The sequence below is a fragment of the Culex pipiens genome, chromosome 3 (assembly GCF_016801865.2).
Source record: "Culex pipiens pallens isolate TS chromosome 3, TS_CPP_V2, whole genome shotgun sequence".
NCBI lineage: Eukaryota > Metazoa > Arthropoda > Insecta > Diptera > Culicidae > Culex > Culex pipiens.
The window spans coordinates 6,712,275-6,784,363 of record NC_068939.1 but is presented as its reverse complement, the minus strand read 5'-3'; the positions used below and the strand labels follow the sequence as shown (position 1 = coordinate 6,784,363).

General features: G+C 35.4%; 3 protein-coding genes across 3 annotated transcripts; 2 read left to right on the top strand and 1 right to left on the bottom strand.

The window, feature by feature from the left end:
* The first annotated feature begins 13,292 nt into the window (after nucleotides 1-13,292).
* LOC120419768 (uncharacterized) lies at nucleotides 13,293-25,547 on the top strand. Its single transcript, XM_039582596.2, has 4 exons — nucleotides 13,293-13,604; nucleotides 20,262-20,722; nucleotides 24,116-24,182; nucleotides 24,263-25,547. Exons 2-4 carry the CDS (start codon nucleotides 20,263-20,265, stop codon nucleotides 24,270-24,272), a joined length of 537 nt encoding a protein of 178 aa, XP_039438530.1. The 5' UTR covers nucleotides 13,293-13,604; nucleotide 20,262; the 3' UTR covers nucleotides 24,273-25,547.
* A 5,634-nt stretch (nucleotides 25,548-31,181) lies between these two features.
* LOC120419771 (probable lysine-specific demethylase 4A) lies at nucleotides 31,182-33,095 on the bottom strand. The gene is made up of 4 exons (XM_039582601.2): nucleotides 32,888-33,095; nucleotides 31,869-32,824; nucleotides 31,756-31,815; nucleotides 31,182-31,697 (listed from the first exon to the last, which is right to left on the bottom strand). Exons 1-4 carry the CDS (start codon nucleotides 32,999-33,001, stop codon nucleotides 31,529-31,531), a joined length of 1,299 nt encoding a protein of 432 aa, XP_039438535.1. The 5' UTR covers nucleotides 33,002-33,095; the 3' UTR covers nucleotides 31,182-31,528.
* Nucleotides 33,096-41,485: 8,390 nt separating this feature from the next.
* LOC120419760 (uncharacterized) lies at nucleotides 41,486-64,021 on the top strand. The gene is made up of 7 exons (XM_039582587.2): nucleotides 41,486-41,909; nucleotides 46,003-46,131; nucleotides 58,125-58,555; nucleotides 58,726-58,918; nucleotides 59,049-59,168; nucleotides 63,221-63,478; nucleotides 63,544-64,021. Exons 1-7 carry the CDS (start codon nucleotides 41,742-41,744, stop codon nucleotides 63,802-63,804), a joined length of 1,560 nt encoding a protein of 519 aa, XP_039438521.1. The 5' UTR covers nucleotides 41,486-41,741; the 3' UTR covers nucleotides 63,805-64,021.
* The last annotated feature ends 8,068 nt before the right edge of the window (nucleotides 64,022-72,089 follow it).

Here is a 72,089-nt window from a genome sequence, read left to right as displayed (position 1 = left end):
TCGCAAGAATGACGTAAAGCGCTTAATTAGCGCCTTTGTTTAACTCTGCAAAACTAGATTAATCCTCAACCACACTGTTCAACGATGGCGCGTTCAAGTGAATTCAGGAATATTTTTTTTAACAAAAAAAGTAGGTCAACCTTCACCGCGTTGAAGTTGCGTCCATATTGGCCATGAGGATTTTGCAGTCAGATTCGGGGAATCATTGCAAACATCACCATGACTGGATTTTAGTCGATTGCGAGCAGACGAATCAGAGTCGTGTTTCTAAAAGCCGCCGCTGGAAATTTTCTTACGTTGAAAGGTGGTGTATTGGTTTCCACGTGGGTGTATCTGATAAATTCAAATGCCAAAAATCTTGGAATGTATCCGTGACTTGGAACGATGAGTGCGTGGATTTATAATTGCTCAAGAAATAAACCTAATGGATTTGATTGGTTTCTCTTATCAAAAAACTAGAGTACAAACCAGACTCGATTATTCAAAGGCATGAGAAAAAAATTCATTCGGATAATGTAATTTGGGGTCCCCGTGAACTTTGATTTTTTCAAGAATATTCAGACAGAGCGGACAAGGCCGAATGGTTTTAGTCCAAAGTTTGTGTGGAGGATTAGTGCGGTTCGTGTAACATTTTTGGATTTTATGCAGCAGCAACGAAATGCCCTTATTTTCCATGTAAAGTTTGGAAAAAAACAATTCAGTAAAAAAAAATATATAAATTTGGAAGGTGTCATTTTGGAATATTGAATATTACCTCTTTTAGGATGCAATTTTACCTCAATTCGCATTCGCTTTCGCATGGAGATAGTGATTTTAGCGATTTTACCTCAATTTAGACTGAAAAAGTGACATTAGGCTTCATCCATAAAGTACGTCACGCTAAAATCAGCCAAAATTTACCCCTCCACCCTTCCCCCCTTTGTCACGCTTTACCTATACTTATAACATGCAATGTCACACTTGCTCAGACCCCCCCCTTCCCCCCTAGAGTGTGACATACTTTATGGATGACGCCTTACACCAGAAAAGTGGTAAAATTACACATTCCCAGAGATAAAATTACACATTTTTTTTCTGACAGTGCCTAATTTATTAGACAATCAACCATTCAAATTTAGCAAGAATCGGGTCACAGACAAGGGCGCCGACTTAGGGAGGGGGGGGGGTCTTTGGAACCTTTTGCCGAGAAAGGCTGCCCTCCCATTTGTCCCCCATACTCAGTCAGAACTCTCGGCTCTGCTGATCATAGAACTCGAATTTGATGTTGAAAATAAGAAAATAGCCCTTCGGATAATCGAAAAGAATAATCAAGTCTGGACGGTACTGACCAGCGGATAGCGAAGAAGCCGCCATCTTGGACGTTCTGATAACAAACACTGAGAATCAGTATTATACATATTACTATGGTAACATGAAGTGTGTTATCCTGGTTGAACTCAAAAGTCCCATAGAGGTATCCACGTGCACATGTATTGCGTGTACGTACACGAACAAGATTGAGGTTAAATTTTGTCCGGCCAGCAAAATCAAATGGTGCACTAGTGTGCGTACGCGAAACGTCATAAGGCTCTATGCAAATGTGTAAAAGCAAACTGAAAAATGTCTAATGCCGATGCTCAGTGTGCGCGCGCACTGTTTGATTGACCAAAAGAAAAAAAAAAGGTAAACAGAAAAATCACTTTTTTCGATATGAATTTTCAGCCATTATTGGGATGGAATCTCCATTAATGGGCTGTTATGGGCTACCATTTGACAGCTAGTGCTTTTGTTGAGTCTCGTGGCGCGGTGGATAGCGGCTTCGGCTGCCGATCCCTAAGTTGCTATGGGGCGCGGGTTCGAATCCCGCCTTATCCTCCTGGCCTTCTATCGGATGGGGGAAGTAAAACGTCGGTCCATTTGCGTAGAAAAGGTTTTAGGTGACTCACCACACATAACCTTCGGACACCTAGAAATGAGCAGAAACTTGCAACAGAGCCCACAAAAGACCCGGGGGTCGTTAAAGTGGATTGATTTGCTTTGCTTTTTGCTTTTGTTGTGGGCTCTCATTTGACAACCGTGTCAGTTTGCTTTGATCGGAATAGGGTTGCCATCCCCCCGGTACTAAGATTTTTTCCATGGAGACGCATGGTGTTTGAAGAAACTCAAGTCCAGATTAATTCGATGCCTCTGTGCTCTATTGTGCTAACTAGATAGGAATTCCAGCACGCTTAGTACAAGCGAGCACAGAGATATCGAATGATCGCAACATACAGTCATCCCACATATTCGGAACGGTTTCCAGATCGGCCAATGTTCAAAAAATCATAGCAAATCGATAATTGAACTTAATGATTCGCTTTTACCTTCATTTGAAAGCTTTTCTTGCGATCTTTCGAATGCTGTATCGAACATCTGCAAATTTTAACTTTTATATGAAGTTTTTGAATTATTACTTGATAATTACCCTTGAAATCCACAAATTCGGAACACTTTTTTCTTACGAATGTAAACAAACTTTGGATCTCTCCAGGAGTACATATTTATTACCAAATAATGACTTCTCACACTGAAACCAATGAAACTCAAGCTTAGTGATGTTTTATACGTGGTTTGATAACTTTTTTTTTAAAATATCAGTTAAATTCAGGTGTTCCACAATTGTGGGAGGCACAATAACATCCCACAATTATGAAACAGACCATTTGGAGGCAGTGTTTTGCTGCTCTGGACAAAAAAGTCTTGGAATGAAGTTTTTTGTTCAAAAAGTACTACTTTTACTAGTGAAATAGCAAGATAATGTCCAAATGAAGGTTCTAAAAATAGTAGGGTCGACAAAAAAGCTTCTATTGGCATGCTATTGACAAATTATCATAAAAGTGTTCCGAATTTGTGGGTGTTCCGAATATGTGGGATGACTGTACATCAAATAAAAAAAAGTGTGAAAAAGGGAAAAAGAGAAGCTGTTTTCATTTTATTTCAATGGAGAAATATGCAATGATACAAGCATTTTAATTTTTGTATTTTTCAATCCGGCTGAAACTTTTTTGGTGCCTTCGGTATGCCCAAATGAAGCGATTTGGCATCATTAGATTGCCCCTATAATTTTCCATACAAGTTTGGCAGCTGTCCATACAAAAATGATTTATAAAAATCAAAAATCTGTATCTTTTGAAGGAATTTTTTGGTGATGAGGACATCACTGGAAAAAAAATGATACACGGTATTACTTTTTTACACTAAAATTTGATTTGCAAAAAGCACTATTTTTTACAAAAACGAAATATTAGTCGCAATAAGTCTGATTTGCAATCAAAAAGAACTTAAGTGAAATTTTGATAAAGTTTACCGTTATCAAGTTACAGCCATTTTAAGGTAACTTTAAAAAAAATATTTTTGAAAAACTGAGAAAATTCTCTATATTTTGTTTATTTTTAACTTTTAACGACATTTAGTTGCTGAGATATTGCCATGCAATGATTTATAAACAGGAAAATTGATATCTCACTTAAACAACCCACTGTGGGTCTCGTGGCGCAGGGGTAGCGGCTTCGGCTGCCGATCCCGATGATGCTATGAGACGCGGGTTCGATTCCCGCCTTATCCACTGAGCTTCTATCGGATGGTGAAGTAAAACGTCGGTCCCGGTTTCTCCTGTCTCGTCAGAGGCGCTGGAGCAGAAATCCCACGTTAGAGGAAGGCCATGCCCCGGGGGGCGTAGTGCCAATAGTTTCGTTTCGTTAAACAACCCACTATTTTCCAATGTCGTTATCTCAGCAACTAATGGTCCGATTTTCAATGTTAAAATATGAAACATTCGTGATTTTTTTCTATCTTTTCGTAGACAATATTTTCATTTTTTTTTTAAATCAAGACTGACATTTCAAAAGGGGGTAATATTGAATGCTATTCAATTTTTTTTTCAAAGGTGGGCAAATATGGGCACTAGTTGAAAAAACAGTGTTGTTTTTTTGCAAATCAAGCTTTAGTTCAAAAAAAAAGAAATTCAAAATCACCAAAAAAATTTTCAACCATGCATTTTTTTTTTTCAGTGTAATCCTTACCTATACTTACAACTTTGCCGAAGACATCAAATCGATCAAAAAATTCCTTCAAAAGATACACATTTTTGAATTTTCATACATCATTCTTGTATGGCCAGCTGCCAAATTTGTATGGAAAATTAAATGGACAAACTAATGATGGCTTCTTTGGGCATACCGAAGGCACCAAAAAAGTTTCAGTCGGATTAAAAAATACAAAAAAAAATCGAATGACCGAAATCTCAGAGAATTGCTCATATCACAAACCACGTGTATTCAAATGCAATTCAATAAATTATCAAGATCGATTTCCAAGTAACACACAAGAACCATTTTTTCCAAGGACATAATACAATTTCATTCTGCAAAAACAAAATGGATTATAAGTATACTGATTGCCTTCACGTGCCCAGGCGGTTGGTCCTCCACGCCTTCCTGGTTCCCGATCCCGCGAAAACAGCGTAATCATTGTGAGATCATCTGGGAAAAAGGACAACATTTGATGCACCACCACAGCCGAGATTGTTGTTTTTGTCATTGCTCCCGGGGATCGGTTCTGGAGAGGGAACTGATGTTGATCATTTTGGTGAGGATCATCAAGATCAGCGGCTGTTGTTTGGCAAACATACCGCAGGAATGATTTATTGGGCCACCCTAAAATCTAATACCACGCCGGACAGCTAGACCTTTTTCTAGTCATCAGACGGGGTGTCGCGGCCAATTGAGTACGGCGCAGTTGTTGGAATACGTGGGCTTCTCTTTGTCGCCCAGCTTGTCATACTGAGCCGATCTTACGATGGTCATTTCTCGGTATAATCTCCGGCTTATCTCGCTGAGAAGATCAGCACCGCTTATCGCCTCTCGGTAGTGGTCCTTCGGCCCAAGTGCACAAGTTCGCAAACTCTAAACACATCAACTATAACTGGCAGATTGCAGTCGCGGTTGTGGCCACCGCCACCACAGGTCGAGTGAGCTAGGAACAACAAACATGACCCCGAGGTGGTTCGGCGTCGGCGATTGATGACGACGGGAGGACGTTGTGCGGTGCCTCAGCATGGCAAAAAACGGCTTCCGAACGGGTGGTTGAGCTTCGCCTGTGCTCAGCAGAATTATATCACCAGATGTGCTTCCAGTAGACTCTATTTAGGAATGACTTTTCAGAATTAAAAACATATTTTCAGAATGAATAAAAAAATTCTGATCAATTTGACTTTTGACATTCGTTGGTGAGCCTAAAGACATTTCTAATATTTTAATAATTTTGTTAAATAATTCCTGATTAAAATTTTGTTAACTCTCGTGAAATCTCCGATAGGTTTCAGATTATGTAGGTTAGTCGAGGTTAGTCGTCGACTAACAAGTTCTTTAACAAAAAGGTCGCCCTCCTTAAACAATTTGGCGCCCTCAGCAGGGCCCAAGAGAAACTTTGCATTTTGCAAATTTGCCAAGTTGCCGATTTGTGCTGCGCCTTCTTGAAAAAGATAGAGCGCCCCCTCAAGTAGTCAGGGCACCCAAAATACCATTTTTGCAAATAAAAAAAAAGAGCCAAAGGGAGAACTTTTTGCAAAAACCGTTCATCGGAATATCACAAAAATTCGAAATATTTTTAAACAAGTCCAAACATGCTTAATATGATTATCTACACAGTAAAATGCATTTCCAATTGTTTTCCGTTTATTAGACTCTTATTTCAATACACATTTTGAAGTTTTCTGATAAATTATATTTGTTATCTTTTCGGGCCGATTTTGAAGGGCGACATAGACTTTGAAAATTATATCCGTTTCAACAATAAAAAAAGAAAAACTAAACAGTCGAAAAACTCGCAAGGCTAAAAAAAATCAAGTTTTGCAACGAGTTGCTTACAACATATTTTGCAATTCCGAATAATGCTTTTTTAATGGAATTTTATGTCAAACATCCATGTGTTAAATCAATTCACATTTCAAAACATAACAATATTGAAAAATGTTACTTTTCTTTACTATTGCTGAAATGTGCACGCAACTTATTTGAGTTGTGAATAGTTCAACTTTTCTCAACAACACCAAGCGCACAAACAAATAAATTCGGAAAAGTTTAACTTTTCGCAACGTCGCTACGTGCTTTCCAAACTTTTGGCAATTAAACATTCCATTAAGAGTGCTTGATTTCCCGCGGTTTCAAATAAAAACTGAGAAACGCGAATTTTTCAACAATTTAAAATTATTCTGATCCTGATCCTGAAAAATATTTTGCAACATGTTTGTATTAGGATACCAACTTTGATGGTCAGTTAAGGTGTAAGGATCCATTAATGGCTTGACTTCTTCAGTGACAACTTAATAAATGAAAAAAAAAAAACAAATTGAATGATGTCAATTTACTTTGACAATAAATAAAAACTGATCTTAGGTACAAGTAGTAAAAGCTTCATAGTTTGATGGAAAAAATATACATTCGATAAAAATTGGTTGTTACTTGAATCCAAATTTAAATTCATAAAACCTCATAAAAAAATCCAAAATTATTCTATGAATAGCTTATCAAAATTGTTATAGTTTATTTTTATTCCATAGTATCGCAATTTCTGTTGCCTGACAAATAGGCAAAAAATCATAGAAAATCGTCAATTGAATATAATGATTTGCTTTTAACTTTATGTGAAAACTTTTCTCGTGATCTTTCAATTGACGTATCAAGTTAAAAATAAAAACATTTACAGTCATCCTACATATTCGGAACACCCACAAATTCGGAACACTTTTGAGATAATTTGTCAATAGCATCCCAAATGCATCTTTTCTGTCGACCCTACTATTTTTAGGACCTTTATTTGGACATTCTCGGCTATTTCACTAGTAAAAGTAGTACGTTTTGAACAACAAACTTCATTTCAAGACAATTTTATTCTGAGCAGCAAAACACTGCCTCCAAAATGACTGTTCCATAATAGTGCGATGTTATTGTGCCTCCCACAATTGTGAAACACCTGAATTTAACTGATATTTTCACAAAAAAGTTATCAGACCATTCATAAAACATAACTATGATTGAGTATCGTTGGTTCAGTTCCTGAAGTCATTATTTTGTAAAAATTATGTACTCATGGAGAGAACCAAAGTTTGTTTACATCCGTAAGTAAAAAGTGTTCCGAATTTGTGGATTTCAAGGGTCAAAGTTTTTTTTCAAAAAACTTGATATTAAAGTTAAAATTTGCAGTTGTTCGATACAGCATTCGAAAGATCGCAAGAAAAGCGTTCAAATGAAGATTAAAGCGAATCATTAAGTTCAATTATCGATTTGCTATGATTTTTTGAACATTGGCCGATCTGTAAACTGTTCCTAATATGAGGGATGACTGTACCCTTGACATCCACAAACTCGGAACACTTTTTTCTTACTGATGTAAACATTCTTTGGTTCTCTCTCCACACGGAGGAAAAAAGTTCCCAAAATCGTGAACATGCGTTGATGAAAATAAGAACCACGAGCAAAGTGTTCAAATAAAATAAATAAAAAAAATATATACAAATTTCACGGGAAATGGATTTTTCAGTCTTAATTAATATTTCTATTCTCTTACAAATGTGTGTTTGCCAACTTTTTTTAATTGTATTTTAACCATGAATTTGATAATTTTAAATCACAAAACAATCATTTAATTTTTTGATCAAAATTCATCAACGTTGAAATATTCACAAAATCAACCATCTTTACAAATATTTAAATAAACATTAGGAGGTTTCTTCTTAAATTATACCCCATACAGTCAAAGAATTGGTACCGTAAACTGGGGTGAATCGGGACACATGGGGCGAATTGGGACAGCATTTTTAACCATGTTGGAGCACAATATTTTGATTTTTCTGGTTGGTTTCGGTTAGAACAGACTCAGGCCAACAAAATGTGTACATCCATTTCCAAATTTAAAAGCTTTAAGTGCTCTAAAAACTGCTGTCCCTATTCAGACTGTAGTCCCGATTCACCCCAGATTACGGTAATTACTAGATTTCAGTTAAATTCGAATTTTGGAAGCAGCAATTGAACGTCGAAGTGCTGATATGCTAATATTAGGTGCCTGATGGAAATACAATGGAATCTGGCCAAAATATTAAACAGACGTTCCGGCCTCCACGAATACCCTAAACTTACAAAGGCTACAAAAACAACCGGCTCAAATACTGCGAAGTTAGTTTCCTGGAAATGCCATCATCTCAAATAGCGTATCAACCGAAATTCCTCGACGGTCGTTCACATTCCGATCGATGACTTGAACTTGGTCCATCAACCTACAAAAACAGACAGGCGCAAAAATGTGGCGCAACATGATTGTCCGTGTTGGTGAAGGTTCCTGAAAAATCCTGAACAACGACCCCGTTTATACGCAAGTCCGATGGCCTGATAGTGGCGCGATATTCCCGTCCACGGGTTCGGAATTTCTCGATGATTTATCAGTTCGGCGCGACGCGGCAGGCATGATGCAACCCGCCAAAATCGTAGCATCAGAACACCCCTGGCCATCATCGAAGTTAACTACCTTTCTAGCCCCGGGCTACACGATGGGCAACGTGGGGTTGGATGGGTCCAAGAGTAATGACTTCATATTTGTTACAATTTTGATTTGAAAAATATGGTTTACGGCTTCTCCTCTCAAATAATCCTTACTTTACGAAAAATTTCTCCTAAACTGTCGCTCAACTTCCCATCTAACCCCTCCGCTACAATCAATCTCACCTTGCGGTTCTTTTATCGTCTCACACACTTTTTTTGCTGGTGCAAAATCAAACAAGCTCGAAAAATGGCTGACGAAAATGCGCGAACGCATTACGCTGCCGGTCGGAATCGCGATGCTGTCTCAAGTCCACCCAGTCCAGCAGCAGTCAATATGTCTGAGTATTGATGGACGAGCCTCCAACGAGAAAGCGCAAAAAAAAAGAGTGATTCCACGTTCATTCATTCGCTTCCCGCGCGGTCCGTCGACTGATCATAAACATTGGCGCCACGACGCGGCTCGCGGCTCAATCAGTTTTGGCGCGCTCGCGGGAAACACGCGAGACTTTGGACATGGCCCGAAAAAAAAACCGGAGCTAAATCACGTGTTCAATGTTTGCCCCCGTAAGGCGCGTGTGAGATAAGAATGTGGATTTTGGGGAAGTCAGTTGAATTGTGAATAGAACTATTGCTCTAATGCACAACTCAATTTTGGATAACCTTTTTCTGATTGATTTGTTTCTTGGACAGACAAAGTTGATGATAATGATTAGGACTTTTCAGAAAAGAAAAATAAGAACAAGGAAAAAATTTTACTGATTTTTATTCTTCATTCTATCTCAAAAAGTTGAATTTGCAAAATTCTTAATTTTCAACTTTCATTTTTTTTTTTATTTGATTAAGGGGACTAAACATAGGATGGTCCATAATCTGTTACCAAAGTCATATATTTTTGAAAAATGGTGGAATTTTTTTTCAAACATTTTCAAACAAAACAAATAAATTGAAACTTCTAAGATGTTTTATTATTTTAATAATGAAATTTATTCCAAAATATCAATATTCAGTCCAACATTTGAAAATGTCAAAAATGTAGGTTTTAAGCCATTATAAAAGATTATTTTTATTCCAAAACTCAACTCGGATCTTAGCAATTTCGTCCAGAAAAGCTTGACTGTCTTACTTAAATTTTCGGGCATCTGGGTGAAACTCCTCTGATTTATTCAGCTTTATTTTTTTCGAGTCAAAAATATGTGCACACATTTTTTTCCAAATTGTTATTAATAAAATCAAGTCAATTCTATTCAATTCAGTTTTTATTCATCAATTCACAATTTCATTTGCGTTTTGAAAATATGTTTCATTCTATGAAGATTACGTCTTTTCCAATCACTTGTGAACTGTTTCAGAAAAAGCACTTATTTGATTGTACAATTTAAAATCGATTTTACAAGCTGCTTTAATGCAATTACAATTTTTATCAATTTTTAATTTGTCGCCCTAGAGACCATCCATAAACCACGTAGACAGACATGCATTGGCACTGCGCGCGGTTAGCACGCGTGCTATTTTAGTGAATAGCACTGCGTTTTCAATCATAGCACTCGCCCTTGCTTTCTAACTAAACTGGTAACTAAGACGTTTTTTCATTTGTTTATCTGGATTTGAGTGACGTCGACCACTCGAAAGTTATGCAAATAATTTCATCAACTTTCATCTGAAAGTTTGGTGTAGTGCTTGCATTCAAGACTTGGTTTTAAAAGGATCATGGATCTATTCTCTACAAGGTAAAGTTTTTTTATGTTGGTGTAATTAAAGTGCCAGCTTTTTTCTTTTAGATTATTGGAATCGGAATGGCAAGAGAAACTGAAAATTGGTTAGATGTTGATCACTTGCGTGAATGGATCAACCGCTTGTAGCCTTAGAAGCTTGCAAAAATTAATCCAGTTTATTGAAATGTACCCAATTGACCGCCAAGGCTAGTGCTAACCAAATTTTTTGGGAAATTTCTTGGGCGTGCTATAAGGGAGTGCTAAAAAATAGCACTAGCACTGTGCAATGCGCAGTGTGCGTAGAACTTGAGGTAAGTGCTAATCTTAAGTGCCAGTGCAGAGCGTGCCAATGCATGTCTGCACGTAGACACCTTAGGGCAGGCCAGCCCAACGTCCGGCCCATGAAGCCATTTCATCCGGCCCGCGACGGCTTTTCAAAATAGTTCTGTGACCGGTTCCTAAGGCTGTTCATGAAATATTTAATAAAGAAATTGATTGTCTGAATTTAAAAAAATAAGCTTGAGATAAAAGTTTAACATATTATAACAACATTCATCACGTTTGAACTTAACTTCTTATAATTATTATATTGATATTTTTAAGCTGAAAATGGTGCAAGAAATCAACATTTTCTATTTCGCAAAATTGGAAAATTTATGAAAAAACTTGGATTGCTGTTTAAAAATGTACAAAAAGACACTAAATTTTAATTTCGTTAAGTTTTGAAAATTTAAGTTTTTTTCTGTTTTTCTTTTTTTAAGTAAATAAGTAAGCATAAACTAATGTATTTTTCCAAAACAACTTTTCAGTGATAAAGTTTTTTTTTGAAAAAATGCATTAAAAAGCCAATTATTCATACTGAATATAGATCACTGCAAATATTTTGAAAATATTAAATAATGAGCATGAGCATGAGCATGAGAGATCACCCATGGTTGCCCCTCCGTTGCTGAACAGAACCGTAATATCCTTTCAGCACTACTGATTATATGCTTCGACGATCTAGTGGTGTTTCCCTTATCAACAGCATGTATGAATGTGCTGAAAAGATAAAACACCATGATTGCTAAAGCTAGATCAGTTGCGAATAGGTAACAGTCATTGGCCACCAACGGCGCCCGCCATGTCAGTTTGTAGACCTCGATTTTAAGGGACGGGAATGTTAGTTAGCGCAGGTTGCTACTAGGGCAGCTGATTTACTCTGTGCTTACACCCCACAAGCGCCAGGAACCTGAAAATTTGTTAGTAGGATAGGGTGTTTGGTCAGGATTCATCATAGAAGATGATGATGCGACCCAAAATCATAGTATTTGTTGAAAGGTATTATGTTTTATTCTCAAGGCAAGCAATCGGAATATTTTGAAAATATTAAATAATGTCTCAAAATGATTCAAGAAATTAGGGAGCAAAATATATATTTTTTTTTCATAAACTTTGAATTTCGAAGAATAACAAATTGAAAATGATTTACTATATATTTTGTAAACTTTTTAAATTTTGTTTGTGTTTAAAATCATTTTAAAATATTTGAATAAAGGTGTACAACAACGCAACAAAAAAAATGTAAGAGATATTCGAATCCACATTTCATTTGAATAAATTTTATCATATCTCATTGGTTTTTTTTATATTGTAGTGTTTAGGAAATTAAAGCTAAAAAAATTGCAACGATCATTGAAATTTCAATGTTTTTGTATAAAAAAAAATATCAAGGTATGTAACTGCAATCGTCAAAAACAATTACTATACAATTTTAAACAAACAAAAATTACAATAAGTCAAATAAACACATTGTTGTTGTTATCAAATATGTAAAATCATTGGAAACTTGATGTGTCAAATTGATTCGTTTTTACAGTAATGTTTTGGAAAAATGGATTAGGCCGTTGAAAATATTTTTTGAAGTTTAAGTTCCACGACTCTGACCAAAGTCAAAGGGGGAGCAAAAAAAAAGGTTAAAAATTGAAATTACAGGCCACGGTTTCAACATTTGAATGAAAAAGGTATTTGAACATAAATTAAACATCTGTCCAGTTGTTTTGCAATCATAAGTTTCCAAAATTTCTAAACATTGGCGAAAATTTTATTTTTGCGAGAAAAAAGTTTTAACGGTGATGTACATTGGAATTCCATTAAAGTTCGAAATATTTTAATTTTTTCAGGTTTTTTTGAAAAAAAATATTTTTTTGCCCCCTGATTTTTCGAACCAATTTTGAAGGAGGGGGGAGGGGCGACATAAACTTTGAAAAATATTTTCAATGGCTTAGTGGTCATTATAGTTTGACGGTACTTTGATTTTGCATTTAAAATTTTATTAAATTTTAATTTAATCAATATTTCAACTTTTATGCTCGATCCTATATTGGAGACCAATATTCATGTGAAAAGCAATTTTCAGACTCAAATATATCAAAAATGCCAAATATAGGCATAATTGCGCTCTATTTGAAAGTAATTGAGGATTTTATTAATGTTATTATTCTAAAAATCAAACTCAAGTTCAATGACTTAGAAAAAGTTGAATTTGAGTGATTGATTGCCAGATAAATTACCTATTCTCATTTCATAGGATAATTTAGTCTGAACTGTAATTCTTTGTCCTGATAAGTTATTATTATTATTTTCAACAAATCTTGAAGGTAATTGAGTTGAGTCTTGCATCAGGTCGAATGTATATGACCAATCGACTGTTCTCACTAAACTGACCACTAAAAAGCTAGAGGCATGTTTGATTTGCTCATATAATATAAATTTGACTTGAAGTTCCGAGAAGAGAGAATGTTACTACAAAAAATTTCATCCACATTGTCTTAAAAAACTTACTTCCTCAAAATTTCACACATTTCCAATCAAATCCCACGACCACCCAACAACGAACTTAGTCTCAACACCACCCAAAAGCAGCAGCAGCAAGGACCAACGTGTGAAAGCTCCGTCACAGCTCACACACTACCACACACACGAAAGCTGTGCTGAAGCCGAGCCAGAGCAACTCTATAAAAGCTGCCGGCCGAGCAACAGGTCTTCACACAACTGTTCCAGCAGCCACGAAACCGACACCGAATCAAACAACTTTAGAACGCGCGCAATTTGACTCAACGATAGCTTGGATGGTGTCGGATCGAGGATTTTTATTTCAAAAGAAGCTGAGGAATAACTAGAAAATAGTGAAGTTTTTAGGAACACGTTTGGAAAATCAAACAAAATCAGTGAAATTGTGAAGAAAAAATCAACTGAAGTGAATTTAAAAAAAGGACTAAAAGTGCAAAAATAAAGACTGTTAAAGTTCAATCAAAATAAAAGTCAGTGACTTTAAGGAAGAGGACTACAAAATTCCAAGGTGAATATTTGCATTGGCATGATGATTCTCAACAGCCGGCGGCATTATGCCCCCACCACCCGAACCTTTCTATGCTAATTGGGGCCCACTGACTGTTATTGTTGCAAAATGGTTTCCTGTTTTTCAATTAATTCCACAATGCGCCCAACCTCGGACCTGTGCTAATCGGCCTCGTGCGGGATTTACGGATCAGTGGCCACGGATAAAGACGCCTTTGGCCACCACCTGTTGAGTGAAATAAAAAAAAGCTCAAACACGCGTGGGCACGCTCGCGAACAGAAAATTACACCAAAAACAACAACAAGTATCTAGTGGAAAACGAAAAACTTGCACTCGATAGTAGGAGAGGAAATTGTTTTCCGGATACTGACAGTGTGTGTGTGGTGTGTTTGCACTTTAGAATCGGGCTGCGGGCAATGTTTGGAGAACATGAGTGAAAAGTGGGTGGAAAATTTGGGGGAAATGCTCTTGGCATGAAAAGCGAGTTCGAGCAGATGGTCGATGGCTAATGTTGGAAAGGTTATTTGTTTTGAAAGTGCTTATCGGTGGGAATTCTGGCTAAACCAAATGTCGTCATCGAAATTAGGTTTGAAGTCGTACTTCAAAAGTTGTTAAGATTTTTTGAAGCCGACGGCAATACAAAATTGTTTGAACTTTTTAAAATGCCGAATGAAACTATTTATGCTTTAACCATAATTTATTTGGCGAATTTGTCATCATTTAAAATATTTTTTATGTGACAACTTCAAAAAAATAATATTTTTCTGAAAAGTAAAAATTTCAGTTGACGTGTAAGTGCGATAAGCTTAAATAAATTTAAAATTGCATTTCCTTGTATTTTTAATCATGTTTTGGTTTGTTCATAACTCTTTTGAATTCGAATGCATTTTCAATGTACAGTACTGCAAAAGATTTTTTTCACCATTTTTTTGTCAATATTTTTTGATAATTAATGATTGCAAAAAAATTGAACTGGTGTAATATGCATTTCAATAGAAGTTTATGCAGCAAGTTGCAAAAGGAAGATTTTTTCAGCACGAGTACGATTTTATGCAATTCCGAAAAACGCTTTTTAATGGAATTTTAATTCAAACATTCTTGTGTTTAGTAAATTCACCGTTCAAATCACAAAAATATTGAAAAATGTTACTTTTTGATACTAGTGTTGAAAAATTCAACTTTTCAGCACCCTTTTCAGCACTGGTATTGAAAGGTATTAATTTTCCATTCAGTTATTTTTGGTAGGGAAGAGTAGGCCGTTGCGAAAAGTTGACAGTTTCACAGCGGAAAGTTTTGCTTATAATCTAAATTTCAATTATTTTATTTTCTGCCTCCCTCTTCTCCTCAACCTCGGCCAGAGCCAAGAGTCAAAAGACTTGAAAAATATTTGAATCGGCATTAGGACTTATCATTTAAAAAAATATAGTTACACGACAACGGCAACTATTTTTTATTTAACTTTTTATTACAAAAAATACGATTTTTGCCAAATTTTTCAATAATTATTTTTGCATGTAAATTGAATTCGCAATCCCAAGTTAAACTCAAAATTTTAGGCTTTGTTCGCCGTATGTTTTTCTATGTAATTTTGCCCTCTAAATCTGAATCTACCCTCTGAATTGAGCAGAATATTGATTATGATAATTATACATAGAAACACAAAATATGACCAAAAATCTATATTTTGACACTTTGACTCAATTCTGAGGGCTGATTCTGATTCAGAGGGCAAAATTTAGTGGAAAATCATATAATTTTACAACGTTGGAATTTCGTTACGATGGTCACATACACTTTTCCCTTGAAAATTATACATTTTCAAACTATGATATCTCTTTTTTTCTTTTTTTTTACCTCGAGTTAAAAAAACACCCTAGATCTCTCCTTGCAAATGCAACCTTGCGCTGAAAATTTGATCTGCACCTTGTAGTGATACTTTAATTTTAAATTTGCATCTTTTTACCTTAAAATAACTGTAACTTAATCCTTAAATCCAAATTGACTTGTCAAAAAAAGAAGTTGTTTTTGAAGCTTTAAAAGTGTCCTCAACTTCACTTTTCTTTTAACATAATCCTGAATTGCTTTCTCGAAATTTGATCGTAGAAGGCATAGATTGCGAAACAAAATTTTTGGTGTCTTCAACAAAGTTGCTTGGATTGGCAAGCCCAGCAATTTCCTACAAAACAAAAAAATCCCCAAAAATATTCCTGAAAAGTTAGATTTTCAAAATCACTCCAATCGTGAACCACCCTAATTTGTAACCAAACCAAAAGTTGCCACTTTTTCTTACACAACTCTTCTGGAAACACCAAAACAGGCATGCCAGATTTGGAGATTTTTTAGCACAAGCTCAATGCTCAAATGTATTGTTGATTTCTTATGAAATGATATGCTCACAAAAAAGATAAACGTTTTACGGTTCTTCTGCTCAAAAAAGTTTTTTAAAAAATTTAATCAAGTTTAATTCCTTTGCACTTTTGTGATGTGCCCGAAAATCTGCAAAATCTGGCATGCCTGCACCAAAGCTTCAAAATATCACCATTTTTTCGGAAATAATTTTTTCACTTAATTTGGCGATCTGGACCACTGTGAAAAACAAAAATATTGTAGAGAATTTCATGAACCTAATAAAAATAATAGTCCATTTAGAAATGGACAAGGTTAACTAAGTTCATTATTGGTGTCTATAATTTTTAGATGTGAAAAATTTGAAGCAGTTTCATTTTGATAAATTAAGTCTATTTTTTTTCATTTCACGTATAAAAATCGAAAAATAACTATTTTTGATTATTAATCGTATTTTTTCAACATCATCCCTTGAGATTGCAGAGTTTTTAGGTCACTTGATTTAACTCAATTTGTTGCAAATTGAAAACTAATGATTAAGTTTTACTGCAAAAATAATAACATTCCAAAAAGAGACTGGCAAAATTTGAGCAAAATAAGGTAAATATAATATTTAATTATTTAAATGCAATAAAAACTAGCAGTAGAAAATCAAGTTTTTTCGCAGAATAAAAATGTCTCAAAATTAATTACTAAATAAAAAAACGCAATTACCAATTGTCAAAGGTAGAAAAACCTTTTTTAAACTTTGTTATCAATTTTTTTGGAATTTTGTTCAATTGAAACCAATAATTTTTCTATTTTATCATATTTAACATCGCATTTCGTTTCCAAAATTCAGCTCAAAATATATTTTTTTAATAAATTGAAAAGTGATGTCAACCAAATATTCTTAAAATCACATTTAAAAAAGTTACTTTACCTCACGTCATTCGGACCAACAATTAAAAAAAATCACATTCCCCTCAAATATTCATCTCCAGGAAAGGCCAAAAGCATACATCCGTAACACCCACCGCGATTGAATCTTCGCAGAGGAAGGGCCATCGAATGGCTCATCCTCACGAGGAAGCTGCAGGCCACGGTGCAACCTTTTAAACAATTCCTCCGGAAGGGACCGTAAACCTGAGGAAGATTTTGATTTATGTTTTTCCATGACATTTTTGGGTGGACTTTTTGGTGATGTGTGCTTCTTTCTGTTTTCACATTATTTAAAAAGTCATATTTTTTATGTTTCTCGAGGACGTTCAAAACGTGCCCGTCCATTCTGGTCCAATCACTTGCCTTGAATAAATCACCTGAAGCTCTGATTGGTTAATCCAAGTTGGCCACGCCTTCTGACATATAAATGACCAACTCACACTAGGGCAGGATTTATGCTAGATGTAAAATGAATTAAAACAAAGCCAATAAAAAAACTCTTGATAACCGCAGTTGTTGGTGTGAGTTTTGAACCTGCTAATCTCGTCCTGTGCATCTGGGACACACTGAGCCAATTAATCAGTTTGACCAGGGCCAACAGGTCATCCTGACCCTGCACAGTGAAAAAAAAACTTAATCATGATTATAGTTGTATTAATTGCATTTATTCTTTTTACTATTTCAAGGGAACTTTTCATTATGAAATGTATCAACTTAAAATCAAATTTTATACTGTGCAATCTTAAGTTCGTAACACTTGAGTAATTACGCTCAATGAATATAAGACAATGGAGTAGGGAAGCAACTCAATAAAAAAACGAGAAGAAAAATGATAATTTTGCAATCGTACGACCGGCAAATGACTTCAGCCCACAAAAAAAAAGTGTGGCATTCATTACAGTATGCACAATTGCCTCGTCCTTATCAAAGAGGGGATGAACTTTCCGGAAAGAATTAATTGAACTTTGGTGATTCTTTTATTTTTTTTCGTTGGCGGTCGTAAGATGGCCACTTTGTAAAACTGTTATCAGTCAGTCGTAATTGTTTGAGTTTTAAAATAATTTGACTGGTTTTGGATGACGAAACATTTTTTTAAATAATTAAGGTTAACAATTTTGTTACGCGGACTTCGGTCATAGTCAATATACTGATAAAATTCAACTGAACATTTTGAAATTTGAGAATTGATTTTTTATAATTATCAATAATTTAGTTTTTCAATTTTCTATCTCTATCTTTTGAAATGGTGCAATGGAGCAATTCCATGTCAAATAGGGAATCGGTTGTACCCGACCCTCTCCGATTTCAATGAAACTTTGTAGACATGTTATCCTACGCTTATGTAAGCCATTTTTGTGTATATGGAGCCAGTTACACTCGATAATGACATTTGAGAAGTGCGCAAGTGTTTTAAATATTTTTGTATTTCGTAATTTAAATATTGCTGTATCTCGAAGCCGTTGCATCGCATCAAAAAGTGGTCAAAGACAAACTTGTAAGAAATTTTACGGGCTTTCCGAAAAAATACACTGGAAAAAAAAAACACTTCATCTTATGAGATTTTTTGATTTTTAAGTTTAAAAGTCAAATTTAAAGGTGAGCCCACGATTTTTTTTTTCGTTCAAAATTTTTGTGAAAATAGTCTAAGATGTTACAAAAAGACTCACGAAAAATGCAGGATGGAGCAACTCACCCTAAAAAAATACAAAAAATCATTTACTGAAACTGTTTTTTTCAAAAATGCTTTAAACATCAAAATTTTCAAAAACCGAACATGAGAGTCGATTCTCCAGACAATTTTACATAAAAGTCTCCATATTGGCCACTGTCCTAAGTCTAATCCTTGTGAAGTTACAGCGGTTTTAAAAATAAAAATGTTGAAAAAATAGTTTTTTGACGGTTTTTGGCAATTTCTATATGACAGACTTGATTTTTTAGTCTCGAAAATATTTTTACCGGAAAGCTCGTCCAATTTCCCATAAGTTTGTCTTTGACCACATTTCAATTGGATGTATGGGCTTACAGATATAAGCTAATTACATTGCTCATAACTGAAAACATAATATTTTTTCAGTGTAGTATAGTAACCTGGATAGTAAATTAGCTTATATCTGTAAGCCCATACATCCAATTGAAATGTGGTCAAAGACAAACTTATGGGAAATTGGACGAGCTTTCCGGTAAAAATATTTTCGAGACTGAAAAATCAAGTCTGTCTTAAAATTGCCAAAAACCGCCAAAAAACCTATTTTTTCAACATTTTTATTTTTAAAACCGCTGTAACTTCACAAGGATTGGACTTAGGACAATGGTCAATATGGAGACTTTTATGTAAAATTGTCTGGAAAATCGACTCTCGTGTTCGGGTTTTGAAAATTTTGATGTTTAAAGCACTTTAAAAAAACAGTTTTTTTCTTCCAGTGTATTTTTTTCGGAAAGCCCGTCAAATTTCCTACAAGTTTGTCTTTGACCACTTTTTGATACGATGCAACGGCTTCGAGATACAGCAATATTTAAATTACGAAATACAAAAATATTTAAAACACTTACGCCCTTCTCAAATGTCATTATCGAGTGTAACTGGCTCCATATACACAAAAATGGCTTACATAAGCGTAGGATAACATGTCTACAAAGTTTCATTGAAATCGGAGAGGGTCGAGAAAAAAGTACCAAAAAAATTCCTGTTTTGGGCTGGAATTGCTCAATAGAATTCAATTACAAAATCAACCTTATATTTTCGCAAACTTTTTCAAAAGATGTTATATCTTAAATTCATATATTTAAAACTCTGAAATCATAAACTTCAATTCAAGTTTAGTCAACCATGCCTCTCCATTGGGGCGACAAGAAAAATTTAAATTATATTTTTTTTGGAATTTGATTCAAGAACTTGTCATTTTGTGGAAGATTCTTTCTCAAAATGACTTGATTCAAATCAAAAGGTTAACGCTAACGTAAACGTGCGATTGTAAAACTGCATGGCGCGTGGCTGCAACGTTTGACGCAACGTGACGTCCAACATCTGCCTGCATCTCCACCACTGGAAAGGTTGGGTGACTTTGAAAAAGTTGTTGCTGCTTTTCATACGCAAACTTCCGGCAAAGTTCATTTGCAGTCAGCGCTATTGTTTCACCACGGTCAAACTTTGGCCAGCAGCAAGTTTAAGCAAATTATTGCATTGAAATTGTTCCCAGAATCGTAACGAGCTCTGTTAGCAATTCAAACAAGTTTTCAATTTTTCTTACCCAAGGGGAAAAACTTTACACAAATCTTCGAAGAATCGGCTCTTCCGGTAACCTTTTGCGAGCCCAACATTAAAACGCCTCCACTTCCGCCCCTCGACAAACTCCCTCTAAATAATTGATTGTATTCTCTCTCTCCCCCCAGAATGCCTTCCAACTGGTGCCCACTTTTGGCGGTAAGTTTGCTGCTGGCCCTCGGTCCCATGGCCACGTGGGCCCGCCCGGACCGGTCTGGCCTACTCGCGGCCGCCGACCTCAAAGAGGACATCCCCGTCGAGGAGCTGTACAACGAGCTGGTCGAGGAGGAGCAAAAGCTGCACGACAAAGAGGTCAACTACCTGCAGGTTCTGGGCGCGGTGGCCGCCCGCCAGCTGCGCGACGAAGAACTGCTGCAGCAGCAGGAACGCCGCCAGGACCGCCAGAGGGCACAGCTGGCCCAGTTGGCCGCCGCAGCCGTGAACGGAGGAGATCAACAGCAAGCGTCGCTGTTGGACGAACTGCCGCCGGTCGAGAGTGCGGCCAGCCGGTTGGCCCGGGAACAGCAGGTGCTGCCCAAGGCCCAGGTGCCCTACCAGAAGGCCAAGGACGAGAAGAAGAACAATCACTGTGAGTTTTAAATTTGATTTTTAAGTGGGGTGGGAAAAGTTCATTCATGGGAAGGAAATTTGCATGATGGTTGGAAAATTGATATTCATGATGATCCAATCGACCTACTCAAAAATAATACCGCTTGAATAATGAGGCAAAATTGATTTGCTTTTTCTCGTGGGACACGCAAATTAATTTCTAAAATAAGCAGCCAAATTATAACACAACTCGACAATGTTGAAGTTAATGTCAGTGAACGCTTTAATTTTTTCAAAGTTTGATAGATTTGCTTTTCCTGGACACTCTCCAATCGACAGAACTCAATTTGAGTGAAGTTCCTGCAAATGAATAAAATTTTAAATTTAAGGTATAAAAGCTATCCAGGTTTATAAGCGAAGATGGTGTTCTAATGGTGAACGTTCGAAATGTCAAAATCGCGCAGTAGTACCAACATTCAAAACAAAAATGTGGCGGTCATGCCATGGCACACTTTTTTCGCAATGTTGGTACCACTGCGTGATTTTGACATTTCGGACGTTCACCATTCGAACGCCATTTTCGCTTAAAAATCTGGATAGCATATATGGAATCAACTTAAGCAACCATGGTACCCCTGCATCTATACCCGAAATTTATAATTTTATTTTTTCGCTCGAAATTCGAAAAAAAAACAATTCTGTCGTTCGGAATGTGTTCAGGGAGCTCAAATCAATCATAAATTGACAAAACTGAGGCGTTTTTTGACATCAGCTAGAAAGTGACCACCATATAATTGATTTCAACTTATTATTTTTTTTAAGCAAGGATCTTTGCCAATAAACGTATTTCGACATTCAAAGTTTTAATAGACTAATAAAATCGGCTGAGCTCCAGACTCTAAAATTAAAGTTTTTGTGAATGTTCAGCCTTTTGTCCATCTTCATTTTCAAAGAAATATTGAAAAATGAAGATAAATGTACCTAAAACCTTTTTTGTCAACTCTTTTCAAATAACTATGCTTTTTCGCTTTGGGATTAATTTTTGTTACCATTTTGTTTTGGAAGCATTTTTTAATCTCTAATATTTTTTAATATGGCAAAAAAAGTATTTACAGGAAACCATTAAAATAGGTTCAAAATCTCTGCCATAAAATTTGTGAATTACTTTAAGAGAAAAAACATAACAATATTTTGTAAATTACCGATTCATACAGTCCAGACTCGATCCCATTTTTTTCCAATTTGAATTGTTGATTGGCTAAAATTAAATAACAAAATTCATTTTTTCAGTATTTTATCACCGCCATCTTGTATTAAAAATTATAAATCACTTTGGCGTAGTTAACGGGTCATACTTAAGCTCGAAAATCAAAAATTAAACAGGGATTTTTTTTCGTGATTCGAGATTTTTTTCCGTGACCTTCGGATAATCGAGCCTGGACTGTACAACAGGCAGGATTCCAATTAAAAGTGAACCGATTGGCTGAAAGTGTCCCCTGAGTTATTTGTCTAACTAAGGTGGTTCTAGCCAAATTAAGGGTAGTCAAAAAAAACATTCGTCTTCAGCAATATTTATTGGGAGCTTAATTTTACAGGAACGCGTTGTGCCTTAATTCAAAGTGCACTTTGAATCATTTTTTTTCTTTTTACTTATCACAGAATCGTGTTGATAATGACATTTTGAAAAGGGCGTAAGTGTTTAAAATATTTTTGTATATCATAATTTACATATTGCTGTAACTCGAATCCGTTGCATCCTATCAAAAAGAGAGACAAACTTGTAGAGTAGGAAATTTGACGGGATTTCTGAAAAATACACTGAAAGAAAAAAACACGCCACTTCTATGAGATTTTCTGATTTTAAAGTTTAAAAGTTAAATTTGAGGTTGAGCCCACTAGTTTTTTCATTAAAAATTATTGTGAAAATAGTCTAAGATATTACATAAAGACTCACAATAAATAAGATGGAGCACCTCTCCAAAAGAAATACAAAAAAATATTTACTAAAACTGTTTTTATGAAAAGTTCTCTAAACGTCAAAATTTTCAAAAACCGAACACGAGAATCGATGCTCCAGACAATTTTACATGAAAATTTCCAAATTGACCACTGTCTTAAGTTGTGAAGTTACAGAGGGTGTTTCAAAAATTGGTTAATCATATTGCTCGTAACTGAATATTTTTTTCAGTGTAGTTAGGGGGAGAGGGGGTAATATGCACCCCCGGGGCAAAATGCACCCCTGCTTTTCTCGGTATTTGGAAGAAATTTTCCGGGAAAAAATCATAGAAATTTGAAGCTAAACATTGCTAAACCATGCTGGACAAATTTGAGCATCGCAGTATAAAAACAGCTCAAGTTATTTGCAAAACTTTAAAATGTTGTGTTTTCATCTAATTTTCATTGAACTTTCATTATGATTTTTGGACAATATAAAAAGCATTTATTGATACTGTAAGTGTTGAGGTATATAGTTTTTGCCATAATCTTCATTATTCTGTAGATAGATGAGTCCAAAAACATCAAAAAATGCATTTTTAATTAAATTTTCTGCAAAAAGCGTGGTCGGGGCAAAATGCACCGCTGTGAAGCTCCTTTGTAAAAACAGCGGTGTCACCTAGTGGTGACTAGTGAAAACTGCTTTTACCCGGTGCATTTTGCCCCATGTTGTGGTGCATTTTGCCCCGTTGTTGTAGGTGCATTTTACCCCAATGTTGCGGTGCATATTGCCCCGCATGGTTGTTTGAAATGAATCAAAAAAGTTTTTAGAAATTTGATATTTTCGAACAATTTTGAGGTTTTTTAAGACTTTTTTTCACATGGATGACGAAGAATAATAGTTGTTTTAGAACATCGAACAAAATTCTTCCAAAGTAATGCTGTAATGGTTGAGAAATCACAGTTTTCCCTTAGGGGGTGCATATTACCCCCTCTCCCCCTAAGTGGATGGTGGAAGCCTGGATAGTAAATTAGCTTACATCAACAATAAAACGAGTTATATTGAAAAATGGTCAAAGACAAACTTATGGGAAATAAGACAGACTTCCCGGTAAAAATATTAACGAGACTGAAAAATCAAGTCTCACATAAAGAAATTGTCAAAAAATGGTCAAAACCTCTATTTTTCAACATTATTATTTTAAACCCTCTGTAACTTCACAAGGATTTGACTTAAGACAATGGTCAATATGGAGACTCGGAGTCTCGGAAAATGCGAAATTATAAAGAACTAATTTAAATAACTGGTCAATCTTTTTGTTATAGTTTAACTTTTCTGAACTTTTTGATAAACTAAGTTCTAATTTTAACTTTTGTTTGGCATCAAAAATTTGTTTGATTAGCTTTGTGAGATAATAACTGCGTTCAACAGTTGTCTAAGAAAAAAATCACTAATTGAAAATAACTCAAAATTTTCCATTTTCTCTTCTCCTTGCAGACATGGCGCTGTGCCACTTCAAGTTGTGCAACATGGGACGTAAACGCAACACCCGTTTCTTGCACTTGTAAGTTTGTTTAACCATTTTTCCTCAAACTATCACGCAACTAACTATTCTTTTTCTTTCTTTCTTTGTTCTATTTCCAGCTGGAACTAAATCTGTAACAATAACAAACTAACAACTCTAAACGCTGTCAAGATCAAACAACTACGCAACTGGAAAAAAACAACACTACAACAAACCCCACGGTCATGGTCATGGCCAACTGCGTTCGCTGCTGAAAAGTTTGCCAACAGAACAATAGCGGCCCTGCAACGTGACCTGGCTGTCAGTCGAGAGAATGAAAACAAGAAACAGAGGGAGAAGCAAACTGTATTAGTAAACTGAACCAAATTCGCACAACACAAACACACACAATTCACAACACATACCAAGGATTGAAAAAAAAATCAAAAATACATCGCTATTTATTAAACACAAAAAAATCGACAAAGCTCGCGAGGAAAATGGGAAATTTAATACATTCACACCCCAACAACATGCAACATACGCCCACATAAGAATTGGTTCTCAGAATGAGGAGGACGAGGATCGAAGCAAGAAGGAAAATTTCGCAGGAAACAATGACGCAAAAGCTTAAAAGTCGTCTCTCTGTTTTCAACTGTATTAGCAAATGTCCTACTTTAGTTCAATGAACGCAAAGTATTGAGTTTACTTTTAACGATTAATGATTGTTTGATTTAGGTAAAATTTAAACACCCCGCCTTCATCTTAGCATAATCTCATCGAACCGATTGTTTCCTTTTCTTAGTAATACAACTTAAGTTAGGCCACCCAAAACCGAGGGATCGGGGGTGCGACTTGTATTATTAGCGTTTAGTTGATTTCAAGCATCGCCACAGAACCAAAATTTTGACAAACCCAAAAAGTTGCACACAGACACATGCTCAAGCTAGAAAACAAAAAAAAAACTTGGAAATTCGTTACTTAACAAAGAAATTAACAAAAAAAAACATATAAACTATACATGTATTGTTGCTATCTCATTGCTGATAAGAATTTCTTTGCATAAGTAGGAAGACTACAATTGCAACTTTTAAGAAAGAAAAAACAACTGAAATTTAATAAAAACTAATTTTTAAACACACAAAAGAGCTATTGTATATGTGTAAATACATCCCCATGTAGTTTTAGAGAAAAACAAACACAACTTATTGTTACTATCATTATTCATTATTATCATTACACAAATTTGAATGATGCTGCAAAAAATAAGCACGAAAACACACACAGAAAATAATACAAGTCAGTTGAGACGTTGGCGAAAAAACCGTCGCCAACCTGCTGTTGTTAGCGTGTAAGAAGCCCACAATTTGGTAAGACAAATTATTTATTTGAATATTCTGTGAATAAAAAATAATCAAAACTACACCACGAAAGCTTTATTCTTTCACAATGATGACACGACATGTACGCACGATACGAAAAGGTTCTTCTCGTACGGATAATACCAGTGTTAGCCTCGGGGGTAATTTTGAAGAACATCTTTAACCTTTCGTGGGCTGAGCTGAGCTCTTCTGCTGGATTGGATTATCCTATTAGGTACCTAGCGGACAACAGTGATGCACTGTCGTCATTTGCTAGGAAATCACTTGGGGAAAATTGTCTTTGCTTCCACCTAAATTTAAAGCTTCTAGAACAATTGATTCGCAGAAAAAAAATCAGGTTGACTGTTTAAACCGGACAAATTTTTTTCCAGGTGATACAGAAGCAGCAGAAGATGAAAAAACTACCTAGAAGAAATTGCAAAATTGCGCTTTGTTCCAGAGAAACCGGCGGAAAAACTTCTCATAAAAATGGTGTTATCTGAGATATTATTATTTTAAGTTTCTTATAAGAAATTGTTTAACAATTAGGCATTTGCAAAAAGTGTTTAAGAATGCGTTCTTCACCAGTCCAGCTGTTTGGCAAGCATCCACGAAAAACAAAATATCGAAAGATAAAAATTCCGGTATTGTACATTAAAATTTTATAGCGGCCATATTTTGAAAGGATTTTCAAATTAATGATACAATCATTAATGCTTGGAAATAAAATAAAAACCCTTACATATTATAATCAATTTAAAAAAAAATATTTAAATTTATAAAATTAAATATAACACATGAATTTAAATTTTTAATAAAAAAAGAGCTAAAAATTTTGCAAAAAATTTAAAATTTTAACATTCAATATCAAACCAATAGTAACCGAGATATCGCGATTTTTTAAATGAGAGCTTATTAAATGGCACTGAGAAAAACTTATTTTCACAACATTTAAACCAGGGCTGTGGAGTCGGAGTCGGAGCCGGAGTCGGTGGAGTCGGGTCTTTTTGGGAAGCCTGGAGTCGGAGTCGGAGTCGGAGTCGTAAAAACTCGAACAGCTGGAGTCGGAGTCGGAGCCGGAGTCGGCTAAATTTTATTAGCTGGAGTCGGAGTCGGAGTCGGAGCCGAAAATTTCTGATTACCCGGAGTTGGAGTCGGAGTCGGAGTTATCTTAAATTCAACAAAAATTATGTTTATTTTTTATTTTTTAGTATTTGCTATAAAACAGATTAATTTACAAAACTTCTTATATTTTTAATTGTTTTTCAAGTTGCATGCGCTGCGTTGCCATTTTTATTTTTTTAGAGATCACTAAATGATAACCTGTTAATCAGCTCTTACCCAAGTATGTAGTATCATCATATTTAAAAAAAATAAAAACGATATTGGTTTTGCAGTCAGAAATATTTAATTGATTTTTGACTGCATCCTTTTGCCGATATTTATGTACCCTTTAAACTCAAATTTGACCAAATTTAATCTAGTTCTTTCTGAAAAAAGTACACACACAGTCATCTTATACCCCGATAGCGAATGTCTTGGTGGTTTTAAGTAAATCAATGTTCAGGAAAAAAGTTACGAGGTACATCAAAAAATATAAATAATAATCACTATTTATGGAAATCTCCAACAAATATTCAACGATTATAACAATCTATTACTTGGAACTCAACATGCGCATTTTGTTTATAACTTTGTACAAAACATTAAAAATGTCGCGCTTAAAATATTTCAAACTGACATCTAATATAAAAAAAGTTGCAGCTAATTTTGAAATCATCATTGAATATGTTAAATATATCGATTATCTTAATGTTTACTATTTCTCTACTAAAATCTGAGAATGTTGATCCTTAGGCAAACTATTTTGATATTGTTGCAAATTATCGTTGAACAAATCTCAAGATTTCAGGGTAGGCCAGGATTTCAAGATAAAAAATATCCGTGACCTAGAAAATATTTATCCTGTGGATTTTTTTTATCCAATTCTAAGTTTTTCATATATTTTCATGGAGGCGCACGACCATCCATAAAGCTTCGTTTTAGGTGAAGATGCAAGAAGTATCGCGCGCCTCCTTTTGAATATATATATAAAAAAAAAAATTCAAATAAATCCAAAATTCCGAGGTAAAATATTTTCTAGGTCACGGATATTTGAAAAGGACCCCTTAAGCGTCCTTATCACGAAGATTTTTTTAGATACATTGATTTGTAGTAATAATAAACTTCTTCAGCCTTGGCGTGATGTCCATGTTCGTCTTAAAAATGTCAATGGAGCTTTAAAAATTGTTTCGTTTAAAATTGTTATTTAAAAATACAAGGTGACTATGATAGTCACTGTGCTTCTTATAAATGTCAACTTAAAAGTGAGCAAATTGAATTTATATGTTAAATCAATCATTAAGGCCAGCTTTCTTTTAATGATCATTAAAAAAATAACAATTTAATATTTTAGCTTTTAATCAATTTAATGAAAATTTGAGGTTAAGTAAATAAATCCAAATTTACTTACCAAACTGTTCTTCTGAAAATGCCTTCAAAACTGGCGTTTTTTTATTTCTGTTTCAATAACGTCTAAAACTTGTAAAACTAGAAACTTTTTTCCGGTTTTTTTCCACTTAAAGAGTTTTTAAATAATCCTATTTATCAATGTTTTCGAAATAATAGTAAACTAACTTTTGAAATATTTAAAAATATGTGGAGTCGGAGTCGGAGCCAACCATTTTTTGAAAGCTGGAGTCGGAGTCGGAGTCGGAGCCGGCTAGAGTTGGTGGGCCGGAGTTGGAGTCGGAGTCGGAGTCGGTTGGATCTGAAAGCCGGAGCCGGAGTCGGAGTCGGAGTCGGCTAATCCCAGAAAGCCGGAGTCGGAGTCGCTTGAAATATGACCCGACTCCGCAGCCCTGATTTAAACAGCATCCAGAAGTCCGACCAAGTCAAGCATAAAAAATAAAATTGCAGAAAATTTGCTCTTGATAAAATATTTTTAAATTGCAAAAAAAATCCAAATAAAATAATTAGACCCATATTTTTTTGCCATTAGGGTGACCTACGTCGTGTTAGGGTGGTCCTAAAAATTACATTTTTTGACGATTTTTACAAAAACCACATTTTTCTTAAAATTATAATTCCACGCCATTTCAACCGATTTTAGCTGTCTTAGACGCAAATCAAAGTTTATTATGCCGATTCAAATATGTTTCAAAGTTTTTTTCCCTTGGTTCTGGCCGGGGTCGAGGGGAGGGTTTCAAAACAAATATTGAAAATTGAAATAACAAGCCCTAGTCTCAACCTTTAAATGCAAAATGTGTTTTAAAACACTAGTTCAGTTGTTTTGCAATCATAAGTTTTCAAAAAATGCAAGATTTGACGAAAACTAACTTTTTTTGCGATAAAAAAAATTGTGCGATGCTAAACATCGTTATTTTTTAATTCAAAAGATTTTTAAATCAACCCAAACATGCTAAAAATGAATCTAAATGCAGAGGAATGCATTTTAAATCGATTTTAGCTGATTGCACTTAAATGTGCATTGAAATATTTAAGTTTTTTTTATAACATTTTTTTTTGCCCCCTGATTTTTCTGGCAAATTTTGAAGGGGGTGGGGGGTCATCGCTGAAATTTTCAAGTTATCGCAGTTATAGTGAAATTTAGAGGTGGGCAAAAAAAGAGCGAGCCGTTCACTGAAAAGAGCAAATGAACCGTGGCTCACAAAAAAAGAACCGCGGTACTTTTTTCAACTCCGGTCTTTTGAAAGAACCATTTCAAGATCGCTTGATTTTTGTTATAAATATAAATAATTTATTGAATTTGAAAAAAATGTAGCATGAAATTTGTTTGTGAGAATTGAAAATGTAATTTCAAATATTTCAATGCTTATCAAAAATTAATCTCAAAAGTAAATGATTTTCTAAACAAAATGAAAAAAACTTTTCACTGTACCACATTAAAGGATTACTGGAATACAATGTTGAGCATTTCAAAATGCATCATTTGTAAAATATTACCAAAAATCTACTGAATAGTTTAGAGATTTTGGAAAAAATAAACCCTTTTGTTCGTTTAGCGTTTATAGACTTTATCGATTCAATCAGAATGCAGAAAAGAGTTCACATAATATTTTCTCCAAATAAAATATCAGCATTGGATCAATTCTTGCAGAAACAACAGCAATTTTAAAATTAATAGCAATTTTTCCTAGATTCAAGTTAGGATGCCATTAAATTACTCGAATGTTTAGGTTCGAGTAGAAATCTTCACTCAAAGTCAGAAGTATCCCTCAAAAGGGTACTTTCAATCCTCAAAAAGGATACTTTCTATCCTTTTTTAAAGTTCACCCGGCGTCACCCTTTTAAAAGGGTATGTCAAATTCAGTACATTTTCGATATCCTTTTAAAGGGTGACGACGGGTGAACTTGAAAAAAGGATACTTTTTACTTTGAGTGTTGACATAGAGACCACCAAGACCTGCCCTTGAAATCTTCTCGTTTTCAGTTTTAATTTTTTTTTATCAAATAATTTATAAAAGTCCAATGTAAAATAACTTATAAAATCACACGATTTAAAAAAAAACATTTTCATCCGAATTTTGAAAAAGAGCGAAAGAGCCGTTCAAAAGAGCTGTTCTTTTTAATGAGCGATCGAAAATGAGCGGCTCCTAAAAAAAGCGGTTTTTGCCCACCTCTAGTGAAAATAGTTGATTTTTCGTCGTTTTCGTCATTTTTCCGTTTATGCGCGCGGCGCGTCGAAAAACCCAGTTTTTATTTTTAGAAAATCGTATCACGGAATCCTGTGATATCAACTTCATCATTTTTCAATATGTTATGTAACATTTTCCGAGGAAAGCGTACAAATATTTTCAGACATAGGCTATTTGGTCCCGAGACCTTCAAAACCTTGTCCAAAACAGCATATGGCCTTTTCAAATGTCAGGCTAGTTTTTAGAAACTTCAAGCTATTTGTCCTTAAAAGCCCATCTAATATCCTTTGATTTGTGTCCAAGATAGCTGAAATCGGTTGAAATGGTGCGGAGTTATGATTTTTTTAAAATGTGGTTTTTGCGAAAATCGACGACCGAAGGCCATTTTTGAACCACCCTAACACGACGTAGGTCACCCTAATGGCCAAACAAAAAAAATACGGGTCTATTTATTTCGGCCAAGGAATCCTTAGAAATTTTGTAAGCCCGATCGGAGAACTTTTTTCGTATCAATCGAGCAATTTTCTACGAAATCAGCCGATTTCGAGCATTTTTATTTTTTGTATTTTTTCAAGTGGCTCAACGCCCCCTTTATGACGGCCGATTTTGTGCATTATTATTTGTTCATTTCTAGAGTTTTTTTTTTTTTTTTTTTCAAAAAGGACCTATGAACTTCATATGTTTACAGGACCTATGAAAAGAAAAACTTTCGATTTGACTCAAACTTGGGGGGGGGGGGGAGTGCTTACCAATTACCAAACAAGCCATTTTGTGCTATTTGTTCACCCATACAAGTCATCATATAATTTCGGCAGCTGTTCATACAAAAGTGGTACGTAAATCTGTATCTTTGGAAGGAATTTTCTGATTGAAGTACTGTCTTCGGCAAATTGTAGTTACTGATGTGGTTTTCAAAAAACTAGATCAATTTTGATTTCCTACCAAGCAGTGCGCCCTAAGCCCAATTGAGGATATTTCGAAAAAAATAAAAGGTCCACTTCTTTTGCTATCACTTCAAACTAAACGCATTAAAAGTTTATTTTCAATTCACAATTTACATTCCGTAAAAAAAAATATATCGACGTGATGTAGAGATGAGATCAGCCGCGCAATCCGGACAGCTACGAGCCGCGACTCGTACAAGATACAAACAAACTGTTTAAAATCGAACACGTGCGCGGATATCGCAAAACATCTCCACCCAGGACTAGAGACGGGAGGGGGGCTTCGCTTTCTTATTGTTCGCGGGAGGGCAAACGGGGGGAAGGAATTAAAAGATGGGACTTAACCTTAAAATTGCACTAACTTAATACTAGCAAACTTGAGCTACGTTTAGTCCACCGAGCCGTCAATCGTCCAGCAGTTTGATGGTTCGCGTTTGGAAGCGAATTCGGTTCGTGTTCTTCACCGGTCCGTCCAGCAGCAGGTTGGTGGCGATGCCTCCCTCGCGGCCCTCCAGCCTGCTCCAGATCGATTTGAGCTTCTCCTTCGGTTTGTCGGATTTTTTCGGGGTTTTCCTGGAGATTTTTGGAAAAATATTATTATTATTATTTTGAGAAAATTCGATTTTCATACTTTTTGTCCAATTTGACGGGCGCACAACCCCGCTTTTGGTCCTTCATTTGATCCTGCATTCTGTAAGGAAAATTTACTTAAAAATATGTAAATGCTAAAGAATCAACGCTCACTTTTTGATATTCTTTGGTAAACTTCTCGGCCTAGGGGCGGCACAATAATTGTTGGGATCCTCCGGATGGTATCCAAAGTCCTCTCCCTTTAACCATTTGTCGTACCGCTCCGATTGGAATCTTCGCACGAACGTTTCCATCGAAATCTTGACCATGTCCGGTCTGCAATTGCAAATCGACGCTCGCTTCCCGTACTCGATCCACCGTTCCGTGGCAAAATTGGTCGATTCGGCACAGTTGAACCCGTGGTTGAACCCAGCATGATATCCGTACGGGAACGTGATCATCATTTCGCCCGGTTCCTGCGTAATCTTGTTGAACGGAATTCCGTTCTGCTTCAACATCTGCGTGCTGATCAGCGTCATTTTGTGCCGCAAAAACGCCTTGCATTCCTGGTAGTTAGCGGGGAAGAATCGCTCCGCAAGCCGCTCCAGCTTTCTCCCGTGTTCCGGCGGAATCGCGTACCACGTCTTCGGCGCTCCAAAGTGCAAATAATTGATCGAGTACAGGTCCATGTCCTCGGTGTGCCACGCAAACGTCGTCTTCCACATGCCAAAGTACAGATAGGCCGTGTTGACGCCCGCGATCGAAACATTGTAATCCGCATTCACATAGTCCAGAATCGTCCCCAGACTATTAATGTTCCACGTCTTAATCTCCGGATCCGTAATGCTCCCGGGCACATCCGCGCCGTAAATAGGCGCCACGTAAGTCACATTCTTCCAAAACTTCTTCTCCAAGTCCTCGTAGTCAAAGTGCTTCGGAGTGGCGTGCCGTTCCTGGCGAGTTTTGTCGTAAAACTCCTGCACCGTCATCGAGCGCTTCTGAATATTAAGCTGCTGGTACAGCCCCTGCATTCCGGACACAACCTGCGATATCGGAGCCTTGATCGTAACGTTGATATTCTTCAAGTCATACCCCTGCTTGCGGGGAACCCACTCCGGCGGAGGAACGACCTGAAACAAAACAAAAACTTCCCAATCAAACCACCCACAATTTCACAAAAAATCAAAACAAACCTTCACCAGCCCGGCCTTGTGGGCGCCCTTCGACTCCATGTAGTTGATGTAGGCGGAAAAGTCCTGGAACTCCTCCCAGGACGGCCGGAACACCATGATCCGCGGGATGGACATGGTCGGGGCAGGGTTTTTGTACGAGGCAAAACTCCGATTGCACAGGATGGAACAGTAAACACACGAAAAGTTTTTTTTCTTCTGTTTTGCGCTTTGACAGTTCGACACTGTCAACATGCATTTTTTTTTTTTTTTTTTAATGTCATCGAGTGGTGACAGTTTGTGATAGATTGTGAGATTAGGGTGTCTTTGAAAAACAAATGCCATTTTTTCAAATTTGTTAGATTTAAAACATTTTATTGAACAGTGTTGAAAATTATAAGCGCAAAGTTGCACCAAAAAAGCTGCGAAAATAATTTGTCTAACAAACGGATATATTATTTCTAGTCACCCTAAAGGATGGTTCTGGAGATGGATTTCGGTATTGTTCAGGGATGTATTTAGTCAGAATTTAAAAAAAAGAAACCTAGAGTTTTTTTAAAGGTTTCATAATATAAGAAGTCCAGCCTTAAAAAAAAAAATATAAAAGGAACACTGAAAAATTAAACTTTTGGTGAATTTTATAACAAAAAGCAGAGAATAAACCACAGTGGACTCTCTCGTTATCGATATTGAAGGGACCATCGAGAGAGGGAGTTATCAAATTATAGAACGGAAAATCAAAGCAATCTTCTTGAAGGGACTGAAAATTTTATTGACAGCTGGAGCAATATTGATATCGAGAAGATCGACAGCCAGAGAGTCCACTGTAGTTGTTTCATAAGCCTCTTCATGGACCTGCCACAGTTGGGTCCAATTTTATGCTGAACAAAAAAAAAACTTTTATTGTGATACATAGTAAAATTGTATGTACAATGGTGAAAAGCATGCTTAAAAACCATTTTTAATATTTTTTTTATCTCTATGCAAAAACAAATTACAACAACATTTTTTGATGGATCAGCTATAGTCTCCTTGGGACGAGCTGTCAAGTAGGACCTTTTCTGTCAAGAAGGGTCGCAAAGTTATTTTGTTAAAATTGATTTTAAAACCCTTTGTGGTAGTACAAAAGGTCAATACACTCAGAAAAACAATCTTAATCATTGTGAACAATAATATCAGCAATTCATGCTTTATTTTAGGACCCAATTCTCCACGTTTTCGCAAATGCAAACCTTGAACATTGGACCTAGTTGCTGGGATATTGGCATTAGAAACTGTGGAAATGTTTTTTTTTATGAGGCTTGAAAAACTTTAATTTTCTTGTAGGGGAAAGTGGGGCAAGTGTAACAAGCTAAGGAAATGCTCGTTATAACCCGTTAAAAACGTGAAAAATCTGTCGGATTTTTTTAAAATCAGCTTATTCTAGGTCTTGACTAAGACTTTGAAAGAACAAGTTTTTAAAAAATCCTGTTTCTTATTATAAAAAATTGATTTTAAAAATTTTGATTTTCCGTACGTTCTCGTCACCTAGTGGGGCAAGACGAACAGCCCGTTGGGGCAAGAGGAACAATGCATGAAACAACATGTTAATTTGCTAACAATTGAACTGTTATCACTTAGAGACATCAGATAAGAAAGTATTTGAAATGTTTCTTTCATTTTTAGATTAAATAATAATATTTTACAAAACATTTAATCGTTTTTACGAAAAAAAAAATATTACTTAGAGGAAAAAAGGAAATTTTCATTATATCACTATATTTTGTATGGACAATTTTTTTAACAATTGTTTAACAGTTTTTAAGTACTATTATGTGTTTATTTCCCACTTAAATATGTTGTTGCAGCAATTCGTAATTTTTTCCATACTAAAAATCCATATGGTACACTTGCCCCACTTGAACAATTTTTTTTTAAATCTCTCAACCAAAATAACCAAAAGTTAAATCATATTATAATAGGTGCAAGTCATTGGTAGGGACACTACTGATATAGGAAAAAAAGCATTTTGATAAAATGAGCCTTAAAACGAACCCTATGCCTTATTTTGTACTTTCCAAATATTATAAGAAAACAAAGGTTTTGAAAAATACCTCACTAAATCTTATGCCCCGTGGTGTTTACGTCGTTTTGGCGGTTATGTGGTAGTAGAATCAGTTAATTGCATTGCTATCAACAATTCCTCAAACTGGAAATAATCAAAATTGTTAAAATTACGGCCGTACGAGCGATTGTTTCTCTTGCCCCATATGGTCGCCTTGCCCCACCTTCCCCTACACTCTAACCCCGATGGTTTGACACCAACTGATGTCAATCAAACGGGGTCACTTTTTAGTTTGACACCCCTTTTACACGGAGTTCACACACATTACCAAACGATTGTTGTGATTAGTTTGACTTTCTTTTATTCGCAGTATTTTAGCTAACAGAGGCCCAATCTGCAATGTCTCTTGAACAATTTTATTGGACATTTTCTGAACTTTTCGAAAAAAAATATTTTCAGAAATGGAATTTTACAATTAAAATTAAACAATAAGTGGATTTATCTTAAGAACAATGCACTTTTTCAAAAAATCTTTACAGCACCTTTCGATTGCATATTTTACATAAAAACTGAACCCAAAAAAATTACCAAAATTTATGTTTTTGCGAGAAATTATAACTTGATTGCAGAATTTTTGCCTATACTTCTTTATGACTCAAAATTTGGGGTTTTTGACCCATAAAACTTAAAAAAATAAAAATTCACACATGCTAGTTTTGGGAAATTGAATTTTTGTGAAAAAAAGTTAGTTTAAAAATTGGCAACACAAATATCCATGTACCTATCTATTTGTTTCTACAACTCTACCTACTTTGCTGAAGATACCAAATCGATCAGAAAATTCCTTCTAAAGTTATAGATTTTTGAATATACACGTACCATTTTTGTATGGACAGTTACCGAAATTGAGATCAGGACCGACATTTTATTTCTCCATCCGATGGAATGGAATCCGATTTCAAAATGTAAAAAATAATGCATAACCGATTTCTATGATTCTTATTGCATTTTGTTTTGTCCAGAAACAATTTTAACGATTGCAGATTATTTCAGAATCCTTTCAGGCCTGAATTTTGAAATCAAAATTTGAGGTAATGATGGGATAATGAATTTAAGATCATACGAAAATTATAGGCTCATTTAGAAAATATGGACTTTCGGGTCAATATGACCGATCATGCCTGGGGGAGAGAAAGGGAAAATAAACACACACAAAGTACAGTACTGTAATAATAATAACTAATACTATTTAATAAGCTCTCGTAAAAATTTTAAATTTCCAAAATTTCATGTTTTCCACAAGTTTTAACTGTCATTTTTTAATTTCATTCCTGACGCTCGTTCAAGTCAACTTCATCACTCAAACCAAGAGTGAATTAAAACCCGCAAACCTTTCATCGCACTGAACATGGAATAAAAAATAATTTAACTATTATGATCTTGTTTGCGCCCGAAACTTTCGGCGTCTGCCTTTTCGTCAATTGCAATATGTGCGAAAAAAATGTGCCGAAAGATTCCTCAAATTCCATCGACTTGCTCAAAACGATCCCGGTCCGGCGCCGTCTCAAATCTGCTAGAGTTATTAAGACATCACGTGGTGAACCCTTGCTGTGCGCCAAATTGATTAGATGGGCCCTTGCCGCTGTCTTCACCGAGTGAGACCATGACCTTCCATAACTCAGAGTGGAGCAACGATTTTGGAAAAAAAAAAGCATTTACAATAAATAATCGGAGGCTCATCTTCCGGTCGAACTGCGGGGGTGTATCCAAACTGCGCTGACATTGAATGCTTATGCCCTTTTGCTTTGTGGTTTTCAAGGGTGTTACGCCCAATTTCCACTGTCGGACAATACGAGGGATTGTTGACCGCGAGTTACACTCCGGACCCGAACAGAAGCCGCCGCGGCAATTAAAGATCGTTATTTATAAGTTAACTAACCGCGCTTGCTGAATTGTGAGTCCCCAACAATGTTAATCCATCCTCCAGATGGGCGAACTTGAGAGATACGGCTCATCAACACCCGACCTCGGCGCACAATCCGGATCATCTATTGGAGGTTGGGAGTAGAGCATAACATTCGGGCCAAATTCGTCCTGAGGCCGCCAAATAAACACTACTTTTAATGGGCTTAAGTTGGCAAATGGCAAAATTGGCGCCAGGCTGGTTTTAGCGCCTGGGACTTATTCTGCGATTTACTCATTTCGGGAATTATTATTGCTTGTTTTCGCGTTCGTCTCCAGAATGTGAGGGATTTTGCGCATTCGAGTTTGGGAATTGCGTGGAGCGGAATTGATTTTAAGCTGTTTAAGGAAATTTAAGTTTTTCTGTTGAGGAAAAGATAAAAAAAATGTATACTTGTAAGATGAATTTCAATAAAATTGATACTTTAAGATCAACAAAAAAGTGTCCACGTTGCCCGTGGTGTAGGGGTATGCGTGGTTGCCTCTCACCCAGTCGGCCTTGGTTCGACCCCGACGGTCCCGTGATTTATGGATGGCCCCAAAAGAGTTACTCTAATTTGAGCCTCATTTTCGATTTGAATTATTGACAAAAAAAATAACACATCAAAAAATCATGGCAATATAAAAAAAACACGATTAAAAACCATTTCTGATCGCTTTTTTGCATTTTAATGCAAAAAAAAATTGACTAGACAACATTTTTTCGATGGATCAACTATGGTCCCCTTGGAACGAGCTGTCAAGTAGGAACTTTTCTGTCAAGAAGGACCGCGAGGTTAATTTTTCCAAATTGATTCAAAAATCCATTTTAAACTCTTTGTGGTCGTACAAAGGGTCATTGTACTCAGAAACATAAGCTTTATCGCTGTAAACAATAATATCAGCAATCTAAGCTTCATTTTAGGACCCAATTGCACTTTTTTCTACATAAATTGAGGTAGAATTGCATCGAAAACGAGGTCTAATTTTGAATCTTCCAATATGAAACTTTGTTTTTACTGTGCAAGTTAGTAAGTAAAGTAATTTATTTGAGTTTTTGTTTTTTTTTCATTTGATCATGTTTAATCAAAACAAAACTTACACAGGCATAAATCTTATGCATGAGTATTTTATTACAGAATTACCCAAATTAAACTAAATCAAACTTAATTCGAGGAAAAAAATGCGGAAAAAAATCTGTTATAAACACATAAATGTAATTTGAAAGTCAGATTTTTTTCAAAAATTATTATTTTGTTTTAAAACGCATTCATTGTCATTCATAACAAATTCAGAACTACTTATCAGAAACTCTGCTTGTAAGTGATGCTCTGAGATTTAAATAAGATTTATTTAGATATTTTCTTCGTGTGACTAAAACTTTGCTTACAAGTTTAGTAAAACAAAAAAAATCCATTTCACTCAGCACTTTTGAGGGAACTGTAAATGCTTAAAACACAAGCTTAAACTCTTTTGGAATTTTATGCCTGATTTTTTTTTGATTATTTTCATTCCAATGATTGTAAAATTTCATGAAGTTTTCATTTTTAACATTGATAATTCTAATCGGACCGATAGTTGCTGATTTTTCGTTAGTTATAAAATGAAGGCTATTTAAAAATTTAGAATTTTTTTTTAAATTCATTTGTCAGCAACTATTTGTACAATTTTTAAAAACAAAAAAAAATGTAGAATTCAACAAAGTACTTCTAGAAGAAGTTTTCTTATAATTCTGAAAAAAATTAAAAAGCTACACAACTATAATAGAGATTTGTTGGTGAATAGCATTATATTGATATTCTCAAAGTGTTATGATTTTCTCAATGATCATTATTTCAAATTGGAAAACGGAATGTTTTTTCGGATTCTTTAGAAAATTGACGTAATATTCAATGTTTGTCCCTTTTAAAATGTTAGTCTTGACTTAAAAATTTTCAAAATATTTTTTTCGAAAAGATCGGAAAATTTCACGAATATTTCATACTTTAACATTGAAAATCGGAACATTAGTTGCTGAGATATCGACATTAGAAAATGGTGAATTGTTTGGGTGAGACTTAAAAAACTTCAATTTTCGTGTTTCTTTTCCTTAAAGCGGCTGTATCTCAGCAAACCGAGGTCCAATCTTCAATGTCTCTTACACAATTTTATAGCAAATTTACTGAACTTTAAAAAAAAATCAGAAATGGTCACTCATGGTCACTATTTTTAAAAATCGAAAAACTGCAAATATTTCGCTAAAATCAAAATTTTGGTGACTATATCTTGAAAACGGAGCACTTCATCAAAAAATCAGTAAGGTAGTTTTCGATTGCAAATTCAATTTTGCATTAAAAAATAACGTCAAATTTGTTTTTGCATGAAATTTCGATTTTTTCCAAAAATCACTATTTTTTCAAAAATTTATAACTCGGTGGCAGATTTTTTGACCATGTTTCTCTATTGGTACGTTCGTTTGATGGCTAGTTCCACACTGAGTGCCGCACTCAGAGCTGTCAAAGTGTTTCTTTGAAGAAACTCGCGCTAGTTCCGCACGAGTTTTGCCGCCATCTTGGAACTGAAACTCTAGTGCCGCACTCGATATTTTTTCAGTTTCATGCGAGTTCCATGCACACTGAAAAAGAATGTTCGTTTGAACCAAAACTGGCACCGACGAGTGCGGCACTCAGTGCCACACTGGCTGTTCAAACGAACGTACCATATGGCTCAAAAGTTGCGGATTTTTGTCCCTTAAAACATATCAAAAAATCTCGAAAATCGAAAAAATCGTATTTTGGGAAATTAAGTTTTTGTGAAAAAAAAGTTGATAAAAAAATCTTCAAATTTTTTTTTCCGTGTACATATTTTTTTCTCAATTGTCCTCAACAATACCTACAACTTTGCCGAAGACACCAAATGGATCAGACAATTCAATCAAAAGTTACAGCAGTTTGAATATTTACATACCAATTTTGTATGGACAGTAGCCAAAATTGTATGGAGACTTGTATGGGTGAACTAATGACACAAAATAGCTTATTTGGTCATAGGGAAGGCCCCCACAAAGTTTGAGCCAAATCAAAAAATACAAATAAAATCCATTTCCGGTTTTGGTAGAGAATTGCTCCTCTGACTAACATTCAAAACTAAGAATTTGCAACGCATCTATTTAAAAAAAAACACTAGTATATATAGTGCAGTACATGTTTATAAAATGATAGTCTTGAGAATATATTGCAAAAATAAATTGAAATCCTATCATTGTCACAACGGTTTACGGTAATGTTCTTTCTGAAATCAAATATGAAATTTCGAGAAATATTCTTAGAAAATTATATATATCGGAACTATATTCAACGTAACCATAACAAATCATATAATTTTGTTCAACTGCGGAGAACTAATAAACACATGGTCCTAAGCACGTTCAACCATTAATCGCAGCCAAATTTGAGCAACATTGTTTATCTTGTTTCTTTAGTTTGTATTACTTTCCCTCTCCTACCCTGTCCCTTCTCCCATTTCCCTCTCAACCTCTGTTCCAACTCTCGCTTCAATCCTCACCTTTTCCTTTCTCTCCTCTCCTCTCATCTCCTCTCCCTCCCGTCCCCTGCCAAGTTGTGTGAACCGAAATGATGAATGAACTGAGCTCGCACGCCGCGACTGCGTCAGATCATTTCAGATTAGTAAGTATATTAGTATCCACTGCTAGTAGCAACATCACTGAATCCAAGTCAGTAAGGCTAAGGAAAGTGTGAAGAGAATTTTCGAGCGAGAGAGAACACGCGCTCTCAGCAGCATCCCGTCGAATTGAGAGATTCGACAGAAACGTGCACGCATCCTGGTGGCGAGTAGAAGCACTACGCAACGATGTTCGGAATGACAGCGTGCTTGGAAATATTTTTTTTTTTGCAGTTTTTGATTTTTATTTCCTTCAAATATTTTTTAACGTCGATGAAAGTTATTGTAAAGTGTGGCAATCGCATAAACGAATTGAATGATGTATAAATCATAGGGGCTGAGTTAATTTTTCATCTTTTTTCTTCAAATTTACCAAAAAGATCTTTTGAAAAATTGATTTAAATATGATTTATTTGATTGATAATGCTCCTTATGTGTGTATTATTGATAGAACAAACTATTAGAGTCATATTACAGCATAATTACAATAATTTTCTCAAAAAATTGCCAGTTATTCGAATTTTTCCAAAAAAAATCAAAAAAATCACCAAAATGCATTTTTAAGGTCAATATTTTGGTCAAAGGGGAAGAAAAGTAAAGTTTAAACATTTTTACATAACATTTCATCATTACTTTTAACTTTTGCAACATTTAACTCAAGTTATCCAAAATATCGATCATCTTTTTAGAAAAATCGTTTAAATAAAATACCAGTCACAATTAATCACTACAAATCACAACGCATTATGATCGTTATTGAAATTGCCACACTTTGCAATACCCCACTTTTCTGAAAATGCTCGATTTTTCATCATAAACGCGATTTTTCCCTAAAAACTGCTCAAACTGTATGGGGGCTGTCATTCCGAACACCGCTGGAACAACAGCGAACCTAGCGGAAAAAACGTCGTCGAATTCTTCAATTGCCGGCTTGGCGTTCCTCAAGTTCCTCGAGCGATCGAGTTCGAACGATCAGTCAGTAGAACGCTAACGTTCGCGACATTCAAACGCTTTTCTGGGCTTCGGCTTCCGTGAATGAATTTGGTGTGACTTGAGTGAGGACTAAGTTGAGGAATTTGCTAAGTAAGCAAAACTTAATCGCTTGTTTAGAGAGCAATCAAAGCTATTCAACCAAAGAGTGACTTACGTAAAATGCAGTGCTTTTAAGTCAGTTATCCAAATCCTAATCAAGTGCAAGTGCAAAGAAATTTAAACAATCGAAACAAATAAAAGATGACCGCTGAGTCATTGAAGCCATTTTTGAGTCCGCCGAATGCGCTGGGAACGGTGCTTACCGGTGGTGGAGACTGCCGGGACAAAAAGGCCGTGGCCAAGAATGTGCTCACCATCGGCGGTTCCGTGATCCTCTTTGTGCTGTTTGCGTCCGTTATCGGCTTGGAGGTAGGTTTTGGGTTTGCTTCTTTTATTTCAATTGAGGAAGTGCGTTGTAACGGACTAATGCATTTTGGGAACGGTGATAGAACAAAGTGATTTGGAAAAGGTAGCGTTCTATGTTTCGGTTTTATGTTTCCTATTTGTCGTTAAGAATAGGTGGGCTCAGGCTAGTTAAGCGGCATTTATTAATGATTTAGATAAAACAGAAAAAAAAACATTTTTTAATAAGACCATCACAAATATTCTTTTGAATATTTTAGTCCATTATTTAAAACTCACCTTATCAAATCAGAAGTAAATAAAAAAAATCCAAATCATATTCCCCTTGAGGTGCCATATTATCAACAAAAAAAATATTATTCATAATTCGAATTCCAACGCTGATGTAAATTTATTTCAAGTATTTGTCTCCACCAAAGTTTCTTTTCAAACAAATAATCATTGCTAAAAAACATTTGTTTATTATGTTGTATATTGACATTTTACTTCAAATTGACACTTTTGGGCATTTTAAAATCCTTAAATTGAAAAATCTGAAAATTGAAATTACAAACCATGATATTAACATTCAAATGGAAAAATGTTTTCAAGTGCATTACACACCAGTCCCGACGTTTAGAGTTCTTTAGTTTTAAAATATCAAAGTTTTGACAAATAAAAAATGTCGAAAGAAAGCTTTTTGCTGTACTGTACATTGGAATAAAAAAAAATCAAAATATTTTTGAACGAACTTAAGCATATTAAAAATAATAATAAACGCAGTGAAATGCATTATAAATTTTTTTTAGCTCCTGGCACTCAAAACTTCGTTCAAATTTTGAAACATTTAAAAAAAAATCTGATTTTTGGACCATTTTTGAAACAAAATATTGTATTGGCCCTAAGTAAAAAAAGGTCTTAAAAATTGAACATTTGGCTGAACATAAAACTGCAGTTTATCATGATTCATGTTTGTAATTGAGGAAAACATATTTTTTTATAAAACAAAAAGCTGAAAAGATGGCTAAAAATTTTTTTTTTGTGGTACTGTGAATTTTAGTGTTTGAAAAATATATAAAGTCACTGACTATTTGTCAGCCCAGTGAAATGTATTTAGAATTATTTTCATTCGATTATACCTCATTTCCCTGGAAATTTTGGAATTTGTCTGATAAATGAAAAATATTTGTAACTGTCATCTTTTTCAACTTTTATAAAAACAAATTTCTAATTAATTCAAATAAATCAAAACCACCCCAGAATATTCGAAGTTTCATAACTTGTTAAATTAACTTTTGAGAAAAAACTTTGTTTTACATCGAATGTTCTAATTTGACCGTTCTATAGACTCTAAAACTCATAAAGATGTTTTTTATTGTGTTAATAATTGTTTAATATGTAAAAACAGTTTTCAAATGAGTTTGATTATCTGAAATAAATAAATAAAAGCATTTATGAGCGATTTTTTTTTTTCAAAAAAAACACATGTAAGGCACAAAATAATTATATATTTCAAAATTACTTAATAACTAAATGTTTTCCAGGTTTTCAATAAAAGTTACAAAATGTTTAGATTTTTTAAACATACCCAACCTAGATTATTTTCCTAACAAAAATTTTTATTCTCCTCCCCAAAATGTAATTTGGTCTAAAACATGAAATAAGAAAACATATCTATTTTTAGACCTTGACTTTAATATTTTTAATTATGTTATGTATAGTATGAAAAACTGTTTTCAAATTAGCCTAATTATTTGAATTTAAAAAACTTATGCTTTCATGAAGGAATATAAAATATTCGGATCTTAAAAGTTTACAAATAAGTAAATTTTAGTAACAACATTATTATTAATTTGAAAATTACTTCATAACACAATATTGCTAAATGATCCATGTTATTAAGAAAAGTAAAAAAAATATTTCTTGATAATTTTTTTAATAAAATCTATTTCATTTCCTAACGTAGTTTTTTGAATGTTTCTGTTCCACTCCCTTAAATTTATAATGTGGTTTATAACACGGAATAAAAAAAAATTACCTATTTTTTACCTTTTCAGAAGTAATGCTTAATTTTAAAAAAATATTTTTTCGAAAAACTTCAAAATTTTAATGAAAATTAAAATTTAATCAACTGAAAACCAGTTAAAATGCATTTTCCCGCGTTTATAATCATATTAAGCATGTTTGACCTTCTTTGAAAACATTTTACATTTTCATGAAATACCAATGTACAGTTTTTTTTTTGCGAAAAAAAAATTCCGTCAATACCTCGATATTTTCAAAACTAATGATTGGAAAGCAACTGTACACCTGCTTCCCCCTCGACTTTGGTCAGGGCCGAGAGACATAAACATCAAAAAATATTTGCAACAGCCTTAAAAGTCAAAAAAAAAAAAACAATGGGAAATTTTGTTTCCGTGTACCTATTATTTCAGAGAAGTCCTTATAATAACCGACAACATTGCCGAAGACACCAAATCGATCAGAAAATTCCTTCCCTATGATACAGAAATTCATACATTTACCCCTCAAAATTGTGAGGAGACTTATGTGAAAACGTATAATGCAAAATGACTTCTTCTGACAAAGGGAATATATGTACGAAGTTTCATCCAAATCGAAAAATGTTATAATTTATCATATCATGGATAAAAAATTATGGATTATTCGAAAAAAGTATCGAGCAGAAAATTCCTCCAAAAGATACAGATTTTCAAATATTTACGTGCCATTGCAATGACACAATGACACAAAATGGCTTTTTTGGTCATAGAAAAAACCCCTACAAAATTGAGGCCAAATTTGATCGGTAATTAATTCTAAAAAATAACCTGAAAATTAAGCTGTCTGTTGTTCAAAAAATATCTAACATGATTTTTCTGAGTTCAAGCGTGTTGAAAATAGTTTAAAATCAAAAGACTAAGTTTTGAAAAGCAAATTCATACACAATTGAATAAATTTTATTTGAGTATTGTTTTACCTTGACCAAAAATTTAAAACATTTTTTATTTTTTTAGGGTTATTGAACTCCATGCATCACAATGTCTTTAAATTTAAAAGCAACCATGTGTCTCCTCAACAGAGCTCAGTTAGCCCATCGCCAGAAATACTCACCGTTCCAACGTCTTTTTCCTCAAATGGCAACGTCCAAAGTGGCAAACATGCACCTCTAAACCATAAAACTGTAACTGTCACACACGTGTGACGCCATACTTCATCAACCCAACAACGCTTTTGCTGCTCCTTTTCTTCTTCTGGCGCATCCCAAAACACCCTTGCACTTGCACTTTAAATTCTCGTCGCCACTTAAATGTGCATATAGTTGGAAATGGTTCACCTACGCGTGCATTATAAATTCACCGCGAAAACAAACATCCCATTTTGCTGGCCCAGCAAGTCAAGTCAAGTCAAGTGCAACGCACCGAGATGCAAAAGTCAAACTAATTTAGGCCCAAATGAAGCTCTCATATGGTGCGGCTTGCGCGAGATGAGATGATCCGGTTCGCCGACCGGATGCTGACAGACATAACCCCAAACCAACTACTTCCCCTTTTTTTACTTTTGCAAGATGCACGCCTCCGGGGGGTGACCACGAGACCGTGACCGCTGGCGGTCCCAAGAATTAAAGTGCCGTTCCGCCTTCAAGTTTTTGGACTGCGGTTTAAGAGGATTTGTAGACTGGTGGGGGTGCTGTAGAAAAATATTTAAATTTAAATGTATTATTGCATGAAATATGAATGAACTTGCATGCAAGTTGGTTGATGTGGGACCACGCCATCTAGTTTCAAGTAGGGAAAGCAGACCAAAAACGTTGTAAACATCCCTGATTCCGGCTCGAAAGATGACATCAAGATGAAAATTCTGCAAAACCCACAAACGTGCCGACAACCGCGACACAGCGAGATTGCAGCAAATTTCAAAGTCAAGGAACTGTGACGTTAGATCGCGAGCGTCACGCCCCGACATGGAAAACACTTGAAACGTCCCACAACCGACCAACTCCAGCTAAAAATAACCTCCCAACTCGTTTGGACCCGTTTCGCTAATTAAAGCTGGTGATTTTTCCAGTTTGTCATTTTTTACGGTTCTGATGTTATTCGCGATTTATCTCACTTTGCAGATATGGAACGTCAACAGGATTACGGATCTGCAGCGGGACGTGGACAGTCTGAGGCAGCAGGTGCACGAGCTGACCACCAGCCATCGGCGCATCGAGAGTCTGGAGGACTTTAGCGAGTTCGAGGAGGCGGTAAGTGAGGCCATAAATTAATATCGAAATAAGTAGCAACACGAGCCGAGCCGGGTTCATCAATTGGTGCAATTGAGCATGGGTGCAAATAGATCGACATCAATCTTCTAATTATGCACGGCCAATTGAATGACGAACTATCGATTGGAAAGAGAACTTTCTTGAAAGAGCATTTTCCCATAGACAAATGGACGAATCATGACAATTGATTTTGATGGTCAAAATTGTTAATTCCCCTACTCACCACCAGGTGGCAGGTTTTTATAATCAAAATGTTCATCAATACTTGTATTGTTATCGTTGAACATCATTTAAACCCACACACTCAACCCAATTATGCGTTTGTTTTCGAGGCGTATTTTCAAACACAAATCAAACAATAACAAACCCTCGGGGTGGCCTCGACCTTCGCACCAGTTTGCTCTCAAATTAAAAACCAATGAAATTTAATCCATTTTACTATCACAACCCCACAAAAGTGAGTGTGTGTGGGTCTGACACGTCTACCCCAAGGGGGAGGCTATAAATTAACGAATCATTTGAATTGCAAAAAGCAAATGTTTCACGCCGACAGGTTGCTCGATGTATTTGGCGCTTAATCCTTTGAAGCTTGGGGGAGGTAGCGCCAGCAACAGTGGTCAGGTCAGGTTCGGAATAAAAGAATCATTTTTTTTTCCACCGGAGGAAACCAAATCGGATTAAATTTCATCACCCTTGTTTCTGAGCGCGCTGGAGATGAGGGACTTTCTTCTGACGTGTGCGCGTGTGAAATTACTGCGTGGGTGGGTGAGGTGTATTCCTTTTGGGCATGCGATATCTCACCTGGGAAAAGCAGTGAAATCACTATGGGGAAAATACATAGAAATTAACGTTGATTCAAACTCAAGTATTTTTCAATTAAAAAAAATATTCCAGAATGTGCAAATAATCTTTGACCGTGTTATGCATTTTTGAATCAATAATGATTTTTTCAAAAAATCGAACAATTGGTCGCAAAAATTTTGCAACTTCATTTTTCGATGTAATATCAAATTTGCAATCAAATAGTAAATTTTGATAAAGTGCCACGTTTTCAAGCGATAGCCATTTTTAAGTATCGTTTTTGAAAATTGTCGCAGTTATTCATTTTTTTTTAAATCAGTGCACAAGTTAGCCCAGTTTTGAAAAACACATTTTTAAAAAGCTGAGAACATTCTCTATATTTTGCAAAATCAAGGTTTGGAGATATGAATTTGTTTATCAAACTACTGAATGCTGAGAAAATGCTTCTTAAATTTTAAATTTGTTGAAAAATGAGTGATTGTTTTGATGAAGATATAAAATGTTGTCACATTGAATTATTACATGCAAAATAAATTTTGCAATCGAAATTAACTTTAAACTTTTTCGATAGAGTGCATCATTTTTATGTAATAGGCATTTTAGAAAAAAATGTTTTTTGAAAATTGTTCAGTTTTCTGCATTCTAAAAATACAACTTGAAGAAAAAGCAACCCTTCAAAAACAAATGCCGGAGAGCCAAAACAAAACAGATTGCTGAGATACACATTTTGAAGTATAACTTATTTTTTAACTTTCGATTTAAAAATTTGATTTTGCATTTAAAAGTAATTTTTCAAACATTAGACAGCTTTTATAATTTTTGTTTTTTTTTTTATATTTTTTAATTATCGATTTTTAAAATTGATTTTGCATCGAAAAATAATTTTTGAAATATTTGACAGTTTGGTACCAGATTTTGCACCAACCTAAACTCTAGAGCAAAAGATTTCTTCATTCACCTGAAACATAAAAGGCCGATGCAAATATTTTTCAAAATTTTTGTCTTTCAGGTCTGGTCGTGGTCAAAGGGGTGAGGGGGTGGCAAAAAAAAAACAAATTGAACTAACAAGCCAAGGTTTCAGCATTTGTATGGATAAAGTGTTTTAAAATGCAATTTACACTAGTTCAGTTGTTTTGCAATCATTAATTTTCAAAAAAAAAATGAAAGATTTGATGAAAACAAATATTTTATCGAAAAAAAAACTTAAACATCGAAAATTTTCAAAAATTCTTAAGATTTTTAAATTAACTCAAGCAAGCGAAAAGTGATTCTAAACGCAAGGAAACGCATTTTAAATCGATTTCAGCTAATTGTACCTAAATTTCCATTAAAATTTTGAAGTTTTTTGAAAAAAATATTTTTTGTTGTCCCCTTGTTTTTCGAACCAGTGGGGGGGGGGGGGAGACAAAAAACTTTAAATAAAATTTGTACCAGCCTAAAAAAATCCAAAATATAAAAAAATACGTAGGGAATTTATACCCTTTCTAATCAAACACCTATCTTCGTTTGATGCTCGATTAAAGCTCCAAAAATACTATTTAGGCTATAAACTTACCAGCAACAGCACCGCCTCAAGTAAGCACGCAAATCGATGCCACTTACTGGCCAAAAAGATCAAATTTAATGCACTTTTGATCATAATTTCTATTTTGCGAAACCATTTCTCATCATTTTGGTGGCACACACATTCACACTAGAGGTGGGCAAAATCGCTCTTTTTTAGGAGCCGCTAATTTTCGTTCGCGCTTTAAAAAGAGCCGCTCTTTTGAACGGTTCTTTCGCTCTTTTTCAAAATTTGGATAAAAAGGGGTTTTTTTAAAGAATCGTGTGATTTTGTAAGTTATTGTACATTGGACTTTAATAAATTATTTGATTGGCAAAAAATAAAAATTAAAACGAGAAGATGCCCTCGAAAACCATAGGTCTCTTTTCTATAAACACTAAAGTTTAATCGGACAAAAGGATATATATTTTCCAAAATCTCTTAACTATTCAGTAGATTTTTTGTAATATTTTACAAATTCTGCAATTTGAAATGCTCAAATTGTATTCCGGTAAAACTATAATGTACAATCAGTTGTACAATGAAAGTTTTTTTGTTTTGTTTTGAAAATCTTTTACTTTTGGGATTAATTTTTATAAGCTTTGAAATATTTGAAAATGCATTTTCAATTTAATTCAGTTTAAAACTACACTTTTTTGGGAAATTCCATAAATTATATTCATAACAAAAATCATGCCATCTTAAACCGGAGTATAAAAAAGAACCGCGGTTCTTTTTTTGTGAGCCACGGTTCGTTCGCTCGTTTCATAGAACCGGCTCTTTGAGAGGATCGCACTTTTTTTGCCCTCCTCTAATCCACACGCAAGACGAGTGGTTAACTGCTTAATGAAAGTCGCCATCAATATCTTTTCACTTGCGCTAACGATTTCTAAGTGCTTAGGATATAAAATTGCTTCCAACTACCAGCAACATGTTCTTTTGCACATTAGTTAGTCACTCACTTGAAAAATAATCCCAAAAAATGTAAATAATTAGCAAGCACCATCAAAAAAACAAACGCGCTAAGTCTTCTGACGTTTGACTTTTGACGACCCATTTCAATCGAAGGCTGAAGAAAACCGAGCGAGACGCGAAGGCAAATAACGAACACCACCAGCAGCGCCTGTTGGAGTGAGCCAGTGATGCCAGGAAATGCTACTTTTCGTGAGTGTTCGCTTAAAATTTCATCAATTTTGGCAGCACTAAGCAGACCCAAAAGAGCGCTGAAAGAAAAAAAGAACTAAGCTGAAAATAGGAAAATGGGCGTGGCCCAATGCTCTCGACTGATTAGAATGCATTTTTGAAATATATTTTTTAAATGCTTGTAAAAGGAATAGCATAACTTTTAATAAAAGTGAAAATAAACAGAAATGGTTTTAGTGAATTTCAAGGAACAATCCAGATTATCCAGCACAAACACGACCGCTTATTAGGCTTAAATCAAATCAAATTATTCGCTCTACAGCATTGCCTTGGCGTTCCCGATTACGAGATTCCTACTCAAAACTAGGTGTCCGAAGGCTTGATTGTTGAGGCAATTGCAAAACTCTTTTTACACCTAAGCTTCCATCCACCCCGGGATTCGAACTGACGACCTTTGGATTGTGAGTCCAACTGCCTACCAGCGACTCCACCGGGACAGGACCCAGGGAGACGACTCCTACACCTGGACTGAGCTATCGACCTAACCTCTAGGTTAGACCGTGGCCAACATTTACTTCCCCATCCGACGGAAGGCGTGATCAGACAAATCTCGTCTCAAAATTTGCCACCGGGACCTTCTGGGATCGAACCCAGGCCGACTGGATGAGAGGCAATCACGCTTACCCCAACACCACGGCTTAAAATGGACATATTTCCCCTATTTTTATAATTGACTGTTTGCTGTTGATAGCATCAAAAAAATTTTATAGATAAATTCAAATATACAGCATAAAAAATTCAAAAATCTCTTCAATTTACCTTAAATTAAAAAAACAATCTTCTCGCTATGCCACTCTCAGAGTGTTGAAAAACGAACCCGAGGCCACGTGACCTCAATAAAGCGCAAAATATGGGCATTATATGTTTTTCTCTATGCTTGGAAAACAGCAAATCATAAAAGTGACCTTTTTGAGTATGTGCGAAATTTGAACTGAAAGTTACACAAATTTCATAGCTTTCATTAACAAACTGTAAGAAACTGTAAAAGTTCTTGTAAATTGGTGTATTATTTTAATATTGCTGCTAGGCTAAATTTTACCGTATAAAAATTCAAATGCTTTGGTAAAAAAAACCATCCGTAGAACGAAAAGAAACAATCGCATAATTCTTTCTCAGTATCTACGTGCCAACATTGATTGGAGAGAACTAGTTTTTTAAATGATTATCGTCGAGAGAAACAGTCATTTCCATAAATAGGCAAATCATAAAAAAAAAACTTAACTATATCGTTTGTCTGGCGACACGAGTGCTTATCGCCTTCGATTTGAACAGGAATAGTTGATATTACGTCACTTTGAGAAATCGTTTGATGCTTAATATTGAAGTGAATGTCGAAGGAGATTTTTCGGAAATTAACACAAACTCAATAAAAATAGGTCAATAAATCATCGACAAAACATCTCAAGCACATCGTCACATCGCACTTTAAAAGATAATCAACAGATGATGGGCACGATCTGGATCTAGTGGATTCCGGTGAAAATAAACAGACCCCCGGAGACAGACTCCAAAGCACTAGGCAACCGATATCTGGCGAGTAAATAATGTTTGCTTGACTTGATTACCGATAGTTCTTGTTTGCTCTCTCTCTCTCTATTTCTCTTCCTCACTAGTTCCAGCCGCCATCAAGCCGGAGCCGGTTCTAAAGTAAACAATTCTCTGACTTCACGTACCTACACACTGTCGGAACTTTTCAAACGAGAAGTATTGGAGAGGTGCGGGGAAAGCTAATCATTAAAATGTGATATAAAGCATGACTTATCACTTCTTCAACTGTGTGCTTTAAAAAAGAGGGATGGCACTTGAAGCATGTATGTAGTTTAGTAGATTGATTGAGCTCCCTTGAAGGTGTTAATGACCTCATATCGTAAAACATTCCGGCAGCTTTGAAAAGTCAAGTTCATCGCCAAATACAGAGCACAGATCTTATCTCGACCCCAGACATGATAGGGGCGGCCACTCCAAAGTTATCCATGTGAATAATACATCTATTACACAATCCAAAAGATCAGACACCGGCAGCTTCCGACAGTTTGGTCCAGACACTGACTCTGAGTGTGGTGTGACATGGCCCGAAAACGTGAGTGAGCCAACCTTCAGAGTCACAGTCAGTCGGTCAGGAGGGGAAGAGCCGGATTCGTTCCGTGTAGATTGCGATGAATTATTGAATACGCCCATAAATGGATTAATCGTTTTGCATACCGACGCCGGCAATGATGCCTTATACGCTTTGGTTGGAATGATATACATTTCTTTTTATCTGGGAGTTGGTTTGACCTGGAGGGGTCACCGACGGTTGAATTGGTTGAAGATTTTTAATTTTTGCAGTTGAATCACAGAAGAGTTAAATTAAACATAATTTTGGAAAAAGAGATTTGAATACAGAATACTATAAATAAATAACATTCAAAAAGTGTGAGTGCATGCTTCCAAAAATAAAATTCAAATGCAAAACGCCAAAAATATAAACACGAGCATCTGCTTTAAGAATGCAATAAAATGCACAGCAAAAAAATAATAAATCCATAGATCAAACCCCACCAGCCAACCACCACCGAACAAACCAGACCATAAATCAATGCAGATCGCGGCAGACTGAGAACAGGACAGCTGACGATGGTGGAGGGACTTGTGGCGGTGAAATACACATTTTATTTTGTTGTTTTACCCCAATCCACCACCTCGGGATCATCCGGGCGTTCGAACAGCGTTTTTAACGATTTATTTTCTCCCCCCTTCGGATTGAGGTAGCAATCGCCCCCGCAAGGTACAGTCGAACCTCGTTTAGTGTAGTTAAATTTGAAAATATAGTTTAAAAATAAAATTCAATGCCTCTTTACAATTTCGAATAATTCGGAATTGAATTGAGAATTTAAAAAAAAAAACAATTTTTTACCGAACTACTAACCAACTCGACTGTAATTATTAACTGCCCCATACAAACTGTCATCAAAAGCGAGAAGAAAGGGAGGAACCATGATGGCCAGTGTCGAGCGTCGGCCGTCGTGCGAACAGACCACCACTAGATTATGTCAGCTGAGTGAATGATTGCTGTGAAATGACGACTGAGAAGACGGTTTATGTTTTGCTGCTTGTTCTTCGGAGAAAACGGCTAATTGAGACAAATGGAAAGCTTAATTGATTTGTGCACTGCAGAAACGGAGAGTGTTGTATTTTTTGTGCGATGATCTTGAACATGGCTTTAATTGAGAATTTGACTTGTGAGATTATGACAGTCTTTGAGCAATTTAGGGGTTTGAGCAATTCATAAGTTTCAAAACCCGCATCCCCAACTCAAAGTTGGTTGCCTCAGGAAAGATTGCAGACTCTGATTGGGAGTCCCCCCGAGCCCCACCAAAATTGAATAACCTAATTAAGGACAGTTCGAGTGTATAATTTAATTGGTAGTATGGCTACACTCACTCCCGTATCACGCAGTGTGAGTAATAGCTAGCGCACAAAGTTCGTTCAATTCGGCAGACAGAACTTTGTCAATGGAACAAGTGAACCAAATAGACGCTCACACTAATGAGGGGTTTCCCGGGGACCAGTTTCGACGTCCGGAGTTCAGCGAAATGATTCAGCTTTGGGGAATAGTTATGGCAAAGCGAACGTTTGTTGATCATTGATTTTCAATCATAATTTCGGACGTACTCACACGAAATCGGTAAAAGTTGCCCCGACCCCTCTTCGATTCGCGTGAAACTTTGTCCTGAGGGGCAACTTTTGTCCCTGATCTCGTATCCGAGTTTCGTTTTTTGATATCTCGACCCCTTCATTTTTTGAGCATGAGCAAAACTCTACGAAATCGGAATTCGATTTCGACCATTTTTATTTTTTGTATTTTTTATTTGGCCCAAACTTTGTGGGGGTCTTACCTATCACTAAAGAAGTTATTATGTGTCATTGGTTCACCCATTTAAGTCTCCATACAATTTTGGCTGCTGTCCGTACAAAAATGGTACGTAAATATTCAAACAGCTGTAAATTTTAGTGAATTTTCTGATCAATTTGGTGTCTTGGGCAAAGTTGTAGGTATTGATGAGGACTATTGAGAAAAAAATAGGTACACGGAAAAAAATGCAGATTTTTTAATCAATTTTTTTTCACAAAAACTCAGTTTCCCAAATTATGTATTTTTTTATTTTCGAGACTTTTTGATATGTTTTAGGGAACAAAAACGCGAAACTTTTTAGCAATAGTGAAACATGGTCAAAAAATCTGCCGCTGAGTTATAAATTTTAGAAAAAATGTGATTTTACTCAATTTTTAAAAATAGTGACAGTGAGTGACCATTTCTAAAAATACTTTTTTTGAAAATTTCAGATAATTTGCTATAAATTTGCTTAAGAGACATTGAAGATTGGACCTCGGGTTGCTGAGATAGGCCTCCAAAACCAAAGCTAAAAACACGATTCGCCACCTACATTCGAGTAGAAGAACTTTGGTACAAGGTTACGTATACGTTTTTGCGCGATAAGTGCAAAGGGGAGTGAAAACTATTTTAAGCTTTTTAAAAGAAAGGTCCAATAAACCAAGTTTTAAGTTTTTGCTTTTTGGGTGTTTTTGAAACCGCCTTGAGCCAGGGGTATTAAAAAACACCCAAAAAGCAAAGCGAAGTTTTCTAAGTCTCACTCAAACAACCCACCATATTCTAATGTCAATATCTCCGCAACTAATGGTTCGATTTTCAATGTTAACACATGAAACATTCGTGAAGTTTCTTGTCGAAAAAAATACTTTGAAAAAAAATATATCTAGACTAACATTTCAAAAGGGCGTAATCTTTAATTATTAGTTGTCAATACCTACAACTTTGCCGAAGACACCAAATTGATCAGAAAATTCACTCAAAAGTTACAGCTGTTTGATCATTTCAGTGGTTCCCTCTATGTCAAATTATTTATAAAATTCTTACTCACCAACAAAATCAAAATAAAGACATTATAAAAATATCCATCGCACACACGTACATAAATAAACAAAATGCCGCGGCGGCCGGCGTTAGGCGCCACTTTTCCGCTCGACATGAAGCCAGTCAATGATCCGCGTGTCGCGTCCGGTTTGAAATGCGATCTGTCGAGCTGTCCCCGCGCTCATGTCAGCTGTTCGGGAAGGATCTGTCCGTAACATGATCACTCGCCGCACTGAGGGAAAAATGTTTTGACAGTTTGTTACAGAACGTTTAAAAAAAGTTTATTTGGTTGACCTTTTCGTCTAAATTTCCATAAAAGTGTCATTTAATGGAGACGCATGGTAGTTTAATTAGATGTAAATTTTAATCACCTCTTAATAGAGTCACCATTCAGTTTCATACTGTTTATTGCTTTAAATTGTCTTCGTCAACTAATAAATTTCCCCTTTCTTTTCACAACATCCCTTTAATGTGACACAAAATGGCCCGTTAAACAACCTAACAAAAACATCCCGACGTCCCTCGATGGGTTCAAAACGTTGTTCCTTCGGGCCCTAGTTTTGGCAGATTGTGGTCGCCGCAGAATCTCGCCCGTAACAATTTGCCGACAGGGGGCAAACGTCGCAATTAATCTCCCCGCCATAAAACGAAGATCACAAATTTTCGCGATCGAGTCGGGCCGACTCTTGTGTTGTTGTTGTGTTGCTTTAGACTAATTACTAGGGTTAGTGAAATTTCACGATTTCGCGGACAGCGTGAAATCCGCGAAATTTTGCTTTTTCCGCGAAATCCCGTGAAATTTTATGTTTGTGAAGATTTGTAACGATATTTTTTAAAATAATTTATCAAACTCAAATAGGAATGAAAATAATCTTATGAATTACTGTAGAATTAAGCAAATTAAAACCCTGGTTCAATTACTAATACAGGGTTACTGATTTCTGACGATTTCGTTGACAGCGTGAAATTCGTGAAATTTATCAATTTCCTCAAATATTTTTTTTTAAATAACAACATAATAAATATATCATCCATAAAGACTGATTAAGTAAATTTTATTAGTTTTTAATTGAAAAGCATGATATGTACCATTTGAAGAATTATTCAGTTCCTTTTAGAAACTGACTAAATTTAGTAATATCTTCATTCGCTGCAATAAAAATTTTACTACTATTTTATTTGAAACAAAAAAAAAATGAAATAAATAAAAACGAAGAGTATTTCTTTAAAACTTTTAAAAACATTTCAGGTTTTTTCCTGTTGAGTCCTGTTTAATTTTAACGATATTTGCTTATTTGGGTGGATGATTCCCGTGAAAGTTAAAAAAATACTACTTTTTATGTTTTCTGTTCTCATTTTCAATAAAATTTTTGACTTCGTTACAGATAACATTATTTTTGCCTTTTGATTTTAAGTTTTTGATAAGTGAGATGAAAATTTAAAAAAAATATTTTTCATGTGCTAAACTGCCGTTCTACGCATAATTGTCCCATGTCATTTTTGGACGATTCTGACTTTTTTCATTTTTAAGCTTAATTTTACGAATATTTTTAGAAAAACACATAAAATCTAATACTTTGTTCAGAAAATCATTGAAAACAACACCAAGTCTGTTTATCCCATCGTTGAACTTCTACACGGAGAAAAAAGAGTTCCCAAAATCATGAACACCCGTTCATGAAATTGGGAACCACGAACAAAGTGTTCAAATTCCATGGTACGTTTTTGAAAATCGTACCATGGCATTTGAACACTTTGTTCGTGGTTCCCAATTTCATGAACGGGTGTTCACGATTTTGGGAACTCTTTTTTCTCCGTGTACGCATAAGTGTCCCACCAAGTATTTTCTATCGCGAAATCATGAGTTTTAAGAAGCATTTCATCTTGTGTACCTGTTTAGCTGTAAGAGGATTACAAATAAGGGTGATAAAATGTTAACCGGGGTGAATAGGGACATATAGGGCGAAAAGGGACCCACGGGACAATTATGCGTAGAAACACAGAAAATGAGTATATGTTCAGTAAATGAGAATACGCATGCCCTAAATTTTGTTTCAAAAAATATATAGGGCTCATCCATAATACAAGTTGAAACTTTTTTGAAAATTTGGAGGATTTTTTTGTCACGTTCAAATTTAGTGTAGTTTTTTTTAGTTTATCGAAGAATAACATATAATTAAGTATAAAAGTAGTTTTAAAGATTTAAACATAAGATTTTCAGAGTTATTTTAACTTTTTTCACGTTCCGCGAAATTTGCGTGAAATTTGGTGTTTTAAAATTGAGGTCCCCGTGAAATTTGCAATTTTCGAGCGTGAAAAATCACTAAGCCTACTAATTACCATCAACAAACATGGCGCGCCAAACAGATTTGGCTTCGACGACGACGACGACGTCAGATGTGTTTAATTGGTTCGAAAATTTATGGATTGTTTTGAGCGTTTCGAGTGTTATTACATTGGGTGCGTGGGTTATTTATAATGTTCTTAAAATAGCTCTCCGAACGATCGTGAACGTGAAAATGTGTGATTTATTGGGAGAAATTTGTTGGATTTGTTCGGCCCTGGCCGAGTCCAGGGATTTTCGGGTGAAGGCCAATGGCGGTGGAATGTTGTACGACGACCTTAAAGATTGAAGTCAATTTGAAATGGCTTAATAAGTACAATTTATACAAAGCAGTAACAAAAACTTTAAACTATGCTACTCAATACACAGAAAAAAAATATGGTTATTTTCATCAAGAAATGGTGACAGATATTGTGTCAAAAAAGTGTATTATTACATTAGAAAATGATGAATTTTCATTAGTTTCTGGTTCATATTCATCAGATTCACATTTTTACACTTTTTTTAGGTAATATTACCCGAAAAAGAGGTAACATTCAACCTACCAAATTTTTTACATTCCAAAATTCAACTTTTTTTTCAAAATTCAAGCTTGTTCCTTTATTACGTAACGCAAAAAATCGGATTTTTAGAACCCCTCCATTGTAAAAAAAATCCATACAAATTTTAAAAATTTAGTATAGAGCGTAACCACGCTTCTTCCTCTTCCCGGTGGGTTTTTTTTTGTTTACAGTTTTCCACTCTACTAATTTATTTTTCCAATATCGGCGTGGGCGTCCGGTCCGCCGATTTGCTCCCAGAGGGCAACTTGAATTCCAAAGAAGACCGTGAAGATGAGCGGCGAAAGATTTACAATGATGCACACAGTCTTTGGACCGAGAAATGCGCGTTTGATAAATTTAAATAATATTGCAAATTTCTCGCGAGTGGCCATATATTTGGGTTTTAGTTTTGGATCGTTGGCGTCAAAACACTGCGACTTGCGATGTGCGCTGGAAACGTAAAATTAATTGGTCTGTTTGCGAAAATTGTGCACCATGTGGGATGCAAAACACGCGACAATCTTATTCAATCATTAAGTTGTAAATTCGCAACAAATTATATTTAGAAGAATGCTAAATTTACCACACACATTGACCTTTGTCCTATTCTCCACTCCCTCTCAGTACGACACCAACGACATCCAACCCAACTCGGACGAGTACGAGGAGGAGGAGGAGGAACCGTTCGAGGGCGGTGACAGGGACATTGAAGAGGGCAGCACCAGCGTGTTTGGCGTTCCGGACTACCACGCCGATGACATTGAGACGGAAATCAGCGTGACGGCAACGGCCTCCAGCTCCAGCTCCAACAACGTCGTCGCCGATGGCAAACGACGAGCGCGGTCAATTTCCGGTATGACCTACCAGGGCGTTCCGATCATGGAGGAGTCGTACTTGAACCGTCAGCAGCAGCACAACCGAACTCGTCACCACCCTCGCCAGTACCAGCAGCATCCGGGACAAGGACCCCAGTACCAGCAGATGCGCCAACGACCGGAAGAAACGGCCTCCCCACCTCCCCAGCTGAAACTCAAATGGGACGACGAAGGGCACAGGTGAGTGGCACGAAGAAAAAGGAATTTCCGGAATTTATCTAAAGAGGCCCGACTTAACACGTGACTTGCAAGGGGGAAATCGTCAATTTTAGCATATTTCCTCCCTAATTGATCCACAATTCGCCACCATCGACCAACTCCCCACTCAATTTCCGCATTAATTATTTCAGGGAAATTCCATCGCGTCACCAGTTGAGCAGCTCCGGCTCCGTCGACGTCGGCAGACATTCCGGACTCGGAAGGCACCATCATCGGCAGGCAGGTTCGACCACCGCCCAACCCGACGGCCCCGTTCCGTCCTACGTGCGACGCAACGAGTTTGGTCGGAGCGAAAAGTACGCCGAAAGTCTGCAGCCCAACAAGGTGAGTCCAACATCTATTTGTCTGTGAGTGCGTCCTATTAAGCATTCTGGTGTGGTGATTAATCGGATCGCTTGGTTTTTTTTTTTCTTGCTGCGTATTTTCCAATGAATATTCAATTTTCTGGTTCCAGTTCGCGCCGGATTATACGACGAAAGCGCCGGGCCCGACCCACAACCGCCACAGCCGGGTCATGATTACCAACGGGGAAAACAAATACCAGAAGGTCATCAAGAATCCGGGAACGTACATGGTGAGTAGAATGTGAATTTCGATGGGATGATCTGTGCAATGGAGTTCGATTGATCAAACAGTTCCTTTAAAAAAATTCTACTGTTCGAACTGTTTACACATTATTTCTGCAATTTTAATTTAATGTCAAAAAAAATAAAAATATTTCCCGAAATTATTCACTTTGGTTTTTTGGCAACCAAACTTATCAATGCACAGTGGTCCAGATCGCAAAATTAAGTGGAAAATTGAATTTTCCGAAGATTTTTTAATTTTGCAGCTTTGATGTCTTCAAAAGAGTTGGGAATGGGCAACTTTTGGCTTGGTTAAAAATAAGGGTGGTTCACAATTAGGGTTTTCTAGAAAGTTTTTGAGCATGCCAATTCAAGCAACTTCGTCGAAGACACCAATATTTCATCTCGCAATCTACGCCTTCTACGACTAGTTTTGTCAATAGCATCAGAGCAAAACCTCAATAATTAGTTTGTTGAACGTAGCAATTCAGCGTTAAGTTTTAGAGAAATGTGATGTTCTGAGCAATTTTATAGCTTTAAAAACAAACATTTTCGACTTTGAATAAATACATTTGGACCAATAAATCAAATTTGTCAAAAGCTACAGCCATTTTAAAGTAAAACATGTGCAATTATCAATCTCAATTATCTTTAAAAAGGGCCGGACAAACTTTAAGCGCCAGGTTGCATCCGTAAGTTAAGTTTCTAGAAACGCTGAAAAAACCTCAGAGATTTTATTTTTTCATCAAACTTGAGATATATTCATTTGAAAATGTTTAATTTTCAAGGGAAAAGTGTATGAGACCACCCTAACGAAATTTGAAAATTGTTTAAACCTTATTTTATTTAATCGAATCTAATCTAATTTCATCAAACCTAAACAAATTTAATCAACTCAAATAAATTCCAATCAATTCTAATTAGATCGAATCTAATCTAATCTAATAAAATCAGATCAGATCATTGAAATTGAAATTTAATCGAATCTAATAAACTCTTATCTAGTCTAATCAAACTAATCAAATCCATTCAAATCTATTCAAATTTGTTTAAATCTAATCAAATGTTATCAATTCTTATCAAATGTTATCAATTCTTATCAAATCTTATCAAACTTTATCAAAACTTATTAAATCTTATAAAATCTAATCAAATCTTATGAAATCTAATCAAATCTCATAAAATTTTATGAAATCTAATCAAATCTGATCAAATCTAATCAAATATAATCAAATCTAATCAAATCTAATCAAATCTAATCAAATCTAATCAAATCTAATCAAATCTAATCAAATCTAATCAAATCTAATCAAATCTAATCAAATCTAATCAAAACTAATTAAATCTAATCAAATCTTATCAAATCTTATCAAATCATTTCAAATCTTATCAAATCTTATCAAATCTAATCAAATCTAATCAAATCTAATGAAATCTAATCAAATCTAATCAAAACTAATTAAATCTAATCAAATCTAATCAAATCTTATCAAATCTTATCAAATCATTTCAAATCTTATCAAATCTAATCAAATCTAATCAAATCTAATCAAATCTAATCAAATCTAATCAAATCTAATCAAATCTAATCAAATCTAATCAAATCTAATCAAATCTAATCAAATCTAATCAAATCTAATCAAATCAAATCAAATCTAATCAAATCTAATCAAATCTAATCAAATCTAATCAAATCTAATCAAATCTAATCAAATCTAATCAAATCTAATCAAATCTAATCAAATCTAATCAAATCTAATCAAATCTAATCAAATCTAATCAAATCTAATCAAATCTAATCAAATCTAATCAAATCTAATCAAATCTAATCAAATCTAATCAAATCTAATCAAATCTAATCAAATCTAATCAAATCTAATCAAATCTAATCAAATCTAATCAAATCTAATCAAATCTAATCAGATCTAATCAAATCTAATCAATTCTAATCAAATCTAATAAAATATAATCAAATCATATCAAATCTAATCAAATCTAATCAAATCTAATCAAATCTAATCAAATCTAATCAAATCTAATCAAATCTAATCAAATCTAATCAAATCTAATCAAATCTAATCAAATCTAATCAAATCTAATCAAATCTAATCAAATCTAATCAAATCTAATCAAATCTAATCAAATCTAATCAAATCTAATCAAATCTAATCAAATCTAATCAAATCTAATCAAATCTAATCAAATCTAATCAAATCTAATCAAATCTTATCAAATCTTATCAAATCTAATCAAATCTAATCAAATCTAATCAAATCAAATCTAATCAAATCTAATCAAATCTAATCAAATCTAATCAAATCTAATCAAATCTAATCAAATCTAATCAAATCTAATCAAATCTAATCAATTCTAATCAAATCTAATCAAATCTAATCAAATCTAATCAAATCTAATCAAATCTAATCAAATCTAATCAAATCTTATCAAATCATTTCAATTCTTATCAAATCTTATCAAATCTTATCAAATCTAATCAAATCTAATCAAATCTAATCAAATCTAATCAAATCTAATCAAATCTAATCAAATCTAATCAAATCTAATCAAATCTAATCAAATCTAATCAAATCTAATCAAATCTAATCAAACCTAACCGAATCTTATCAATATCTTGTCAAATTAAATCTATTATTTCGAGACATCTTCGGTAGAAATTAACCTTAACCTTAACAATTTTTTGAAAATATTGTTTTCGAAAACATCGGATAATTTTACCAATGTTGCATATTTTCGAGATATCGACATTAGAAAATTGTGGGTCGTTTAGGTGAGACTTAGAAAACATCAATTTTCCTGTTTTTTAACCTTAGCATGACAATATCTCAGCAACTAAGGGTCGTATCAACAAAGTTCAAAAAAACATAATAGAGAATTTTCTAAGCTTTTCAAAAAAAAAAAATTCAAAAGTGGGCAAACATGGGCACTAATTTTAAAAACTGAATAACTGCGACTATTTTCAAAAAAGTTACCTAAAAATGACTATAACATGAAAATGGTGCACTTTATCAAAAATTCACTAAAGTACTTTTTCATTGCAAATTCGATTTTACATCATAAGCTGGAGTTGAAAAAAATTTGCGACCGATATTTTCATTTTTTTTTTTTTTTAGTCTGTATTGATTCAAAAATCATAACTCAGTCAAAAATTGTTTGCCCATTCTGGAAATTTCTGAAAAATTGGTATATGATGTCCTCTAAAACATATAAAAAAATAAAAAAAAATAAAATAGTTTTCTTTTGAAAATCGAGTTTTAGTGACAAAAAGTTAAATAAAAAATCACATTTTTTTTACCGTGCATCATTTTTTTTCAGTGTAGGCCTTATCCATACCTACAACTTTGCCGAAGACATCAAATCGATCAAAAAATTACTTCAAAAGAAACAGATTTTTGAATTTTCACACATCATTTTTGTATGGACAGCTGCCAAGTTTGTATGGAAAATTATATGAACGAACTAATGATGCAAAATGGCTTCTTTGGGCATACCGAAGGCACCAAAAAAGTTTCAGCCGGATTAAAAAATATAAAAATTAAAATTAAAGAAAAAAGACCGATTCCGTAAAGAACATATTCAAAAAGTGGTGAGCATTTGAAGCTTGATAAAAAATTGCCTGCCCCGATCATTTTGACCAACTCCTGCATAATCAAAGTCTGACCATAGACTAAATGTCTTACTGACAGTACTGTTTTATGTAACATTGCCAATGTTTGAAATATGGCCTATTGCTTATAATTTATTTCATTATAATTTAAATGTTTTTTTTTTAACTACACGATTAACTACACGAAAAAGACAAAAGCATACTAATTGCAGATTGTAGAATAGGACTAAAACTATCAGAAAAATGGCAAACTCTGAACAGAAAATGAATAAAACAATACTTAAGATAAAACAAAGAAAGACAGGACAAGTACAATTTTGATACAATAAAAGAAGTTTAATATAATGTCCTAAATCTGGAAAAACAAAAATCCACGAAAAAAAAAATTTTTTAGATAGTTATTCACTTGATATTCTAATTTCTTCTCTTCCTCAGGAATCCCGTCAGCCCCCAGTTCAGCGAGTTGGTCGCCTGATGCGCAAATCCGCTCCAGCCCCGCGCGTGACGGCCCTGCACCTGGTCAAGAACCACTCGCACATCAACGAGCACCGCGCCACCGATCACACGCGCTGGCTGTGGCACGCGGCCGACCAGGCCAACCGGGACGCCCTGACCAGCTCCGGCGTGTTCAAGCTGAGCCAGCGCGGCCTGCTGACCGTGAACGACACCGGCCTTTACTTTGTGTATGCTCAGGTGGGGTTGATATTTTGGTGGAAATTGAGGAGTTTTTGCGTAATTTTGAGCGTTTTTCTTTCCAGATCACCTACATGGACCAGTCGGTCAACAGTGGCTTCAGCATCATGGTCAACGGCCGGAAGCACGCGTCCTGCTCGGTGCACGGACAGTACAACGAAAAGGCCAACACGTGCTACACGGCCGCCCTGGTTGATCTGGACAACAACTCCCAGATCGAGATCAGGGACATGGACACCCGCAGGGCCTATCTGCCATACCACGAGAAGACCTTCTTCGGGCTGTACAAGCTGGGCCGGCGGCCAGTTTCGGCAACGACTGCTTAACGCAGAGAATTGTGAATCTTTATTTAAACTGAAATGATCAAATTGTACATATAGCCCTCTCTTCTTTTTTCGCTAGAATTTTAAGTGACCCATTTTGTATTTGTCTTGAATTGTTATTAATACGATTATGTATTGAATGTGTTATTGCTCCTGTTGTCGTGATATTTATACAAATCCACTTGGAAATACAGAACAGTAATTTGTCCCCCCACAAAAATGTAATTTGCAGTTAAAAAAATATCACAATTTTAATACTCATTTCAAAACCTATCTATATATCACACATTTCTCCAGCCAGTGAAGCACGTTTCTGCCGTGTCATAATTTTCATGAAAGCCATTATTTTCCCGCTCAAAAATTGCTCCTCAAACCAGGCGTCGATAGAATCCTTTCAGATAAAATATGTGGGAAGCAATCAACTTCCCTTCTTGGAGTGAAAAGTCGTCACCATCATCATCTTCATTGTCGTCCATGCTATCATCGTTACGGTGGGTGCAGATGAAAACGTGCCCATCGAAAAAGGACCAAATAATCCCGTCCTAGAGTTGGTCTCGTATTGTCTCTTGTTGGAATTCTTCGACGCTCAAAGTTCTCCCAGTTTGTGAAAGAACAGGACAGTTATTCGGCAAAGTTCGGCAAATGCCATCAGCAGTTATCATGGGTGAGAGAAAGCTAGAAAAAAAGAATTACGGATAATAATAAATAAGGATCATAGCTGTGAAAAACTGAGCGCGGAAAGAACTTTATTCCCCATCAGCCGGCGTGGGTAATAAGGACATTTCGGTCAGTGTCACGGAGCAACTCTTTACCCTGCCGTGTGGTCTAGTTTTTTTTTTCTTTTTGTCTTATGAAAAAAGGTTTGTGCTACCATGAGAGCATGAGGCATCAGAAGCGTGATGGAATGCTTCTCACTTTGGTGGGGTATAAAGATGCTAGTAGAATGGAGTGATATTCAGGGGCTTTAGATCTGAAACCAAGAAATATTTCATGACATTAAATAAGTTAGCAAACCTACTTCAACAATAATGATATTTTAATTCAGTAATTCAATAGTTAATTTCTAAGATGGATAAAGCCGAACCTTGAAGCCACAATTTCTAAGATGGATAAAGCCGAACCTTGAAGCCACAGCAGTTGAGCAAATTCATTGAACATAATTAATTTTAGAAAATTCTTGTTGTTGGATATGTTTTGAATAACAAAAATGCCATATTTTGAGCTATGGCACAAGGTAGTCAAAATTCATTTGTCAGTGTTGCCATTTTTTTATGTGAAAAAAACGAAATTTTTGTTACTTTTTTGAGCAATAGTTACTGAAACCTGATTTTTGTTAAATATGTGACTCTCTAACTTGTTAATGGGTTACATACATGAAAATCGACATAAAAGTCAGAGGCTGGTGTGAGCACAAACTTAATTTTATTTAAAATTTGTTTTCAGGGAATTGAAATATACATTTTCATCTATTATCAAAACAATTTTGAAGACATTTGGTTGTATCATTGCCGAAATAAAGCTATTTGAAGTTAGCAGTTTCAAAACACGGGTGCCACGATATCTCAACCCTGCCTTGACCAAATCGGCTCAAAATTTTGGTGAAGGAAGACTCTTTAAACCGGTCTTGTGTGCATGACGAAGGCCGATTTTCAAAAAACTTATTTTAAAAAAAAGATAAAAATATGTTTGTGTTTTTCATATAAAAAGTTGTCAGTTTTTGATTTTTGTATTTTTTTATAAAGCAAAATTTCAAAATCATCATTTTAGTGGATTCAATAAATTTTCTGTAATATGAAATTTTGTGATTTTCTACATGTATGTAACCCCTTAAATCATGAAGGAGTTTTATAAATTGAGATAAGATGAGATGTATGAATGAATGTATGAATTTCCTAGAATATTGGACCAATTAGTTAGGATACCTACTCTAAAAGAAAAATAAACAGGAAAAAAAATAGGTTTTCTCTACATCATCAAGACTGCGTCAAATTTTAGAGTTACGATGACTCAGCAACTATGCGTCCGATTTTCAATGTGATTATGAAATTTTCCGAGCTCAAAACCCAAAACAGTGAAGGAAGAATCTTCATCTAAAGAAATTTTTTTGACGCTCATCAAGAGAAAAAATCAAAAGAGAACATGTCTTTCCTCTCTCTCTCACATGAAATATCGGTAAAATGAAACCGAAAAAATCATCATCATGATTATTCAGCAGAAGACCGAATTCACGTCACACGTCGAAAAATCGTGGCGCAGGGGTAGCGGCTTCGGCTGCCGATCCCGATGATGCTATGAGACGCGGGTTCGATTCCCGCCTTATCCACTGAGCTTCTATCGGATGGTGAAGTAAAACGTCGGTCCCGGTTTCTCCTGTCTCGTCAGAGACGCTGGAGCAGAAATCCCACGTTAGAGGAAGGCCATGCCCCGGGGGGCGTAGTGCCAATAGTTTCGTTTCGTCGAAAAATGGCTTGTCACTTTTCGAAGATTAACAATGTATGTAAACAAAACGAAGTAAATTAATTCTTGGGTGAGTTTCAGAAAGCCGTAAGAGCCACCGTGACCTTCAATACTAATTTTCGTTTTTCTCCGAATTGAAAGAAAATTCCATTTATTTTCAGTTTGGGTAATTTAAAAGACTTATAGATGAACAATTTCACGCATTTTTTAAGTTGGATTTTTGTAAGTGACTTACTTTACTTTACTTACTGTTATTGGCGCGGTGTACCATTAGCATGGCCTGCTGCACGATTCTTCGCCAACAAGCTCGGTCCATGGCTGCATGTCTCCAATTTCGCGGTGCACCCACACTTTCTAGATCGCTCTCCACTTGGTCCACCCACCTCGCACGTTGCACCCCCCCTACGCCTTGTTCCTACCGGCTCTGACACAAACACCAACCAATTGAGCCATGCAATGGAACCAGAAGATCAATCCTGCGAAATTTTGTAAGTGAGGCCGTTGCAAATATTTTTTTGAAGTTTATGTCCCTCGGCTCTGGCCAAAGTGGACAACAACATAAAAAAATATATTCATCGAAATTACACGCCTAGGTTTCAACATTTGGATGAAAAAAAATGTTTTAAAATGCATTTTACATGCGTCCAGACGTAGTTCGAACATGCCAAATTTAAGCGCAGGAAAATGCATTTTAACTGGTTTTCAGTTGATTAAACTTATTTTTTTTAATAAAAATTTTGAATTTCATCGGAAAAAAAAATTTTGCCCCCTGATTATTCAGGCTGACTTTGAAGGAAGGGGGGGGGGGGGCGACATAAACTTTGAAAAATGTTTGCAACGGCCTAACTAGATCAAATGCCAATGAAAAAACGGCTTCACACGTGGCTCATACGTTCTTTTGAAAACTAATTCGAGAATTTAAGTGGTGCTAACAGTGATAATCACAAAAAATCATCAACTCATTGATTTTTTGCTAAAAATTGCAGCACGGTTGAATACATTTTAAAATTACACTCAAAATATGCCAATTTTTATCATCCAAAATATCATGCCCAAAAACAAAAAAAAAATCGAAAATGATAATTTTGCGCATTTTTTTTTTTTTTTGTGTGAAAGGTAAATTTAAACTTATGTTTTCGAGAGCTTTTTTATAGAACTCCTGAGCAATACCTACAACTTTGCCTAAGGCACCAAATCGATCAGAAAATCTGTTCTAAAGATACAACTTTTGAATATTTTATATGCTTTTTGTATGAACAGCTGCCAAAATTGTATGGAAATTTCAATGAACGAACTATTGACACAAAATGTCTTCTTGGTAATAATAATAAAAACAAACAAAATTTCATTAAAATAAACAAATACAAAAAAAATTGTCCTAACTTTCCGAAAATTGCTCATCATGGTTTTTACCAAGCTTTTCAATATTTTGATGCTTTGATAATTGAGTATGATTCTCTACGTTTTAGCAAATTGACTGCTCCTTGTATTTTTTTTCGAATGAAATTTCGGCTAACATTCTATATGTAAAAAAAGCCATTTGACATCATTAGTACAATTTTGAGGGCTAATCATTCAAATTAAAAAATCGAAAATCTGTATCTTGCGAAGCAGAATTGGTGTCTTGGGCAAAGTTTTTAGTTGTTTTTGGGTCTTTCCAGAAAAAGGCACACGAAAAAACCTCGATTAATAAATTTGCATAATATTGTATAAAATATCAATTTCCAATTTTCGAAAAGCTGAGATAATTTCTCACTTTTTTTTTTTTTGACATGGTTGATCAGACTGCTGTTGTGGAAAATTAATTTTCTCAGCGTCATCTATTGGTTCGATTTTTAATGTTAGAAAGTCACACGTTTGTGAAATTTTGTGCTCTTTTCTATAAAAAAAAACATTTTTTAAATGTTATAAAGCCGATGCAAATATTTTTCAAAGTTTTTGACCCTCGACTCTGGCCGAGGACGACGAGAGAGCAAACAAATAAAAAAATATAATAATTGAGCCAAGCCAGTTAAAAAACATTGGAAAATGCTTTATACACTTATACAGTTACAATATGCAATCATAAGTCATCAAAAAAATGAAGATTTGACGAACGAAAATTTTTAGCGAATTAAAAAACTTTTTACGGTTTTGTACTTCAATAATTCATTTAAATTCAAAAGATTTTTTGAATAAACCCAAACATGCTAAAAATTAATCAAAACGCTGGGGAATGCATTTTAAACTGATTTCAGTTGATTGCACTCAAATTCCAATTGAAAATTTGAACTTAATTGATTATTTTTTTGTTTTGCCCCCTGATTTTTCGGGTTGATTTTGAAGAAGGTGGGGCTGAATAATATGTATCGAATGATCATAAATGGGGCAGGTCGTACAATTCCTCCACCATCAGTAATTGAATGGACCCCGGATGGCCAGGTTTGACCCTTACTGCAAATAGAGGCCTGTTAAAAAATATATGACAAGCTATAAACGTCCAACATCCTTTATTCCCCAAACACCCAGGCATCATCACTGCATTCAGCTTTCAAATACTTCTCAAGAACCTCGCTCCATCATCGCCTGTTAAAGGAGTGAAATATTTTCACGTCAATTCCGTACATTCCATTCGGCTTTCCGTAATATTTCTCTCCCAGAGCTTTTCTGTGCTCGCATCCTTACAGTGCCAAGCCTCCTGTTGCTGGGGCATCTAATCGAGAGTGATGTTTGAAAATGAGTTTTTTTTTATTTCCAATAAATCCTCCATAAATTAAATTGTTCTTAACTTATTTTTTTCAGTAAATTGGATGACCAAATCGATTTCAGTGGAAAATGTGAAAAAAATAAACACATGACAGAAGATCATCATCATTTTATTTTATCATTTTCTCCCCCATCCCTTCCACCCAAAGAAATAAATAAACACGTACTTTCCCAGTTGCGGGACGGGAAAATGGCCCCAACAGACTTCAAACTGATGTCGTGATGTTGAGCTTGCCGTGTGGGCTGGACGGACGGACGGGGACTCTGGCAGCTGATGGCAGCCGGTAACATGGAAATAAAAAGATGAAAAATGATGCGACAGCTCGAGATTGTTGCCTCCGGGGAGAGCCCACTCTGAAAAGTGCGTTAAAGGCGTGTTTTTGAAATTTGGGAAAAGTCGAAAGGATTACATTACGCTTATAATACAGAAAAAAATAATTATAAATTTGATTTTAGATAACTTTGACAAACATTAAACGTGTTTGTTAAATAACTAGAAATTCAATCATCTTGAACAAATTACAATGAAGTGCACAATCATCCCCCGAAAAAACGCGTCTTTCTACCTTTCACGAACCTTCTTTAGATCGTAACATAGCGATAAATCAGCCAAATTGAAAATTCAAATGGATTCGCGAAGCTGCAGGGAGCAAGCTTGTGGTGGGTTCACTCACGTAGCAAAAATCAGGGTAAAATCTCATTGATTCATAGACATACAAAAAATGGAAGCAACACCCACTGAAAGGTTTTCCCCTCCCAAAAACAGAATAGAAAGGTAGCTTTTCTTTCTGGTTTTCCCTCAGTCCACACTTTTGTCTAAATCTTCGTCCCACTTGAATGCTTTCTGGCGCGAAAAACTGTAGCGAAGAAAAAAAGTTGCAGACCCTTTTTAGAAACGGGGACAGCTTTGGACAGAGGGTGCTCAAATGTTAAGGTGAGAGTGTCAAGCTTTTGTGACGAAAAATGTCTCGAGTTGAGTGATGTGTCACACACTCACGGGCGGGCAGCGCCAGACCTGTTGAATGTGTCGAGAATTTCGACCTAAAATAGCACTTTAGACGAAAAAAAAAGAAAAGCACTTCAAACCGGGAACACTCGCAAGATTTGATTCGGATGAAAAGTCACATTTCCTGACCGGTGAAATCGATAAATAAATTTTCCAATCTAATGATTCCGGGAAACACTTTTAGACAACTTCTCAGCTTGAAAAGCTTGCCCTTAAAGAAGAACAACCCAAACTCAGAAAAAGCTTCTCACCACCCACCTTGAAACACTTGACCGCGCGCAGCAGTTTGACCTGTTGATTCGTTATTTGCATTTTGATTCTTGTCAGCTGTGTTTTTTGCTTCACGCTTATTAAAGAGCTTTTCTGGTGGAGGCGCGTGGTGCCTCCAAGTTTCCACGAGTATGATATCAGCAGAAAAGTTTGACGCGAGAAAAAGAGAGTGAGCAACAGTTGGGGAGCGTAAAGAAGAAGCTAACTCTCACTCTCTCTCTCAGAAAAAAACATTAACAACAAGATAGTCGAAGCTGTTCCAGGAAAATGCTGGGAAATAGACGGAATGATGATGGATGCTTTCAGCTGAGAAATACGAGGGAGTTCGGGAGAGAGAGGAAACATTCAAATGTGAGAATTTTTCCATGTTCTGTAATCAGACAGGCGCGAGCTTATCGATTTTCATTCATAAAATTTTACTTTCTGGGAACTATGGACCGAATGTTACCTTAAATTGCTTGAATTCAAAATATTAATTTTACAATCAATTAGATATAATATGAAAAGCAAATATTATTGATTCTATTTACAGTTTTAAATGTAATCAATTCAGAAAAGATTATTGATCTTCTATTTATTGATCAATTGATAAATATTTTTAAAAAATCCACATTATCTAGAGAATTTGTTAACTTTTTCTTCTGAAAATTATTCAAAGTACTTGACCTAATTAACAAACAATATTTTTTTATTCTGATTATTGTTCAAACTTCGAGCTCAGCGACCCCCATTTGATTTTTAACAATCCTGTAAAATATTCATTAATAATTCTGAATTTTTACTGCCAATCGGCCATTATTTTTTTTATTCTTTGGTTCATAATTAAACGAGCCAAAATATGACGATGAAACAAATTATTGTTTTCGTGAATTCAATTCGTCAAAAGTTTTATTGTGGAAAAATAATTGTTAAAAGGCTTTTTTATATTTTTTTTTAAATATGCCTAAAACAACATTGCATAAAGCAACTGAGCAGTTCTCTACGAAATCGGTCTTTTTTCATAAATTTTAATTTTTGTATTTTTTATTCCGCTGCGTGAAGTGCGGTGAGTCACACCTCTCGGAGGCGTGCGCACTGCCACGAAAGGCGGACTTGGGGGACAAGGCAGAACAAACCAAGCCGCGCGTAAAGTGCGCGAACTGTGACGGCAACCATACCGGCAATTACCGCGGATGCGTCGCGCGCAAGGCTTACCTCGAGGAGCAGGAAAAGAGGAAGAAGAAAGCGTCCCACCCTCCTCAGCGAAGTACGAGCGCAGCCGTTCCTGCAGCTGGACAGCGTACGGTTCCAGCGGAAAACTCAGCGTTCCCTCCTGGTTGGGGGCGTTCGTTCGCCAGCGTGGTCGCTGCCGGTAGCGGCAGTACGGCCCAGCAAGAAGTCACCGGAGAAGATCTCTTCACCCTGCCGGAGTTCTTTGCTCTCGCGGGGGAGATGATGACGCGGTTTCGGAGCTGCCGGAACAAGGCAGAACAATTCCTGGCCCTTGGGGAACTGATGATCAAACACATCTACAAAGGATAAATTACCTGTGATCTAGATATAAGCTTACTCTTCCTCTATCCCCTTTCCTTTGCAATTTCTGTAAGTTTTTTTTTATAGTTTTTTCTTACTCTTGCTAGTGCCAGCTAGTGCCTTAGTTAAAGAAATAATTGTTCCTAAATGGATTATGATGCAACACACAGCTGTAAGGAACTCCAAAACTCTGTTATGCACTTCAAAATAACTCATTGTATCTTGATTATTCACCAATAAAACCAAATTGAATTGAATTGAATTAATTACTTGTTTGATAAACTAAAATAAACATAAT

What these genes read in the sequence shown, in the direction of transcription:
- LOC120419768 (XM_039582596.2), top strand. Translation starts at nt 20,263, where the DNA reads ATGCCTTCCAACTGGTGCCCACTTTTGGCGGTAAGTTTGCTGCTGGCC. An exon ending in CGAGAAGAAGAACAATCACT is followed by an intron (nt 20,723 to 24,115) that starts GTGAGTTTTAAA and finishes TTCTCCTTGCAG; the next exon opens with ACATGGCGCTGTGCCACTTC.
- LOC120419771 (XM_039582601.2), bottom strand. Translation starts at nt 33,001, where the DNA reads ATGTCCATCCCGCGGATCATGGTGTTCCGGCCGTCCTGGGAGGAGTTC. An exon ending in ACAAGGCCGGGCTGGTGAAG is followed by an intron (nt 32,825 to 32,887) that starts GTTTGTTTTGAT and finishes GTTTTGTTTCAG; the next exon opens with GTCGTTCCTCCGCCGGAGTG. An exon ending in TTACCAAAGAATATCAAAAA is followed by an intron (nt 31,816 to 31,868) that starts GTGAGCGTTGAT and finishes TTTTCCTTACAG; the next exon opens with AATGCAGGATCAAATGAAGG.
- LOC120419760 (XM_039582587.2), top strand. Translation starts at nt 41,742, where the DNA reads ATGACCGCTGAGTCATTGAAGCCATTTTTGAGTCCGCCGAATGCGCTG. An exon ending in TTAGCGAGTTCGAGGAGGCG is followed by an intron (nt 46,132 to 58,124) that starts GTAAGTGAGGCC and finishes ACTCCCTCTCAG; the next exon opens with TACGACACCAACGACATCCA. An exon ending in AGAATCCGGGAACGTACATG is followed by an intron (nt 59,169 to 63,220) that starts GTGAGTAGAATG and finishes TCTCTTCCTCAG; the next exon opens with GAATCCCGTCAGCCCCCAGT.